The sequence below is a fragment of the Ammospiza caudacuta genome, chromosome 6 (genome assembly GCF_027887145.1).
Source record: "Ammospiza caudacuta isolate bAmmCau1 chromosome 6, bAmmCau1.pri, whole genome shotgun sequence".
Taxonomy (NCBI): Eukaryota; Metazoa; Chordata; class Aves; order Passeriformes; family Passerellidae; genus Ammospiza; species Ammospiza caudacuta.
In genome coordinates, this window is record NC_080598.1 from 28,709,752 (window position 1) to 28,779,732 (window position 69,981).

General features: G+C 40.2%; 4 protein-coding genes across 10 annotated transcripts; 2 read left to right on the forward strand and 2 right to left on the reverse strand.

Annotated features, from left to right (window-relative positions):
- Positions 1–896: 896 nt before the first annotated feature.
- On the reverse strand, positions 897–6,434 carry OIP5 (Opa interacting protein 5). The gene is made up of 5 exons (XM_058807629.1): positions 6,110–6,434; positions 5,909–5,975; positions 4,787–4,909; positions 4,191–4,272; positions 897–2,934 (listed from the first exon to the last, which is right to left on the reverse strand). The coding sequence occupies exons 1-5, from the start codon at positions 6,432–6,434 to the stop codon at positions 2,860–2,862; spliced, it is 672 nt and encodes a 223-aa protein (XP_058663612.1). The 3' UTR covers positions 897–2,859.
- A 343-nt stretch (positions 6,435–6,777) lies between these two features.
- NUSAP1 (nucleolar and spindle associated protein 1) lies at positions 6,778–19,798 on the forward strand. Of its 6 annotated transcripts, none has more exons than XM_058807326.1 (11): positions 6,778–6,889; positions 7,996–8,061; positions 9,209–9,295; positions 10,323–10,497; positions 11,746–11,829; positions 12,539–12,639; positions 13,581–13,768; positions 16,376–16,551; positions 17,519–17,629; positions 18,183–18,288; positions 18,762–19,798. In XM_058807326.1, exons 1-11 carry the CDS (start codon positions 6,797–6,799, stop codon positions 18,847–18,849), a joined length of 1,275 nt encoding a protein of 424 aa, XP_058663309.1. In that variant the 5' UTR covers positions 6,778–6,796; the 3' UTR covers positions 18,850–19,798. The 6 variants fall into 6 exon arrangements, with proteins under 6 accessions (XP_058663309.1, XP_058663308.1, XP_058663311.1 ...); XM_058807325.1 differs by having other exon boundaries at positions 6,797–6,889; positions 9,107–9,295; XM_058807328.1 differs by lacking the exon at positions 6,778–6,889 and adding an exon at positions 7,126–7,185 and having other exon boundaries at positions 9,107–9,295.
- A 990-nt stretch (positions 19,799–20,788) lies between these two features.
- Positions 20,789–28,089, reverse strand: NDUFAF1 (NADH:ubiquinone oxidoreductase complex assembly factor 1). Of its 2 annotated transcripts, none has more exons than XM_058807469.1 (5): positions 27,860–28,089; positions 26,036–26,653; positions 24,063–24,248; positions 22,826–22,900; positions 20,789–21,179 (listed from the first exon to the last, which is right to left on the reverse strand). In XM_058807469.1, the coding sequence occupies exons 2-5, from the start codon at positions 26,537–26,539 to the stop codon at positions 21,039–21,041; spliced, it is 906 nt and encodes a 301-aa protein (XP_058663452.1). In that variant the 5' UTR covers positions 26,540–26,653; positions 27,860–28,089; the 3' UTR covers positions 20,789–21,038. The 2 variants fall into 2 exon arrangements, with proteins under 2 accessions (XP_058663452.1, XP_058663453.1); XM_058807470.1 differs by having other exon boundaries at positions 26,036–26,547; positions 27,860–28,055.
- Positions 28,090–28,128: 39 nt separating this feature from the next.
- RTF1 (RTF1 homolog, Paf1/RNA polymerase II complex component) lies at positions 28,129–56,543 on the forward strand. The gene is made up of 18 exons (XM_058806173.1): positions 28,129–28,313; positions 30,918–31,028; positions 39,326–39,473; positions 40,956–41,160; positions 43,233–43,347; positions 44,931–45,042; positions 45,874–46,009; positions 46,619–46,796; positions 47,641–47,723; positions 48,059–48,146; positions 48,231–48,338; positions 48,910–48,987; positions 50,238–50,359; positions 50,734–50,791; positions 51,365–51,442; positions 52,508–52,603; positions 52,895–53,006; positions 53,769–56,543. Exons 1-18 carry the CDS (start codon positions 28,236–28,238, stop codon positions 53,873–53,875), a joined length of 2,013 nt encoding a protein of 670 aa, XP_058662156.1. The 5' UTR covers positions 28,129–28,235; the 3' UTR covers positions 53,876–56,543.
- Positions 56,544–69,981: the final 13,438 nt, after the last annotated feature.

The following is a 69,981-nucleotide window of genomic DNA, read 5'->3' on the forward strand; positions in this document are numbered from 1 at the left end:
AAGCTACTTCAGGATATCAGTGAAGTTATTTTCCTTTTGAAAAACATAACAGCAAAGGAGAAGTATTAGGTGTAAATTCCTAAAAATTACCTTAGTACTTAATAGGCTAAAGAATACTTATATTGAATTTCTGATAGCATTCTTGCATGGATTAGTGGAGGAAATTACTGGTGTGACTACAAACTATGTACTCCCATTGCACATATTTTACATGGTAACAGTGAAAGAATGTCTCCTGCAAATTCTGATTTTTTCCAAAAGGCAGCTTGCTTTTATATCTATGCATCTTTGAGGATTTCAAGATAAGATTTTATTCTTTTGACACTGTAAAGAGGAACTGTTTAAAAATGAACCTGGAAACTCTGCACCTGTATACAAACTTTTTTAGCAATAAAGCAGCACAGGCTGAGAATGCACTAAAACTGGATGTGTCATCTGTTCAGAAGACAAATTAACCAAATTACTGTACATTCCACTCCACTTCTGAGGTGTACTTGCTGTAGCTCTGTCAAAACTTAACAACTCGAGCTGAATTCTTACATGCTGGATATCTGCTTTGGGGCCAGCTGTCCCAGCAGACTTCTGACTTAAATAGCAGCTAAACAAAAATTGTTATTCCACTTCAGTCCCTTCAAGGGTTATTTTAGAGGGTAGCAGAAATTCTGCTTCTTGTATTGATTGCTTAAAAGTAACAAGGCCCCTCAGAAGACTATTTATGGATGTATTGTTTATTGTTTTGGTGACTACACTTCAAAAAATTTCTTCTGTGGTTGGTGGAGGTCTTCCCAGTTTCAAGGATTACAGAAATGCAGTTTAAAATTTACCAGCTATTCTTCAGCACATTATTATAAATAAATAAACTTATTATTTATTTAAATCCATGATAGGTAATATAATTTGTGGAACCAATACTTTAATGCTTTATAACAAATGAGGACCCAAGTGAGATTAAGTGATGGGTTTTTTCTGCAAAATAATCAAAGGAAAAAAAGTAGGCCTAGGACTCACATAATATTGGCAGTGATTTGGACTATATGCATTTCTGAGTTTCAGCTTTTATTTAAGAAGTTCCTTCTTCACAACTTTAAATATAGTACAAAAATGTAACTGACAGTTTTCTTTTAGGGATCAGCATTAATGAAGCAAAACAATTTAGCATTATTCATAATACAGACATAAAATAGCAAGAACCAGTCTCAAGGCAGAAACTGAATGAAAGGGCAAAAGCAAACAGTCCCATTATCAATCACATTTCTTAGACTCATGCAACAACAACACAAGCACTAAGGAAGTATTACAAAAGTGGTATTAGAGTTTGTGAGAGTCCCTGCTCTCCTTGCAGAACGACTGTTGATACTCCATGGTTTTGCTTACGACAATGAACTGAGTCCATAAGAACTCCCAAACAGAAAGCAGCACAGTGAGCATTAGTAGTAGCCTAAGTGCCAGTTGCCCACCTAAAACCTCTGAGGTGCCTTACAGTGAGTTTTGTACCCTCTGCTCCAAGCAGTTATTTTACAAATAACACAAAACACAGAACTGGCAGCAGCAGCAACAAGGTCTGCAACCTGCTGGTCATACACATGTTAGAAGAATGCAATTTGCATCACTGGAATTAAGTTGATCAAGAAAATAGAATCCTCTCTAGACTACTACAGACAACCACTAAACTTCCCATAAAATTCATTATTCCTTTGGGGAAAAACATTAGCCCTTTAGGAAGGGGAGAGGAAAAGGGACCTTAATTTTCCAAAAACCAAGAATTAGGGATATTCTGTCCCAGTAACAAAGGGTAAGTAGTGCTTTCTTATCTGTAAAATTATTTTCTAAATATTTGGAAATAAGCAGAACCAATTTTCAACAGAGAGATGCCAATGAGCTTTATGAAACATCCTAACTGGCCACTTGAAGGCAACAGGCAGTCCTAACTTCAGGAAAGCAGTGCTTCCAGGATTGTGCAGAAGGCTGTTCCTTGGTTTCATAGTTAACATTCCAGAAAGAAACCCTCAAATCTGTTCAAGGCAGTTGCTCACAGCCTTAGCTGGCAAAATTTGACTCAGTCCTGTTCCTGGGGCTGCACTTCAGCAGACTTGGCAGGCACATGGGTTGCCCTTTACCTGAAATTCAAAACCTTGTGTTCTGCTTCCGTGGTGCCGTCCTGATTTATGCTCTAAGAATATTGCAGCATCTGTGACGTGCTTGTCTGCTGCTTTTGCAGGCAACACACACAAGCAAATCTCAGAACTCTTCAGGAGTCCATACAGCAGTGGCTCACCCATCAGATGTAGCTAATGAGCCACTTGACCAAAATCTAGCTGCCATTAACAAGGCTGCCATTAACAATGGGTCTGTATTGAAATACAGGACAAGAGCTTTAGGTTTTTAACAATGTTCAGTTTGTAATGGTGGCTCTTCAATAGCATCACCTTGTTAAATATGTTTTGCATAGCTCCAGAAACCTGACTTCAGTATTTCAAAGGCTGGTTTTACCCCTGAAGTCCTTAGAAAAACCAAAGTCAGATTTACACAGCCTCAGAGAGTAACATGCTGCATGGGTGAGCTATTCAGTCTCCCAAGCATAACTTTAGTATGTCAGACTCTCAGGTATTCCTGAAGGGATGCACTTCATCATCAGTTCTTTCCACACACAGATAAAGTGACAGATCAATACTCAGACCTGGTATTATACTCAGGTCTGGTGCATTATTTCTTTGTAATGACCAAACTCAGCAGAGATGCAGAAACGACTCCAGCAGTTCTTGAAAATGGGTATTAGTTGGTATTAACTCCTGCATATCATGACAGTAGGTCATCTGGATCTGTTGAAGAGTTTTGCCATTCTGTTACATAATTATTTTGTTACATAATTATTTTATCCAGCTTCCTTGTCAATAATTCTACACGAGTACTTAACTCCACAAGCTTTTCTTTCATCTAGGAAATAAGAGAAGAGTATTAAAATCAGCAAAAAAAGTCCTAACACTGGATCTTTGAATAACCTGCACCCCACTTAATATGGTTAAAGAGCAGCTCACTTTCAAGGTGGGAAAATATAGAGGGGCTTGATCTCTATACTGCATGTTTAGTACTGACAAAAACAGCACCCAGATCAGAGGGCTGCACTAAAAACTGGAGATGGATCAATGTGAACCAGAATCAGCCCTTCCAGGGACATAGTGGAAGATGAAGATGGAGTTGTTGCAGTTTTACTATGATGAACCTGATCTTTCCTAGTTAAGTTTTCACAGAGACTTTCTTTGACAGTATGTGGACAAACTGTTTCATCATTAGCTTAGGAATACATGTGGACATTATGTCTCAAAAAGCAAAGGCCAGATGCTTGAGCTTGTTCTAGTCAACAAGGGAACTCTCTACTGTCACATAACTTGTGTTTGCAATGAAGTGCTGTCATATTTTTACTTCAATCATGTATTATTACTAAATCATGTCTCAACTTCAGAAGTTTTATCTAGATAAGACTTTTTTATCTTAGCCTCACTTGACCTGTGAAAACACTCTGATCTTATAGAAATTGGAAGATGACTTGGAAGAGGACAAAACTTAGAAATGTAAAAGGCCCATTACAAGAGAAACTAAAACCTAAACTCAACCCCCCAAAAAAGTAATGAACAAATTATCACAAAAATACTGGATATTCTGGCTGTCTCCAACACACAATAACTTTATTTGAGCTAAGGCACAGGCAATTAACTAACATAACCACTAGTCAGGTTACAGATAAGAACATCCACTTTGAACACCAAAACAGGAGGGAGGTCCTAGAATTCTCTCTGAAACTAAAAATACTGCCATGGTGTTTTGATCTTACACAGACATAAAAATATGACTTTAAAAATCCCTTTAAAAAAAAAAATCTATTTTTAAATTCTTCAACAATGACAACACAAGTCATAATACTTAGGCCAAGTCTGCATAAATGACTTTAGGGTTTTTTTTCTTTGCAAGGTATAGAGATAAAAAATAACGAACTTTTGCCAAAATTTAGCTAGAATTTGGTATGTTCTGCACTTTAGAGGTCTTAGAAAATGTTTCACGTCTCATGCATTGAGTCAGCTATTGTCAAATAAGGCAGCATTTTCTCAATCTTAGGCACTAAAACCCCCCACATTTGTGTCAATGGTTTTGAATTAATGTCCAAAATTACCAGCATTTTAAAAGTATTTTCTTACATTCTGCATGCGTTTCTTTAAGGTCACTGCTGGAAAATTCACCTTAGAAGCTTCTACAATAATTTGATTTTTTAAGAAGTAACTGGAAAACAAAAGGGGAAAGAAAAAAAAAACACAAGAAAAACAGTTAAAAACCTATAGTTGCACAATTTAGACAGATGATTTAAGATGGTTTTAAAGCAGATACAAATTTGCTGCCAAAAGTAGTAATTATGAAAATACTCAAAACATAACAATGGTTTTATTTTGGAATCAAGATCCTCTCATCACCTGCTGTAAGCTGCTATAGTCAAGTCCTCAACCTATCATGGAATCACTTTGATACCTTAGGTTAGCTAAATGAATCTGGAACTGAAGAGATTTCAGCATTGGACACAAGTAAATATGAAATCCTACATTACACAAGAACACTCAAGAGGTGTAAGGCAAATCAAAGGGATTCACATCAACACAGTTTAGACATCAAGAATATTAAAATCCCACACCAGTGTGCTCAGACAAAAGTCAAACCACTTTTGTTAGCTGTGGGCCAGTTGTACAGTAACTTAGTGAAGTAACCTGTGAAGTCACTGACCATAAGAATGCAGTGTACTCACCACATGATGCTGTCCTTGAAGAAACAGAACAAGTCCCGCAGATGTGCCAGCTCATTGCCAGAAGAATAAAGAATGAAGCCCACGGCCAAGCCACAGGACCGACAGAATAATAAGTAATAAGCACTAAAAGGAGAAAGGAAAATGTTTTTAAAAAGAAGCTTTTGAAACCACAGATGCTGTCAGAGGACATCAAATCTTCAGTTCCCTTGGGGCAAAATCCCAGGCATAGTAACGCCTCCTCCTCAAAAAAGTAATATGTACAAAACCAACATCACCATAAGAAACTGGGCATGTTGTGAAAGAAGTAATCTAATAAGTGAAGTTGCTATTAAGGAAGAAAATGCACATCTTACTATCACAGAATGGTTTAGAGTATTCTACTCAAACATGATTTAAGTAATAAAGCAATGCATGTGCTAGTTGTAAATTCTTTCTAATAAAATAGATTGTTATCGCATGCAGAGGGAGGGGCAAGGACAAGTCAAAAAAAGAGCAAGTCTTATATTGAAAAAGTTCCAAATCCTGACAGTTTGTAAAATAGCTTTTAAAAATCATTTAAACAAGCTATTGGTTCTGTAAGCCCCTAGATGACATTTCACTTTCTTCCCGTTAGACTGAGTTACCAAACCTTGCAAGAATAAGGCAGTTATAAATAAAAAAAACAATTTTTTTATGTTAAGTATTAAGAAAAAACAACCAGCCAATAGCCACCCCTCCCCCCAAGACCAAACCAACCAAAACCCCACCAAACCAAACCAAACCAAACCAAACCAAACCAAACGCAAAGCTGTTTTAAGTAAGAGATCTTTTAGGGAAGGGAACAAAGGGACCTACAAGTTAAGCTGTCTTCTACTGCTTTGCTCGAATGTTTCTCTCTACCTACAGAGGTTATAGCAGCAAAACTCTTGGATTTCAAGTGAAAACTACATCCCTACAAAAGGTTTCTCCATCCGAAGTGTAAAATAGGCACAGAAGTCACCTGGGATTTTGCCGAGCCCCTCAGAATCCCCGCGCACAAGCCGGAGGAGCTCCCGGCCGTGCCGGAGCCCGGCTTTGCCCGCACGATTTACCGCGGCTGCCGCTCACGGCAGGCCCGGCGCCGGAACTACGGGAGCTACGCACCTTCCCAGGAGGGCTCCCTCCAGGCCGACCAGCAGCGAGTCCTCCCAGGTCACATCGCTGGTGACTTCTGAGGAGAAAGAGAGAGACGCGCTGCAGCCGAGAGCCCCCGGACCAGCCCCCGCCCGGTCTCCGCTGCCCGCCCGACGCCCGTGCGGGGCAGAGGCGCGCCCACAGCGCCCGCCGGCCCGACGAGGCACTGACTGAAGCAGATGAGGACGCGAAGCCCCGGCGGCTCCTGCCCGCACAGCTGCAGCGAGTCCCCCAGCACCGTCCAGCAGCCACGGCAGTGGAACACGGCGCACTCCTCCGGCAGCGGACCCTGCCGCCGCGGCGGCGATGCCGGCACCGCGGCCGGCGGCAAGGAAGGCGACGGCGGCAGGGGCGGCGACGGCGGCGGCGGCGGGGGCGGGGATGGCGGCGGCGAGGCCCAGGCGGCAGCGGCGGGGGGGGGCGCCCGCTCCAGCACGATGGCCCCGATGGGCTGCGGGTCCTGGAACAGCTGTCGCAGCTGCTGCCGCACAGCCATCTCCTCCCGCCAAGCGTTCGGGCGCGGGGCCCGCCCCCCGAGTATCGCGATTGGAGGGTGGTTCGCATATCTGCATTACCATTGGTCACTGGGCGTGTCAATCCTGGCCGCCCTCGGCTATTGGGCAGCGGGCCTCACCGCGCGGGGCTTTCTCTACCAGGAACGCCTCATGGCGCTTGAAAATAAGCAGGCGCGGCGGACCGCGCCGCCATTGGCGGCTCCCGCGCTCCGCCCCGCCTAGCCACGCCCCTTCTCTGGCCCAGCCAATGGGCTGGCGCAGCGGGCCAGTTCGAACGGCGGGGGCGGTGCGAGTGGTGTCGGTTGGCGCGCGCGGGCAGGGCCGCTCGGTCGGAGCTGCTGTCATGGCGCTCTCTTCGCTGCAGCCCCTGGAAGCGCTGAAATACGCCGAGCTCCAGCGTATCGCTAAGGCCGCCGGGCTGAGGGCCAACCTTCGGGTGAGGCGGGGGCGGCTGTGAGGGAGCGCTGCCCACGAAGCTCCGGGTTCTGGGGTGCCCCGTAGCGAGAACGCGTCCCCAGCCTCCCAGGGCGCACCCTCCCGGGTCTGGAGCGCCGCGGTGTGCGGCGGTGGCGTCGCCCTGGGGCGCCCCGGGGGCTGCGCTGCCGTCCGGGGTGCGGGCACGCACTTGGGGAGGGGGAGAGCGGGGCTCCGGTGTCCGCCGGGCATCGAGAAGGGGCGGCTGCCCCGCCTCTGCTGGCCCGGCTGCTCCCCACGCCGGTGTCCCCGCTGCGGGTAGCTGTGTTTGTTTGCTTGGCTTTGTTTGTTTTGGTTTTTTTTCCTAACGACTCGGAGAGGGAGGAGCAGTGACAAGAGAGCACCTTACGGGAGGAGAGGGCGGCCGCGGTTAAGGGGCGAGAAGCCGAAGGGCGCCCCAGGGTCCTGCCTGGAGCTGCGGGCGCTGTGAGGCGCGGCCCGGCTCCGCCCGCAGCGATGGCACAACTCGTAGAGCCTTAAAGGAAAGATCTTGGGTGGACAAGGCAGTTCCCTGTCCTCACAGGACTCAGAGCTCTTCTGGAAATATTAATTTTGGGGTACTTTCTTTGTTTTTGTGCTGACCTGTCTACTTAGGTGTTTAAGAGTCTTTCATAGCTTGAATTATCAATGGTGTATTTTCATCGTTGTTTTATTACTGTTACTGTTGAACGTATGCGAGGGATGAAAAGAATGCTTTGCCTGTAGCATGGGCAAGGCAGAAGCAATTGCAGAAATTTGACACAATTTTAATTCAAGTTCAGCTGCGCTGTGGGGCTTAAAACAGTTTGTCTCCTTCCTTGAACAATTAACCTCCTCGACAATAGAGCAGGGGAAACCTAGTCAAGGAGATTTGCCCTTGTGCCTCCGTGGAGAATATGCTGCAGATTTACCTGTGGCCTTAGGCACTTTGTCTCATTGACTGACTCGAGCGAGTCCTTGGTGTGCCTTATGCTGCTGGATTCGGGAAATGTTCTGCTCGCTCAGTTTATGGGATGTGGGTTGGGCCTGGGCCAGCTTCAGTGACTGAATGGACTGTTTGGTTCATGGGTTGTTTTGGTTTCTCTTCAGGCAGACAAATTGTTGGAATCATTGAAGCAACACTTTGAAAGGACGAATGAAGAAAGTGAAAATATGGTAACATAATAAATCAGACCTTGCTTTTAAGAAATGTGAACCTTAATTTGTAACCCATAGAGCAGAGCATGTCCTGAAGAGTGATTTTGACCACAATGGGAACTGGAATAGAAATACCTTTTTCTTCTTAGTGCCCTTAGTTTTAAGTACTTATGTGCTGATAGAGATAGATATGCTAACGTTAGTTTTGAAGCGGCCTCTATGACTGAAAGCTGATTTCCTTTCAGCTGCCAAAATTACCAATGCATTTTTCAGCATCAGTACAAACCTATTCTCTGTGAACAATGACATTTAATTTCCACTGAACAAACCTTAATTCTTGCTTGTTTGGCTCCAGACACTATTCGGTAGTGAATATAAAAATATTTTATTCATTTTGCATGCCTAAATGAGGAGGACTAGGTACTAATTGGAAAGCATTTTGCATCTACGACAGTTTACTTTCCCTATAATGAAAGCAATATGGTTGTGCTGCTTCCTTTATTTGCCTCTTAGTGTTTTGTTTATTTTTAAAAAGTTTTCTGTAAGCTGAATTTTTTTGTTGAGTATGGCAATGTTTTTGATTAAAGTAATTTGTTATGTCCTTTTTCTAAAATACATCTCCCTTTAAGTGCATCCCTTAAAAATCTTTAAAGGCTTGAGGAACTGGTATAAACCTTGTCAGCTTTTTAAAAATTTTCATGAGCAGGAAAGGAGCCCTGTTTTTACTGGTGAAGAGTATTCCACAAATGTACAAATATGGGAGGGTCATGACATCATGCAAGTTAGATTTCAAAAATAAAATATTAGATTGTTATAATTTATTAAAATGAAATGTGATAAACCAGTCATAGGAATTGTATTTAAAGTCTCCAAACAATGAGCTGTGATGCTTAAGGGAATCTAGATTGTGCCAGTTTTTTGATTACTATGCTGCTATGTGGCATGCTACTGTTTATCCTTAGTATAAAATACTTTTTTAAATAATAAAATTGAAACTGTCCCTGGCGTATTTAGTTCATATTTGTGTCAGATATCTTCCAGTTATAGTATTTTTCTGCTACAGGGTTCTGTAAAGTGTGCATGTGCTTCCATTAAATTGGATGAACTGAGCAATCAGGAGGAAATGTCTGATTCAGTGTGTTTCATTACAAAAATACCTGGTCAGGATAAGAAAATAACCAGAAAAAAGAGGAACTCCCATGAGGAAACTAACAGCAGTGAAGAAAACCCAGTGCTTTCTGATGAGAAACAGGTGATTTGCTTGGCATGCTTTTGTGTGCTGTCCTCCCTTCCTGTCAACATAATTTAAGCACACTTGATTTCTTTTCAGTCACCATTTCTAGATGGTATGTGTTCATATATGTGTGTGTGTGTGTTTTGACACGTAGAGAAATTGATATGCAAGCATTCTGGTACTGGTCTTTTGTATTTTGTAGCACTGGATTTTGTCCCTTTATATACTGTCCCATAATAAACAGACATTACTTCTAGTCACTGCTTCAAGACAATAAATTCCTGTAAGAAATATACAATTCCAAACATTTTATCTGAGTGTAACGCTGCTAGTTCATTGTAATATTCTGAATCTTAGGCTCGCTTCAGAATTTATCTAAAATAATGCTGTTCTCTCTTTTTTGATACAGAAAAAATTATCAGAAGTTACACAATTGCCTAAATATAATATTTTTTTTATTGTGAGGGGTTGTGTGACTTAGGAAGAGAAAGTTACAGGTGAAATGAAGGTTGAATTTTTTTGAGTTACAAGGAGTAGGTAAATTAAGAACTGTCTGAAAGACTTTTACTGAGGTAGAGGAGGGGAATGAGAAAATGAGGAGTATTAGTCTTTTAGTGTTAGAGAATTGTACAGTATACAAAAATACAGCAGTAAAAAGTAACATCCCCAGTGAATTTAATCTTACTTACAAATCATTAATTTTAATCCATAAAGGCAATTTTATACTAAAATGTGAGAGCTATGCAGGTCAAAGCTTTCTAATATATCTTAAGTTTGTGAAGTAACAGGGTAAGTATTTCACAGGTTAACGCAGTTTGGATTTCAGAAAGTCTCTTGCTCAGTCCCTCAGTCAAAGAAGACTCAGCTGTGAGGTTAGAGCCCAGTGCTCTAGGCTTTATCCAATCTGATGCTGAAAACCCTTGAGGATGAAGGCTGTGCACCTCTCTGGGCAATCTGTTCCACTGGCTCACTGCTCTCAGAACAACAGCCTTGCTTTATATCCAGCTGGAACAAACTGGTTAAACAAGGTATGTTTAAATTGCAGGCGCATTCTGAAATGAAAGAAAATGAAGTGCCTCAGGGGGAGCACAAAAAGGGACAGAAGATATCACAAAACAGAATCCAAATAACTGAAGAGAGAGCTATTGAGAATCCAGGGATGGGTGCTGGGCAGAAGAAACAGGCAGGGAAGGCTTCTACTAAAAGCAGGGGAGGACAACGTAAGTAGAAAATTGTATAAATGTAACTTCAATTTGTGCTGCTCAGAATAACCAAAAGATAATTTTATTGTGTCTTCGTAGCATTGTTGTGGTGCATCTGCTGATCAGTAACTTGTTTTGGGGTTACCAGAAGAAAATTGGTCTGGTTTGAGTTTGTGTTGCTTGTTTAACATTGTAACACAAATCCACAGATTCTGCAGTGTTACCATTTGTTTGAACTACCTAAGACTATCTGAATGTATTCTACTGGATCACTTTTTCATCTGGTGGTGTCTTTAGTCCTTCAAACATGATGCCACTGAAAATATTAATTAATTTATCCCCCACTGCTTTGTGTATGCAGCTGACATGAAGAAATTAGTTTGTCCACCTAATCTGATAATTTCTTGATATTGAGGGATCTGTCAAGTAAGATACACTTCTGCATTTGCTCTGTTAGGCTCAGTGTATGTAGTCTGTAAGTTTATTATGGATATTCTTCTTGTTCCATAGAATTTACAAGGACAGTCTTATGGGAGACCACCAATAATTTTGAACTAGCTCAGAAATGGGGTTTTTCTATGAACTAAAATGATTTTCTTTGTTTCTAAAAAAACAAAAGCAGTAGGGTATGAGGGGCCATCACTCATCTTGACAGTTGGTAGAGTGCTCATCTCTTCCTATAGCTGTAGCAACAAGTCTGCATTTAATATCAAATTGATTTTTTAACTGCACGCCATTATTTGTTTCCAATAAGGACTTCTTTCAATATGTTGTAGTCACCTAAGTTTACTTTTGAGGGGATGTGAATGACCAGAAATACAAGTGTTTGCTGTTGGTGTGCAAAAGCTGAACTTGATGTAGAGTTGATATCTGATTTTTTTTTTCTTAAAAAAATTAATCATTAAAATGTGAACGTGAGCATATTACTACACCTGAGAACAGAGATGACAGAAATAGCTCGGACTTTGTATGTAAATAAGGCAGTGGCAGAAAAGTTGGTCAAAAGGTATTTCTTCTTTAGTATCAACATTTAAAAAACACAGACCAAGGCCCGTGAGTTTAAAGTTTTTGTTTACTGCAAGCACAGGTCTCTTGTAAACTTTCCCTGAAAAATATTTTACTATCATAAGATACTAACCTAATATGACCCGCTTTGAAGAGATAAAGTGTGTTTTGAAACAAACATTGGAACAATATTTAAAACCACTGTGATTACTTTAAATCATCCAGGAGTCATAATGATTTTGTCAAATCTTGCTGTACCAGGTAATGCTCGTTCTGCAGGAGGGAAGATCCCTTTACATGTAAGCCGTGCACCCAGGCCTGCAGGAGGGACAGCTACCACACCAAGTAAGATAACCTACCATCTCTAGGAAGAGATGTGTTTTCTCTGTGTAAAGAGAGACTTGGCTTAGTTTTTTAAAACTCAGATTTCTAGTTGTGCTCAAATGAAAGAATATTCTCTCTTTAAAAAGCAAGAAAAAAGAATTCCCAAATGTTACATATCAAGGTACATATTCCAGCTTGTAAATTCATAGTAGTAAAAGACTGGGATGTATGTTAAAAAACTGGTTTATTGAACATTTTGGTACTTTTCCATACAAAACTTGTATTAATGATTTTGAAAGAACAGGAACACATAGATGCTATTATTCCTGCTTGTTTAGTTTTCACTTTATAAATACTATGGTTGTGCTGTACTACTATACATTAGCTCATGTTCATTACTTCTTAAAATGTGTTAAATCGTCTCAAATGTAGGTGTATTCGTTTTCTTTAACTGCAGAATTTGGGGGTTGGGTTGGATGATCTTTAAAGGCCCCTTCCAACCCAGACCATGATTCTATAATCCTCCAGGCTACCAGGTAATGGGCCATGTAGCTGGTGAAAGATTCTCTTGGTCCTGTTTGGTCAGCTGTGTCTACAGCCTCTAGTTAGAGGGATGCATTGGCTTCTTTGAGGCCGTGACAATAGGCGTCACAAAATTCTCCTATTATGTACTAAACTCCCTTAGCACCAAATTATATCTGTGAATGTTCTTATTTTTGGAACTTCTTAGACTTCAAAAAGTTGCATGAGGCTCAGTTCAAGAAAATGGAATCTATTGCTGACTACATTGAGAGGAAAAAAAAACTGAATGAAAGTTGCAGCGCAGTCAAGGTAAGAGATAACATGGGAAGATACCCATTGTTGGCATATTCAATTATTTCGAGGGCCTTTCTGTAAAAGTCCTACCAGGTCTCTTTAGATCAGTAAGTAGCTGGTCATGTGAACCTGCAGTGGAATATCATAACCAATATATATAGTTATTTGTATATAACTTACATAACAATACAAGGTTTTACATGTTAACAGTGTGCAGCTGTAGAAACCAACAACTGATTTGTGGTTTTTGAGTAAAAATAATTGTCACAATTACTTTGGTGAAAGATCTCCTGGATCTTTTGTTTACAACTTTTTTAATTGCTGCACAATTTAACCAAGGGGATAGGTTATTTTTCAAAGAGCAGGAATTAAATATTTTCTCTTTTGTGCCTGAATTATCATCCCATGGCTACGTATGATTCTCCTTAAAAATACATTCAATTTGTGTTGTTCTCAGTTCTTCACGCTCTCATGGGTGAAAGCTGCTAACAGGGCCTCTCACAAAGTGCAGTAGAGCCTAAAAAATTGACAGTAATGCATCAATGAATGTGTCAATGAATATGGCAATGGCCATAGAATTGTTCAGGTTGGTTACTCTAGCACTGTCCATATCAAACAATAACAATGAATGAAACACCTGAATGCTACTTTTTTTAATGGCATATATTGTATCAATGTATACTTGAGACAAATTACTAATCAGGAGGTGCTGACCAGAAAATCAAATCCCTTAAGAGCGTCAGAAAAAGACACTCCATATTCTAAGGTATGTGTTGTCAGGTCAATTTAATAATAAAAATACTTACATTTAAAATATGCTTTTCAAGATGAAAAAAAAGGGAGAGAACTGAAGAGGCCATAGGCTTCTGATTCACTCTGTGTTTTCCCTTCCTCTTGGCTGCTTTGTAGATAAATTTTCATTAGAGTGTGGTAACTCAGAATTTGCTTTTCCCTAGAAACAAGCCGGTGGCAAAAGATTTTTATTCAGCCCAAATGCAGAAAGAGGCAGGTTCTCCACCACCAGCACTCCTTGTAATGTCCGGCGCTCACCACGCAATTCTCTGAACGCTGCTAATCGGAGCATTTTATCCCAGAAATCTTCATTTCATCCTTCTGTACTTTCAACATCCAAAATGAATGTCAGGTAAAAAAACAAATCAAAGTTATCAGCAAGCCATTTGATGTGATACACATGAAATAATTAACACTGACTGTGAATTTACTACATTATTTCTCTTCCAAAAATGAACTATGCAAGACTAATTCTGATTACCTGACTTTTTGAGTGGTTTAAGCCTCATTGTGCTGTTACTGTCTTCATTTTTCATTTTTGTCTGTTAGAAGAATCTCAAGTCCTAGCTTTCATTTTTCTGAAGCCAAATGATGCAAAATCAAGCAAATTATTTTACTTCTATGACTGTGTTAGGCTTTCTATTTTGCCAGGCAGCCTAGTAGTTTCTGTTTATCCTAATTAATTTTTCTGTAAATTTTTAAAATCAGAACTCTTTTCAGTATTCCAGGTGAGTCTTGCAATGGTTTTTAGGTATTTTCTTCCTTCTGTCCTCTACTTCCCCTGCCCTTCAGTGTCACAGCATGGGTCCTCTTGTGATTGACTAAGCAGCCTGTTTCTAGCAGATGGGAACTGACACCAGAAGTCATGAGCAATTGCTAAATGGATGAATTCTTACTCAATGCTATTATACCTTGTCTCATTTCCTTTTAGAACATCAGGTGTATGTCATCATTCTTCCACAGTAATCTAATTCTCTATTAGTGTTAATATTTCATGAAATTTCTAATTTCTAATGAAAGCCTTTATTTCTACTATTTCTTTGTTGATTTCTAACTATTATACTAATTTTGACTTTATTCAGTTTCCTTAACCTTCCACAGCGACTGAAGTTCTGATTAGATATTCTCCCTTTGCTAACAATCCACAGTTGTTCACAGGCCTTGGTTCCAGTGTTCCTTGCTCTGATGACCTTCACTTTTCCACTTCTGCATGCCAAGATCATGGCTGCTGGGAATTTTTTTTTGTCCCTGACTAAAGTGTATGTGGGATTATTGTTTTTAAATCAGATAATGGAACTTCTCATATTGCTGTCTGATAATATATATTATTTATGAGATTTTGGAATGCAGGTCTTCTGCTGTTCAAAGGTCAAAACCAAGATTACAAACTTAATGGCTTTGTTTTTACTTTAAATATCTTTTTTATTTCACTAGATAACAAATGTCAAAAATACACTGCGTCTAGTGTCCTCTTGGATGAGCTTGGATGTCTTCACTGTAGCCCTAATTGACTTCTAGCAATATGTGAACCAAAACATTACTTTCAGAATTTGCTTCCAAAATTCCATTCCACAGTTGTACTGTGGTGGTGGACCTTGCAAGCTGTACTTCATCATAAACTTGCTTGTCTACAAAACCAGCTTTCTTCAATATTTACTCCTTGTCTTTCTAAATCTTGCAAGCTCATGTCTTATTCTCATGCGTTTTTGCAAGATCTTGAATTTTATGCATGTGCACATATGAGTAATCATAGGTGTTCATTAAAAATGTGTATATACACATTTGGAATACATATGGAATGTGTGTGTCTTGGTATGCAGGTGTCTTTGTTTGGAAAGACAGTGGTCTGCTAAGGAAGGCAAGAGCCTCCCCACCCCTCTGAATTGCTATAAATTTTAAATTAAGGGGCTCTCAGGCAAAAATATGGGAGGAGGAAATAACAGTTCTTTAATAGGGAAAAGAAAAAAAAATAAAATAAATAATGGAGTATACCAGAACAACACTGACAGAGTCAGAACCTAACCTGACACCCTGTGGGTCAGGGTGTTGGTGGCAGTCTGATTGAAAATGTGGCTGCAGTCCTCCTGAAGTATCAGGTGTGGTTTTGTTGGGGCAAAGGGGGTCCTGTAGAGAAGGATGTATTCTTCCTCTGAAGATCCAGTGGAAGAAGAAGACAGCTGCTGTTTCTCTGGGGAATCCCGTGGAGAAAGCTGTGGTGGTGTCTCAAAAAACTTCTGGATTATATCTGGGTAGCAATGCTTGGCTCCTCCCTCTGGCTCACATCTCCCAATGGGATGTTATAGTTCTTATCAGTCATGCAGTGCCATTCAATAGTCTGTTATCAGCAGATGTCCCCTCCCGAGGGAGGTGTGAATGTGGTCACTCAAAGAGAGAGATAAAGCAAACTGCCCACTTGACAAAAGATAATCTGCCATACAGATGGTAATTGAAAATATCGTGCATTGCAATCTTCAACAGCAGATAACTTGTGTGTTTCAAAATTGTCAGCTTCTTCCTCTTGTAGGTCTTTGAGGTCCAGCATTCTGTTAGTTGTCTTTCATTTTTTCTTAAATTGAATTTTAAAACTAATGAAATATGCAATGCTTTACTACAGAATCCAGGTCTAAAGTAAATCATATCTGTTGGTGAATAAATCTACTAGCTTATTGTACCCAAGTATATTTGCTTTTCAAAATAACAAGAAAGTCAGTTCTTTGTATTTTCTAGTAGTGCTTACTGCTATTGACACTGGCTTGAAACTTGAAGTGTTATACCAGCAAGGTATTTTAGTACAGTTTTTGTATGAGCTGTGAACATCTTTCACAAAGTAAATATTTTTATCTGTAGTAAATAATTTAATAATAATTAATATAGAAGGCAGGACCTTCTATATTCTGGCACATTGCTTACATTCCTTGTAGGTGACTGAACTTGTCTTCATATTTCTAAAATCTTTCAGGTTCTCAGAAGCCACAAAAGATAATGAGCACAAACGCTCTCTTACCAAGACTCCATCTAGAATGTCTCCATTCATGGAGGAGCTCTGCACACCTGACACTCAAAAGAGCTGCAAACTACGAAGTCAGAAGAACAGTAAGGGAAATGCGAGAAATAATGATCTGACTGCATCAAAGGGTAAGGTGGATGGTGACTATTTGGCTCTTTCAGATCAAGACTTTTGTCTTACTGAATTACTGTACAAGTTTTTAACAATCGAATGTCACGTAGACCCAGGTTTTAATTTAATTCTCTAATTTATGACTGGTTCTTCAGAAACTGCAGTAGTTTCTTTGTTTCCTTTGTTTTCCAGCGATTTGACTAAAATGTTTAGGTGCAACAACTTAAACATATGGTACCTAGCTACCTACAGAAAAGAGGATAGAAAGTCTTCCAGACCTTTAGGGACTACATAGGAGAAGATTCAGATAGCAGATACGGGGACACTCCATCAGCACAGAAAGGAATTCCTGACACATTCCCAGAGGTCTCGTTCTTCTTGTGTGGTTAGCATGCATCAGGCTTCTAGCTGTGCTTTAGGATAACCTGTGATCAGCCTCAGCACCCTGATAACTCAGGAAATAAAATTAAGAAAAATCAGAAATCTTCTGATTACTAACAATTGTTGCAGCAACACAGCTCTGCTATCCAGCCATTGGCACCCTTAGCATTACAGGGATATTTGCACAGGTCAAGAACCCTGAGCTTCCTGGTTTGCTGTATAATAATACTGATGTTTTCAAGGGGCAAGCAAAATTCCACAGTGATCTGAAGCTGACCTGAGCCAAAAGAATTCTTCTTTAACATGAAAAACCACTTGGTTCCAAATAGGCATGGAAGAAACGCAATTTGCCTTGAAGGACTAGAAAAACTCACGGAGCTGTATGTGCTCTTCCAAGGTGTAATCATAGCTGAAGGGCCAGTACTCTACAGTTCTTGTCCCTCCCTATTTCAAGTGAGAATTGCATTGTTTGTGCAATTCTATCTTTAGAAGTAACAGCAGGGGAATTTAATGGCTCTTTGGTCTTGGTAATCGCAGTGTGGTCTTTCTGTGTACATTGATGCTCCTGCTACTCTAATGATGGTATCTTGGTGCCTTTTGTAGTTCTTACCCCCTTCAAGTTTGGAGCTCAACCTGCAGAACCCACAAGTGGAAAGAAGACATTTGATCTCAAAGCAAGTCTCTCTCGGCCACTTCGGTATCAGCCGCACAAAGGTACCGTGACCCTGCGCAGCCCGTGTCGGTCACAGCCCTCGCACTCAGCTGCTCCTGTGGGGCGCTTTGATACCAACAGTGAGAACAAAGTGTACGGCCTCTTTTCCCGTCCCTTTTGCTTTCTCTATGGGTTCCCACATAGTCTGATATTAAATTTCTTCATAATATATGCTTCAAGTGCCTCCCTACTGAAGATTAGGATTTTATGACCTAAAGCCCATAAATACAAGAATAAATATCCTTGCATTCCACTGAATAGATGCATGTACAGGAAATACAAAATATTCCTTACACAACGAGGTGGGTTTTTTTAATCTCATGTGAGAAGCTGAACTTTTGCATGTTGAATGTTACTTCTAAACACAGTCACCTGTTTCTACTTACAGAACTACTTATAGGGAATGAAACTGAGAACATAGCTTAAAGAGGCATTTCATCTTCAAAACAACCAGTAAGAAACAGGCTAGCTAGGATAAATTAATGATAGGAAGTTAAGCACACAATTAGTTACTAAACTATTAAACTAGTCTCTCTTTTTGCTCCTAAATTGTAGGACGACTAAAACCGTGGGGAGAATTTAAAGAAAATGCTGTTCTCAGTAGGTCTGGTGGTATCTGTTCACATAGGAAAGATTATAAACAGCCACATCTCCAGACAAGGTTAGTACACTACTCGTCTTTTTATAGATAGTGTTACTTAAAGTAATACGATGATTCATTCTTCTTATTAGGATTTAAATGTAGTTTAGGAAAGAATACTTTTGTATTAAAGCCATTTTTCTTTCCAATGACTGGTGAAATTTCAAGAAGGCCAACAAAAGGCTGCTCTGAATTTAAGACTTTTGGTTTTTTTCCACAAACAGTGTCAGTTCCAGGGTTTGGAGATTTACCTTAATCTTGGAAGAAGCTGTCAATATTACCATGCTGTTACCTCGAGTGTTAGACCTGCATGTCTCAGCAGATGTATTTGCCTGAATGTTTGGGTTCAGTCCATAGTGGTACTCTTATCTCTGCCTATGGTAAAGGCAGCACTGATTAAACCTGTGTTAGGCTGTGGTCAGCTTCAGATTCCTTTGGTTGCTAGTGTCTCTACCATTAATAAAACTTGACATGGTCTCTTTTTTTCCCTCCAGGGAAGAAAGGCGTGAGATGCTTGAGCAAGACAGAAAAGAGAAAAGGGCTCATGCTCTTGGGAAATGTAGAGGCCTATCTGGGTGTTAGGATGAACAAGAAGTATCCAAGACTTCACTGTAAATACTGTTCCTCTCATGTAAAGGCTTGTGCTCTGTGTATGGTTCAGGTTGCTTTTAGCGAGTGGAATCCAGAAAGCAATTAATGAGACCTTGTAATGTGCTCTGAGCATAATGATGATCAACTTCTCCATTGAGAGTTCTAACCTTTCAGGGGCTTAGAACTCTCTTGTTGCTTTGTAATGTTTTCATTTAACTAATTTACTTGACTAAAAGATGTTAAAGAAGAAAATATAAGTGGAAAAAAGATGCTCGAGAAGCCTCCTTGCAACTTAGGACAGACTTGTGCATCAGAATGCACTTGTTGTGTGCTAGAATGCAGGCTTTAGATAGCAGCAGCTTCAAAATGTTCCCCAGTGTTCAAAATGACAAGATTTGGAAGTACCTGCTTGCCCTGTTCTCCAGGTCAATCCTTAGATGCTCTAAGTTACAGCAATTATTCAGCATTTCTAATCTAATCCTATGGAATAGTAGGGAATTTCAAAGAGAAGAAAAAATATGCAAGCTCTCTGGCAAACTAATGTATAAGATAATTGTAAACTACCTTTTTGAAAAAGTCACAACTGAATTTACAAATTACCAGTTGACTGCTTTGGTACAGTTAAGGTTTTCTTCCTTTCTATGGTAAATAGCAGATGTTAAAATTCTCTTGCTTTTCACCTCTAAGATGCTTAGAAGATGTCATAATTGTGTTGAGGTACACTCAATACCTTGGTTTTAAAAGAAGCTGTTATTTTTGCATTTAAAAAATACATAGAAAAGTTGTCTGGATTTTTTAGGGATAGAAGAAGAAAGATAATTTAGCAGTTGTAATCTCAGCTGTTGAGCAAATAAATGTTTCACTGAATTTAGTGTCCCATCAAATATATGTTGCAATGTCAAGAAAAAGCAAGTTTTTTAATAAAGAAGATGATAAATGTTTTGTATATGTCCTGTTTATCACTGGCTTTATCATTTAGTATACCAACTACAACTTCCTTTCTCTGGCACTCATTTTGTTCACACCTGTATTTACTGCTGTGTTTTCCTGTGCCAGGTTTTCCTCACTAACTCACCTGCCCTCCCACTTCATGGAAAGATGTTAGCTCTGGTATCATCATTCTTCTACAATTAAGCAGCTGAATTCAATGCAAAATGAAAATGGTAGTACAAGATTCTGTTTCAGCTTGCTTCATTGTGGTCTCTTCCCTATAAAATACAGTACATTTAATATTTCTAAAGTTCACTTAAACAAGGTCACTGTGGAGGTCAGTGCTTTGATTATTAAAATTTGACAGCTGAAACATGCCCTTTACAAAACAAGTGTTGGGTGGTTATCTTGAATTACTGAAAACTGGATTTCTCTGCAAAAGGGAGGTGTTAAGGTTCTGTGCAGCAGTTGAGGCTGTGAATTCTTGCTACACAGCTGAGTTAGGCTAACTGCACACAGCAGAAGTGGGATTGCTCTGCCCTGTAATGATGCTAAGTTAGCCAAGCTCTGCCCCCTCAGGGAGCAGACAGAGCTGCAGCTTCCCTCCCACCCCTTTGGAGCATTGCTTCTTTCCAACATCCTTGGCTCCTTATCATTGTAGGATTATCTTCTACAGCTCTGAAGGAAAAGTCAAGCCTGCTGCATAGCTCTTGTTTCTATCTTGGCAGCAGCAGCTTTTTCTTTTTTTAGCTATCTAGAGGAGCCAAAGCTAAAGGTTGAAATACTTCTGCCTTTTCCACTTCTGGTGCTGCTCTTTGTAAATTTCAGAAGCTGAGTCACACCAGTCCTCAGAGTATTAATTCTCATACCTTTTTCAGTTTAAAACTAGCAAATGCAAGTGTTTTACAACTGTCAAGAAACCACAATGTAGAAAATGAAAGTGTTGGACAAGACAAGAACAACAGACTCATGAAATACTTTTATTTCAGTGAAGGTCAGGATAGAAGCCAAGAAGAGTCACTACTTTGTAAGAACATCACAACTGCTCTCAGGCTACATTGCAGTCCATCCATCTATGTACAATCTCTTCATGATTCTGTAGTTGGGAGTTTAAAGATACCAGTGGTGCCACACTTCATGCACTTATCTTTTTAATAGGCCCCTCAAGTTGTTAAAAGCCACATGTTAATAAGTATTTTATAAAAATAAACCAAATATCTGAAGAATGTTCCAAAGTACACCAGCCCAGCTTAGACTGGAGTGTTCTTGTCATATGCTTCATAGGCAAACTTTTCTTTATGAGCTCTGTCGTTCAACAGACCAATAAAATCGATCTCCAGCTGGAATGGACCATCTACTTTATCTCCAATGGTGAATCCAAGGGTTCTAACCTAGTTAAAAGACACAGAGGGTAGAAGAGTATTTATAATATTACAATCAAACTCAGTTGTATTTCCCAATTCTCTATTTTACATGCTGATCACAGTGATCTTCTTTAAACTGGTATTGTTAAAAATGCAGCAGCATTTTAAGGCTTGAACACTTCCCTACCACATTTTCAACACAGACCCCAGTGGGAAATGACTCCACATGTGCCTTTCTACCCTGTGTAGATAAACCCTTGACTTAAAAGGGCCTGAGCCTAAAGCAACACTTACTTTTATCCTTCATGCTTTTCATCACAATTGAGTTTCTAAACACATTTTCATAAAATCACAATTTTTCCATTAATAGGAGAAACAAAGATGTAATTAAGGATGGAAGGGATCATTCTAGACAGTGATACACCATCTACTCTGTGAAAACACCAAACCAGCCATTTTAGAATTTAAGTTTAAGCTGGTAGGAAACTTAATTACTGAGTTTAATAGTAAGACAAGGTTCTTAGCCACTGTTTCCCAATTAGAATAATGTTCTTAAATATACAAACAAATCTGTGTGGCTCATGTCTGCTTTCTATTAGCCTGGGGCTTGCCCAAATGCTCCCTCAGCTCTCACACGTTACAAAACACCTCCAGCATTACCAGCTCAGTCCAGTCACCAGTGCAGGCACCTCAGAAACTCAGCTGCCCCAAAGCCCTGCTGAAAGTGCAGGTCTGAGCAGTGCCCATGATTTTCAGAACTGCTGTAAGTTTGGGAAAATAATGTCTAGGATGTGTCAGATGAATAAATGTGGACTCAATCTAAATCTACATTGCAAATATATGCTAAATAAAACACAGAACAAAGCAAGGTAAATGCACTGACACTCCTCTAGATCATTCTGATGCTTTCCATGCTATTCCTTCCCCAGCAGCCAGCTCTACAAGTAGCCCCTTGGCTTTTGGAGTCCAGAGAGTTTTTAAAGCTCATTTTTTCCAAATCACATTGTTACAGATAATCTACAGGAGTCACCTAAACTCTGCTCTAAAGAATCTATTCCTTTGCAAGCCCTAGACACATTGACTGTTTCTTGCCTTTTTTATTCCTATTTAACAATTATTTTCTGCCTTTCCAGGTTCCTAGGAAAACATACATTAGTACCATGAGGGCCATTCATTTAAGAGTTGGACTTGATGGTCTCTATGGGTCCCTTCCAACTCCAAATACTCAGTGTGTGACCAAGAGTGTGACCAAGACATTTTATTAAGATTTCTTAAACTACCTTCACACTGCTTCCCTGATTTTTGGGTTTCTTTAAAATATGTTTGCAAAATTACACTGCAAGTGCATAATTTTTACTGTCAAATGCTATACATAAAATAATCATCAACAAAACTTCAGTGGAGCATACTTAGATCAAGTACTGATTTGTCCCTTTAACTCCCAGTAAATATTTTTAAATAGACCATATATGTTTTCATTTACCACACATGAGAAAAAGTACCTTATAACATGAAGAAGCCCTTCAATTGCAAATTCACAAACATTAGAGAATTTTTAAGTTATCTATATCAGGTCATCTTGAAGGAAATTCTGAATTTCTTACAGAGCAGTTGTGTGCTCCTTATACTGCCTTTTCAAATGAAATCTTAAATAAAGCCTACAGGAAACTTGCCTTGTCTAACCAGACAGGATGCTGGTTATCCTGGACTCTTCCCCGACTGGAGAGAAAGAATTTGGAGAATGGAATCTGACATAAACAAAACAAAGCAAAATCAGGCTTTAGTGTCACCAGTGTATAAAATAGAAACTTAGGGAAAAGAAAATAACATGGTACTAGCATTAGTTGGGTACATAAAACTGGCACAAGAGATGGGCCACATTAACCCTTTCAAGTGGCCACTGGCAGCCAGCTCCAGGCCCACCCTGTCCTGTGCTGGCCGCAGCCATCGCACAGGAGCGCTGCCCTGTCAGGACACAGTGAGCGGCTGCAGCACAGGAGGTGGCTGCTTACAGAGAGAATATCTCCTTCCAGTAACGTGGAAATATCAACCAGAAATTACTGCAAAGTCTACCTGTTCATACTGACTACTCATCTGTATCCAGGCTGTGGATTTCACAGTGCAAACTTCATATTCAGACATTGGTACCTCTAGCAAAGCACTTCAGGGTAAAGTAAAAATTTCTTTGAAAGTAACAGGAGCAAGAAAGCAGGGCTGGCTGGTGGCTGGTGAGAGGAAAACATCCAAGCCAGCAATGACACTCCAACTTTCATCCTCCTGGCTCCTCGTCTGCGGAACAGCAGGCTGTCCTCACATGACTGGACAATGGTATCATGGAGCACTAACACCAATTCATAGGGATGTGCAAACCTCCCTATAGCTGTCATCAGAGAATTAGAAGAAGTCCCCAAGTTTCACCAGAAAAGAGCCACAACTCACACTTAAAAATATTATTCTGTGTCACAGAGTTGAAGGTCACAAATGACAAACCCCAACTCTTGAGTCTGACTGACTCCAGAGAAGCTGCAAGTTAAGCAAATCCTGTTGCATGGAACAAATCCTACAACAGCCCATACCCATTTGCATTATAGATAAAATGGTTACCACAGAGAATATTCCAGGCAACACCTGCTAAGTTTCAATTGCTATATCTATCCTGTTACTCCAGTAAGAGCCAACCGTAGGCATTCAGAGAAATACCTGGTGGATCAATTCTTTAGCACAATTGCACAGTGTGCCCTCCCCTAGTCCAGTTTTGGGAACTCCCAAGCCAAAGGCACATGGCTATCGTATAATGAAAATGTCGAGTGGACAGGAATATAAACTGTGAATGTGGAGAGATTTCCCCTTCCTGTGCTTTGGCCAGGACCTCAAGATGGTCTCATCAGTTTGAAAGATTGCTTAGCTCACCGTTATCTCCTCCCAGTATGGGCCTCCTCTGGTAAACATGAAGTAGCTGTAGATATCATCCTTTTGATGAGAGAAGTAGGGGTCTGTATAAATGTTCACCATCCAAGGCCTGCCATCACCACGGACACGTAAATACAGACTGTTGAAGTTTGACCAGTCATAATACTTCTTCCTGTTAAAAGATCTCTACAAATTATTGATAAATAGAATTATTTCTCCTTAATAGAGGGACATTTTAATCACGAGGACCAGAGCATTGTTGTTTTGATCACTGCCCTTGTTATTATGTCAGATAGCATTTACTGTAACACAGTGAACACAGCTACTCTGTCATCACCCTGGCTGCTGAGCTCACTGAATTTCCTTCAGCCCTCTATCAGAAACCACAAATCACAATATTGCTGCCTGAGGACTCTCATTATAAGCCACAATCTCGTCATTATCAGAAATCAGACCTCCTTGCTAGGACTGAATTCCCTACCAGGCAATTACACAAATGCTGCAGTGATAGATCAGCACTTATGTAGCTCACTAAGTTTCATATTCTGTGGTCAGTTCTAGATCATTCAGAAGTGACAGCAGGAAATTGAAGCAGTGAAATAATTTATCTTCCTTGATAACTTCCCAACAGAAGACTAATGAAAACTGGGAGCATTTAATGTTTTCCAACTTTTTTTTTCATTAACTGTGTAAAATAATAAGATTGCAAGCATGTCTAATTCTTTATTGAATTTTTCCAAAGATCTGAAAAATCCTGATGTCATTTGCATGATGGCATATCCAAGAGTCCTCAGAGAGCTACACTGAAGTCACCTGGAGCAATGAGGGGCGGGGGGCAGGGTTATTCTTGGGCAGACTTGCCAAGAAGTCAAAATTAGCACCAAAAATTCACATGTTTCCCCTTTATTTTACAGCACTACTATGATTTTACAGCACTACTATCAGCTATTGTTCTACCAACTCATCTGGTAGGTAACAGAGTAAGTAGATGATGAAAATATAAATATAAGGCCTGTAGCTACTTCATTTTATGGTTTTAACAGTTTTGAGCCTTTCTACTTAAATAAGGATGGATTGATAACACTCCACTACTTCAGAATGAGGAGGTGAAAGTTTGAGTCACATTTGCACAAGTCAGTAGCAGTCCTGAGAGTTTAACTCAGATAAGACTCCACTTGTTCCAGTCACCTGATCTAATGCCACCATTTTAATCACTGCTCATATGCCTCTCATTTACCATGAGAGCCATATGAACAGTGAATAAAATGGTTTTGCTTACTCATATTCTCTGCTCCCCAAGATTCTGGCCCAGAAATTATTTTACCTAAGCACTTGTGCCAAGACACAAGCAAGAGAACACATTAAATATTTAAGGATTTTATCCAGTGTGTGAAAATGTTCCTTTGCTTTTAAAGGTGCTTAGAAAGAAGGGATGAAACAAGCAATGTCTGTAATAAGCACACTCGTTTCTGGTTCTATTTTGCTCAATTCTAAGCTATCAAAGATTTGTGTCTTGCTTTTTTTCTGATGTACAGTAGGAGGCAGACCTTTAAAAAGTACATTTCAAAGCACTGTTTTCTGTTCTTGTGAGAAAATTATTCATTCACCCTAAAAAAGTCTGATGAATAGACCAATTTAAGGCTCAGAAAATTCTTACTTATGACACATTCAATCAACTTCAAATTTAGAAAGATGTCTATTTTGTTGTCATACCAACTTTGGATATAAAGTCTCATTCCAGATCCTTCATTTGTAAGGATGCTGCAAACAGGTCTGTCTGTTATACATAATCCAAGAAAAAATTTAAGTTCCCTCCAGTTCAAAGCAGCACAGCAGCAATTACATGTCTGAGAGAAATGCAGTGCTCCTGAAAGGGATCAGCAGTAAAGAGCAGGCCACTTGCTGTCACTGGGACACCACAAACACCCTCAGATCCAGCACCAGAAGCTGTGCAAGCACGGAGCTGTACTTACCACTTCTGGTCTGGATCTCATACTGCAATACCCACTGTACTTCGTCTCCCCATCACGAGGCACTTCTGTATTGAGGGTTCCATACAGCAGAGCAGCCTGGTTATTCCGACCCAATTTGATGTAAACTTTACTTTTCCCTCCGATCTCCACATCAGAGGAAATAACCCATTTATTTAAATCTTCTTGGCTCCTAAACTGCCACAACACCCTTGTTTGTTCCAACAAGTGCTGACTTAATGGATTGCCTCCAGGTCCTTTTAAGTAATCTTGGGTTTCCTTCTTCAGCAAGCTTAGCTGAGTCTTCAGGTGATCAATGCTCTTCTTAAAGCTGAAATCAGCATTTTGCCAAGACAGTTTTTTCTCAGGCTCTGCCCCGGGCCTCCTGTAGCTGCTGTACAATTTTGAATTGCTGAGGAGAGGTCCAAGTGAGGAGAGTAAAACTTTGTGCCTGCAGCATGCACTGTGGAAGGAAGCACCATCCAGCAGCATCACAGCCAGAGCCATGCTGGTAACTTGAAGAATCCACGACCAGTAAGGCAATTAATGGATTGAAAGTTAATTTAACAACAGAACTAGTATTCAGAGCTATCTTACTGTAGTTACGTAGTTGATCTTACCCTTTAATGAAAAAGAGAAAAAGTTATAAAAAATTACATATGGGATGCTTGTGAAATTATTTAACTTTTATAATCAATACTAGCTAGAAATCCAAGTCATTGGAAAACAGAATGAAAAAAACCATCAGGAACGACAGTTCCTCAGAGCTTGAGTTAATTTATTGACTTCCACACTACGCTTTCCCCTCTCCCCATGGTGTAAAATCCCCATGCAAATAAAAAAACTCAAGTAAACTACTTCAAATAAAACTGAAAACAGAAAAGAAAATCAGTTTCTCTTCATCCCTTCCAACAATAAGTTTAGGTGTGATGGATAACACCAGCAAAAACAACTCATGAAGGTTTCTAAAGGATGACACCTATATAACTAAAAGGTTTTATTCCTGCATGAAAATCACAAATTCACAGCAGGCAGATACTGCTGCCACACAGACAAAAATCACAATTTCATCTGACACAGATGACAAGACTTTTCAAATACTAAGTCCCACAATCTTCTTCCAAGTCATTCTCAACCTATGTTAGGATTACAGAGACATTTGCAAAGACTGAAAAGTTTAACATGAAAGACTACAATTTAATTTTTTTTTTTAATAAGACTTCAGGAAAATTCTGCTCAATGCTCTGTACAGAGGCTATTTTCTCTTACTTGTGAAATTGAACGGGGTTTTTTTCATTTTTATTTTTCATGCCACAGAACAAAACCAAAAGCTGTGTCACATGAATTCAACTTCTGTGAGCTTTTAAGAATGGAGTCAGGCACCCCACTCATGTCCTCTATATGTCACTCACCTTCCTTTACTCACTGTAAAATTCACTACTGTTATTCTCACACTCTAATTAAGTTATGTCTAAAGCTACACTGAAGAAACCCACATTATGCTCTATCGTGTGCTTCACGATCAGAGCAAGTTCTCGATCAAGAAACCCCGTCTCCTCATTGCTTCACCCGAGTACCACAAGAGAGCGGAGAATGTGAATGCATTCTACTTCAGCCCGGCTTCTGTCCCTCGGAACGGCTTTAGCAGCCTTGCCCGCCGCGGTAGCGCCAGCCCGGGGCGCGGCCCGGCAGCTGCGGCGCCTCGGCCCCGGATCGCGCCCGCACGCCTGAGCCCGGCGGGCAGGGGCGAGGCCAGGCCGGGGGGGCGGCGGCCGAACCCCCTCGCCTCTCCGCGACCGACAGAGCCCGGCACCCACTCCGCCTCACCTCCCGCCGCCGGGTCTGCCGCGCCCGGGCCGGCCAAGGAACGAGCACCGCGCCGCTCCGGTTGCGCCGCTCCGGTTGCGCCGCCGCCACCGACGGCGGCAACCGACGTCCCGCCCACAGCGGCGGCCGAGGCGCGATTCGAGATCTCCGCGGGTCTCCGGGCGCCGGCGGAGCGGCCGCGGGGACAGCGCGCGGTTCCGTGAGGGGACAGCGGCAGCGGCGGCCCCGCCCTCGCCCCGCCCCGCGGGCCGCGCATGCGCGGTGCCCTTTGTGTCGGGCGGGCGGGCGGGCGGCGCGGGTCAGGCCGGGCCGGGCCGTGCGAGCGCCGCCGCCGCCGCCGCCGCCGGGGCGGGGAGGGGGCACCGCCGGCTCCGCCATGGTGAAGAAGCGGAAAGGCCGTGTCCTTATCGACTCCGACACCGAGGACAGCGGCAGCGAGGAGAACCTGGACCAGGTGCGCGGGCAGGCCCGGCCCGGCCGCGGGGCCTGGGATCGCTGGCCCGCGCTCGGCTCGGCGCCGCCATCCCTCCCTCGCTCCCGCCCGGCGGTCCCGCGCCGCTCTGGCCCTCCTCAGCCCGATGGGGCCCCGCGGCCGCCGTGGGCAGAACCCGCGTCCCTCCGGCGGGTCCCCGGCCCGCCCCTGGCAGGAGGCCCGCGCTGGCGGGGGCTCTTTGCGGCGGGCCCGGTGCTCGGCGCCGGCGGGACGGAGGCGCGGTTGATGCTCCGGGGCGATGCTCCGGGCGGTCTGGCCCTGAGCAGGGGGTAGCGAGGCCCGGCTGCCAGCGCTCTTCTCACCTCGAGTAGTGGGGAAAGAGGCCCAAAGGGCTGGGCAACTTTTCCATGCTACTTTGGTACGCTGGGAGAACAGCGTGTCAGGTCCCTGCCCCTGCTCGGGGCAGGCAGGCTCCCGGAGTGTTAATGCGTGTTTAATGCGACCCTCTCAATCTTGGTGACCGCGCTGGAGAGCTCTGTTGGGGGGAAACCGGCCTGTAGATGTAAGAAGGGGTAGTATTTATGTATTGGTCATCAGAGCATCTCCGGCGTTCTAAGTGCCATGTCTGGCGTGAGTTCAAGCGTGTCAGGGTTGCAAAGGGGATGTCTCCCCCTGTGGAGCGGGCTGCTTTCAAAGAGTCACCTTTTGGTGTAGCAGGTATTGATGGTGTGATTCCAGTGGTAAATAAAGACATTATAGGTGAAGTGTGTTGCAGTTTGGATGGCAGTGCTTGCTCCGGGGAGAAGTTTGGAAGGTCGAATATGCTGAAGCCGACATGTCTGATGTAATTTATGTGTTGGACCTTCAGAGTTTTTAATACAAAAACTGTTGCTGGGTTGCAATAAAAAGCCTTCCCCAACACACAAAAATACTTTTGCAGACTGGGGCTTCAGAAAAATCAATCAGATACTCTAGTAAAACAAATACACTGCAGCTGATGTGGTTGATCTTGTATACCTCTAAAGTCCTTAGCACTACCAACATCTCGCTGCTAATGTATCAGTTTGATAGTTTTAGAACTTGAAAATGGGAGTTGGACTAACTCTAGCATCAGTCAGACAATTGGAGTGATGGTGGTGGGAGTAACCACGTGGTTCTGCATCTGTTCCATCCCTCACTGGCAGCAGGCATCTGCAGCTGGACCCGAGTAGAAGGTGCTTCCCCCTCCACTGAGCAGCTTGTAGCAGCTGTGACAGCAGGGAGGTGTGTGGAAAGATGAAGATCAGGTAGCAGGGAAGCCATGTTTTTGAGATGAGAGAATACTGACTTAAATGTTAAATACTGAGTAGATTAAATGTCTGACAGATTCCCACGGTAATCTAGGCTTGTTGAATCAAAGGGCTAGCAGCCTTTTAAATGTAGTATGTTGGAAAACACAGAACAAGTGTAGAAAGAAAGAAAAGAAAAAAGGAATATAACTTTAAAGTGGTGCTTCCCTTCAAGAGCTTCCCAGAGAGAAGCACTGAAGCTTCTTCAGTAGCTTCCAGAGATCCGTTAAATGTACAATTGTGCTATATTGATGTTGCAGGGCTTCTTTAGAGGTTGGTAAAATGCCATTGCTAATGAACTAATAAAAAGTTTCTTTGTTGGTAAGTAGGCAGACCATCAGTTTCTGCAGTGTTTATGTTCTCATTTGAGGTAGTAAATTGTAATCAATTTGTTGAGATAAACTTCCAGTTGTGAAACTAATGGAAACTAATCCAGCATCAACTTCCCAAGACTGCAGAAGTTGGTGTGGCTGTATTTCTACACACAGCTAAGACTCATCAGCCCGAGAGTAATGTTTCTGAGAATAGATTCTGTGTCCCAGACTGCAAAGACAGTAACACAGCTTCAAAAATGTTTGCTTTGTACTACTGCTTGTGTCACCTCAACAAGTGATGGACAGTAGATGATGAGAGTATTTGAGAGCCTTGTAGTTCTTTGTGTGTGTGTGTGTTGCCTGTGAAAATGCTTCCTTTTGAGCAGAACAGCTCTACTAAGTTTCACAGACTTTGAGCTTGATACCTGCTCTGTGTCTGTCCGAAGCTTTAAGTGCGTTCTGGGGCATGCACCAGCAGTGAAATGGAATGGAACAAACTGACTAAATATTACCAAACATGATGTAAAAGTGATGCCTAAACATTTACCCTTTAAAGTGTATAATTGCAGACATCTCTGTTATTTAGGAGAGGAAGCTGCTATCTACTGGTATTTGGCTTTTTAGGGCTGATGCTTCATGGTGTAGTTAGGGTGGTTTTGAATTATTACCCAATCCAAATAAGACAGATCTGGACATGACTCTGAAAGTAACTTGTCTTGCGTTGTTTATTCCAAGAAAGTAATGATAGTAGTAGTTACCTTGTATAGCTTGTTATCTTTAAAATCCTTTTGTAGCATCCAGTATTAAAATTGTGTGTGCACATGTATATTTATGAAACACAGGTAGAGTTGTTCCTTAGTAGGTGGCAATAGTCGTGCTACTGAGATGTGCTCAGATATTGCAGAGAACCTGCAGGTGCACTGACCTGGATTGTTCAAACTAATCAAAACACTTTGAAATAAATGTGTGTGTTTTTACACCAGGAGCTCCTGTCATTGGCCAAACGGAAACGCAGTGACTCTGAAGAAAAGGAGCCACCTGTGAGCAAACCTACAGCATCCTCGGACTCTGAGACATCAGACAGTGATGATGAGGTGACTTTCTCACGTTATCAGTGACATTGCTGTGGGTTATCTGTCAGATTGTACCTAAGCAGTGAAAGTGTATTTATCATGCAGTATATTTAGCCTGCTGACTTCATAAGTCGGGACTGGCTATCAATGATGGAGACTGATGGAGATCCATTAAGGCCAGAGAATTTTTTTATTAAATGAATATGTTTTGAATTCTAATTGTATACAAAATAGTCTATATATAGAAAAGATGACTGCCACTGTAATCCCATATTCATATGGTGTGGTGAACTGCCTGCTTTAAACTAGTGTTTTTCCTGTGTCGTGCTTGCTGTTAAAGTAGCAGTGAAGCTGCTAAAGCTGGACTCTGAATTCAGGGAGTGAGATTTTCACTTTTGAGTGGAGCTTCCTTCCCGAGAGAAGGGTCAAGGCAGATAGTACTATTTTACAGTAGTAAAACTGTACTACTTAGCTGCTTTTATTCTCCAAGAACTGTGCTGTGAATTAGCTGTCTGGCCATTTGGATATGCAACAGGGTGTGTTTTGATCGACATCTTTGAAGAAAGAGGGAAGAAAGAGTTCAGCATTACTTTGTTCTAAGGTTTCTCAATTTCTTGTATAACAGTGCTTATACAAGAATAACAGTGCTGGTTCTGTTTCTAGTATTTGTTCTCGGTACTGTAGTCTAGAGCTGGTTAAAAGCCTGTGCATCGAGAAAAGAAATATTAAAAAAAAACTATTAAAACAGGTACTGACAAATGTTATACAGGTATGTGAGTAAAAGCAATTTCTGGAAAGCTTACAAATATTTTTGCACACTTTCTGCAAATTATAGTGAGGTCATTAATTCCACCTATTCTTAAATATTTGTCAGGGAGATGTTTGGTGTGGGTTTTTGTATTTTTTACCTTCTAAAGTAACAGTACAGATTATCCATTGTGGCAACTTGCAGCCTAACAGGGTAGGCCAGTGATAAACTGTAAAGTATTTATTAGTGTAGCAGAGTTCTTCCAATAACTGTGAAGAATGTGCAGTTTAATTTTCTTTCTGAGGCATTTTTAAAATAAATATGCTTGGAACTCTGTTCCAAATCAATAATTTTCTTAAAAACCTGCTTCTTGTATATCTAATATACGTTTAAGGCATAAAGACAGACAAAATTGTGGACAACCTAGATATATTACGTTTCTTATTGGGGAACTACTCAGTCTGTCATGATGTGTGTTCAGATCTGCTGGCTCACAGTTTATTTATTCTAAGTAATGTGGAGACCAGCTTGTCTGGAAAAAGTAGACTTGGGTGTGGAGAGCATGTGGATGATAAAGCCTTCCATTCTGTGTTTATCTCTGAAAGCTGTCAGAATTTTAACTTGTGTAATAAGTAAGGTCTACCTTCCTCTTCTGTGTAGAATGTGACAGTACCTTTTCACAAATTTGCACAAACCTTGCAGATCAGCAGTGCTACTGTTGTACCCAGCGTGTTTGATACTCTTTCTAATCTGTGTATCATTTCAAATTGATACTATGTTCTTTCTGACCTCCATGCAGCAAGAGGAAAAAGATTTAGAGAAGAGGTAATTAGGACACTTGCTTCTATTCCTGTGCCTGAAATATGCATTCTGAACTGCTGCTTGTCACAGCAGGATGAGCGGCTGCCTTACAACAGTTCTGCTTCTGTCAGTCATTCCTTTCCTGGGCTTGACTACATTAGTCCTGCTGAATAACTCACGTTTTAATAAGTATTCTTGTGGTTGGTTTGAAGTTTGTTCAACCTTGGGAATTGGAGTAGGGGGGATCCCCTCTTGGAATAGGGGGATCTAAAAGTTGAATTTGTATTATTTGATTTCCTGCAAGGTGAAGACCTTGAGGCAAAAGCATGGAAATTGTTGCTGTGGACAAATGTGCCTAATCATACCCATGTGTTTCCACAGAGGCTTTTCAATGTGTGTGTCCTTTGTGATTCCTGGAAAGCACTAAATGTTCCAGGATTGGCACTATGTTGCATGTACAGGAAGGAAGCCTAAATCTATTGCAGAGTGTCATGCAGCATGCTGCTTTCTTTTAGAGGGAGGAAAGTTTTCGGGGCATAGGGGAGAGAAAAACATTTTGGAATTACTGAATAACAGCAGGTACAAATCATGGTGCATCTATACAATAGTGCCCAAGGGATGTCACTACATCTTTAATGTTATATTTATGTGTATCAGTGAGAATGCACTTCTTGCCTAGATGCTGAGTTCTGTAACACTTCTGTAACCACTTCTGTGGTCTGAATCAAATTTTCTAGCCACCAGACTGAAAGTGAGTTGCAAGCAATGAAATAGGAGGGATATTCTGAACTGTCTTCTGGTGGGGCTGTGGGGCATTCTTGACTGAATCACTCTAGTCTTTTGTTCAGAGAGTTGATAAATAGCAATGACTGCAGGGCTTTGCAATGAGGAGAGCCACCTTTGCAGAGAGATGTACTAATCTGGACACAGATGGCTCCTTTATCTGGTGTGTGACCATATCTGCTCAAGAGCTCACCATGTCAAACTGGTAGCTTTCTGCATGTAACCAGTTTGGTGCTAGCCAGGTTCCTGCTGGTGCTACCAGAGGTTTGTGTGTCCACAAAGTGTTCTTGTTACTGATTGAGGGCATTAGGTGGATGATGTTCCTCAGTTGCAGTAAGTTAATTCTGGGCTCTTGCTTTTCCTTCTAAGCATCCTTTGCTTACAGTAAGATAATTCATTCTGTTGTGTGAGAAGAGGGGATGACTTCTGCAACAACTTCACTGACATTAGTGTTGATTAGACAGAAAGCCACAGTGCTACAGGAGCTCCTGTTTGTTTCTCTTGAAAAGTACACTCATTCTAATGTCAGGAAGGGTTCAGTTCTGCCTTTCAGCACCTACAGGGTCAGGACAGAATATCCTTCCAGAACTAGAAAACTTATATAATGAGTGCTTAGTACTATTCTGGAGTTTAGTGAGGATTATCTGTTTATACCTTTTTTTACAAATGTGCTAATTTGTTAGGGACCTGTATAGCTGAAGATCTTGTCAAGAGCTATGGGACAGAGGAGGAGGTGAGCAGTAGTCATGCAGCTGGTGAGGAGATTGGTTTTAAGTAACAGCCTAGTGGGTTTTATGCCTCTTTGTATCTCCTTACTGCACTTTAAGTTAGAGCATTCCAGCAAAGCATAGATGAACCAAGTACTGCATGTATTCTTTCTGTTTTGGGGATGTCTTTTTGTGGGTTTGTAGAAATTACAGTACTGAATATTGTCTTTTCCTGTGTGCTTTTATTTTATAATGCTGCTTAATTAAACCTCCAGTCCTATGAGGCCTTTGCCACACATTTTTTTCAAGCTTAGGACATTTGAAACAGGCCATGCTTTAATCTTCTTATACACAGCTTATAGACTGTGTGCTTTGTAACTTTGACTTTTCCTGGAGACAGTTTCCTTCAGCTATTAGTGGGTGCACTAGTAAAGCTTTTCTCAGGTAAGAAAGGTGGTGGTACTTCCTCCACTCCAAATAAAGTGCAAGTGCAAATCTGAATAGCATAAGCTAATTCTATGAAGGCTGGCATGTCAAAAGGAGTAATGTGAATAAGCTGTGGACAAAATTGCTATAAAATTTAGTCGGTAACGAACTTCTTTAAATTGCAAACTAACATGGGGATAACTTCTTGGGATTTGATTTCTGGGAGCTTCTTGGAGCTGTACATGAATGAAAAGGGTAGATCAGGTGTCTGGTGATACTCTGGTCTATGAAGCCTTCTTCAGCCAGTTCCTGGGAAAGCCTCTTCTGTGGCTTCCAAAGGTGTTTTCTTTATTTGCTTATTTCCTTTCCATTTTGGTGTATGTACCTAGAGTTTCCTCTCTGTGTCTAAAATAGTTCTTAAAGTTTTCTGATTGCTAGGCTGTTGTCATCATCAAAGTGTTTGAGGTGTTCAAATGACAGGTGTAGATCCTGAAAGATAGGATAAATAACAGGGGCTTTTTATTTACTACTGTTTTAAAAGTAGCAGTAGAGAGTATTTTCCTCCTTGAAGCTCTTGGAGTGCTGTCTGTAGAGTTTTCCAAGCTTTGAGAAAGCCTGAAGACAGTAAATTCTGACTTATTTTCATATCTGTGCTTCCTGCTGTTGAGTTCAGACAGGCTGAAACTGTAGTTTCATGGCTTGCCTGGTGGACTGCCTTATTTTTTTCTTGTATGAATGCATGAAAGTTTGTAAGCTGAGCTGATGTTACCTACCTTGGTGCACTTAAATGCAATGACAACAGGACAACTGAAGTTTATCTGCCCTTGGAAAGGAATACATTGGTAAGGGACCTATTTTACTTTGATGTTGTGGCTTGTCTTTTGCATTTTGCTTATAAAGCCATTGGATGGGGCAGGAGGGAAGGATATGGCAAGACAGGCTGGCAACCTTACTTGTGCATCCTTACTTTGCATGATAGGGGGTTGAAAAAAAAGCTGGGAGAATACCTATTTGCAAATTAAAATCTCAGTGTGCAATGCATTTAGGTACTGTGTGAGTAGAAGGAAACAGCAACTACCTGAGCAGTAGAACAATTCTGCACTCTGAGCTCACTTCAGGTGTAGGGTTTTTTCCTTTTTTTCTTTTTTCTTTTTTTTTCTCTGCAATCTCATTTCATCTCCCTACTGGAAATATGTTCCAGGTTTGCTGAGCTGTAAATTGTTTTCTTAAATCACTTTGTGTAGTTGTTTTTCTAGAAGCTGACTTTTAAATCTAGGTATGGTGGGTTGGGGTTTTTTTTCCCTTAAGTCAATTCTGGTTATTGTGGCTTAATTTGGAGTTCTTAGAATCAAAGAATTATTTAGGTTGACAAGGACCTTTAGGATCATCATGTCCAACTGTTTCGTGGAGGAAATATGCAAGCTATTAGGACTGTGAACCTTGGCAGCAAGAGGGAAATTCAAAAGGCTCTCCTGGCTTCTCCTTGTGAGAGAGCCATAAAGCTCTGTTGTTGGGTAGTGCTGAACAATAAGCAGAAGGGCACGTGGCACTGCACTTGTGCACGGGTTTATGAACTTGCTGTGTCTGGAACCACGGAGGGTTCCAGATGGTGGCCGAGGAGGCAGTGCTGAATAGAGGGGCTGTTCCCAGCAGGCTGTACAGCCGTGGGAAGCATGAGAGGCATTGACTGGAGATGCCTGTCTGCAGGACCTGAAGAAACTGCAGTAGAGGACGCATTTTGGAAAGTGACTGTTGTTTGGAGTTAAAGGAAAAAAGAGCGAAGAAATGTTTCTGACTATAACTGTGTGCGTTTTTACTTGATGTTGCATGTAAACATGTTGTATTTTTGATTTCTGCTGGTGTGCTGGAGCATGAGGAAGGGACTCAATGGCTTTCCAATATTTCCTTCCCTCTCCCTCCTAGGCCAGCTTAGCTGTTGTGTCCTCCTCTGTTGCAAGAAGAAGTTCAAATTGGCCACTCCCTCTGAGCAGAGCATATGGATCATTGAGTGTCCAAACAGCAAGTGCAGCAGTGTCCAAATGCACTTTGTGAGCCTAGGAGTCTTGTGCTTGTCCTGGTTTTGAGTGGTCCAAGATTTGTCCTAACTCTTGTCTTGTCTTGTAGTTGTTCTGGGAATAAGCAGGCATTCATGAGAGATTGAGGTAACTGAATAAGCCCAGAAGCAACTGAGTTGGATAAGAGTTTGGCTTTGTGACAGCACTGAAACTGGAAGATGGACATAGAGGTCACTTGAATGAACAAAAGTGAGATGAAGTGTTATCTCCAGGGTGAAATAGAAACCAAAGCACACTTTCCTGGATGAGAGAGCAGATTTTTAATTACCTTGTCCTGTGTTGGTTTGTTCGGGTGGTTTTTGGTTTTGGTGGGGTGGTTTTTTATTTGTGGGGTTTTTTGGTCTTTTTTGTTGTCGTTGTTTGTTTGGGATTTTTGTTGTTTGGGTGGGATTTTTTTTTGTTTGATGTTTCTTTGTGGGTTTTTTTTTTTGGGTTGCTGTTTTTTTGTTTTGTTTTGTTTTTCGAAATGTTTGTCACATAGGTTTCTTTTCAGTCCTATCTTCCTGGTCACAGATTTTATCCACAATTCTACTAGTGAGTTAAAAGCTGAAAACAGTGATATGTAACACATGTATGTACAGCTATTAAACATTTTATTCACTGAAGTCCTGCTGGTTTTTATCTGATCTTAGATTCTTTAATCTCAGCATGACCTCTCAAGGTCTTGATATAACTGTGCTGCTTTACTGTGGCTTTCTGTGTGCTGCTTCCTTGCTGTGCAGCATGCTGACATGAGGTATAATTCAGCATTAGAACACTGAAAAGAAGTGGAAGAGCTCTGAGAGGGAGGCACCTCTGCATCACTGCTAAACACTGAGTTTCACTTTTCTTGCTGTTGTGTCCTCTCTGGTATGTCAGTGGTAGGTGAGTGTTTGAGCAAATAGCAAAAATGCACTTTTCTGTTCACCTGGGAGATGATTCCTTAATGCTGAGATTTGAGTAGATTTAGACAGAGTGCAAGCTTTTCTTTACTGATTTATATGAGCATAGTAACCAGAAATAATATTAGACAGCAATATTGTAACACTGAACAAGTAAAACTTTAATGCTGAAGCCAGTAAAAACTACAGTACAAGCTCAGGCTGGTGTAAAGTCAGAAGCTTTCTGTGCAGTTTTTTCTCAGCTGTCCTACAGACCATAGCAGACTCTGGGGTACCTGCATTGGGTATGAATTGCAAGGCTCACCACTGTACTTTTACCTCAGGAAAAAGAACAAAACCAGCTTTGGCCTTGACAGAGACTTCTAAATACTCTGATGGTGCCTAAAGTACATGATGAATCATTTGGTAATCTAGAAAGTACAAGGCTGGGTGTGAGTAATCAAAACCTGGCAAATTCCAAAGGTATTTGTTCAGGTATTGTTAGATTAGGTAGTGGTTTATAATTACTTGCTTGAGTTTCATCTAGAGTAATTGAACACCAGGGATCTCTGAGGATGGTGTCTTATCAGACAGAACAATTTATCAAATTTGATGGAGTGATGACTGTTTGCAGAGATAGACTTGATTCATCCCCCAGGATAGAGTGATTGGGTAAGAAGCCTGAAGTTTTTATGTATTTGAGCTCAAATCTAAGGTGGTTTTTTTTTTTCCACTTAGGCTAGTTTTCAGTGCAAGACCTCACTTATGCACAGTTGTATTTGCTCACTTGCATTATGCCTGGTTTTTTAAGACTCCATGTTCAACCAGACGGTGCTTTGCATGAAAGATGAAAATAATATGCAGGTATTTAGAGGATTTGTGTGTATATATATATATATATATATATATATGTATATATGTATGTATATGTATATATAAAGCCTGAGGGTCTCATGCCTGGAGAATTTTTAGAAAGAGGTGGTGAAGTGCAAAAATATTGTAATGCCTTTAAGTAATAGATGGGCAATCTTTATTGCTTCTGTTCCCTTCTGGCTTTACCCAGGTAGTTGGAAACAATGTAAAAATTCTATTAAGAAATCATACTGTAAGGTAAATACTAGTTCTTCTGGGACTTTGGGATTTAAAATGGCTATCTGTCTGGTGTATGTCTGGTGGTATAAGTCCTGTACTTGGAAACGGTGGTCTAAATTAACTGAAAATATGACATTAAAATAAAATTAAAATTTGGACTTGATACTGTATTTTTTTCTCCTTTTTTTTCCTGACTTCTGTGATTCTGATTTGATTCTTCTTTGTGTACTTAGGGGGTAGTGCCACCACCTGCATCTCTGAGTGCACTGTTGGCTTGTTGCATAGAAATACAGACACTGTGTACTTTTGGTAAAACCAAGATTTTGAAGAGGCTGTCACGTATAATTGGTGTCCTTCATGAATGTAAAATCTGCTCCTGGTTAAACTAGTTCTGGAAAAACATTAGTTGCTTCTGTTCAATAGTAAACTGAAGCTAATCTTTACAAACACATTGGACACATTTTTAAAAATTATTTTCTTAGGGAAATATTTTCAATACCTCCTCACTTGGCAGATATTGCCAACTTTGAAGTCTTCATTATCTTTTAAAAGCAGTCACCTACCAACTGTTAAAACTGTTTTTTTTTTTCAAAGAAAAAACTTCAACCAACCGCACAACACTCTACTCCCGAAAACCTTGTAAAAGGCTCTCATTTATGTGATAAGTTTCCTATTGGCTTCTCTTTTTTTCTCTTCTTTACACTTGTATGATTTTTTTGCTGTCAGCTGGGCTACTTCTCAGCTGGTTTTACTCCAGTATTCTGGAGAAGGGAGAAGAGAGTGGTGTTTGTGTCTCACGATCCCTTTCTTGGTTCTTTCCTTGCAGTGGACTGTTGGAGGTTCTAAAAACAAAAAAAAGGGAAAAGCGGGTAAGGCAGAGAAGAAAGGAGCCATGAAGAGACAGATGAACAAAGCTGCCTCTTCCGGCAGCTCGGATAAAGACAGCTCGGCTGAGAGCTCGGCACCTGAAGAGGGTGAGATAACACTTGTGCGTTTGTTTAGAGTGATTCCAAGTGAACTTACCTGTTGTGCACCCTGGAGAGAAATGTTGCTGGTGATATTGAAGACCATCTTCAAAGATTTTTGGTTGTGTAACTTACAGTCAGGGTAACATTTACATTTACTGTGGCTTAAAGTAATTTGGTGTAGCATTACTGTGAACACTCCATTACAACTACAAGGCAAAGGCTATTTCATCTGAAGAATGAATGACATTTCATTGCTTGACTTTCTCCTGGAAAAGAGGCTTCCTTTCTTCCTTCTAGCATGTCCTATCTATCCATGTGGGAAGCATTTTTGATTCTCATTGACGTACTTTCCCATCCCAAACTTCTTGTGACAACAAAGGGAAAGGTACATAGTGTTTGTGATGCAAATAAGAGCGTCTTTTTTATGCATTTACTCTGATTTGAATTGGAATTCTTGCACATTTATACTAACATAGAAGAAGAAAAATCATTCTATAACTTTGTCAGAATTTTTTTACATTAATATTGAATACATTTCAATGCTGGGCAAAATTCCTATCTTCTGTTTCATCATGTCCATGAAGGTTTGCAGGTGCTTACTTGCAATTTCCACTGATGCTAAAAAAGGAAGTTAAAAAAGTATATGAAGGAGCTTACAGTTTTAAGTGTGTCAAGTACAGCAGATACAGACAAAGGCATGGAGTGACTGCACCTGTATATACCAGTGCTTACAAATCAAGGGCTTTCATAGTGTGAGCTTGCAAAGCTGGGAGTTTCCAGAAATGCTAATACCAAAATGGAAGTGAAAGAAGGAATCCTAATGGCCTGCTTTCATAATTCAATCTTATTTAGTCAATTAGGTGAGATAATCAAAGCTCTTGGACTTGGATCATGTTTAAAGGTGGTATTACCCATATTAGAGGGGAGTCAGCTGTTGCCTAAACCCCTGTGGAGCTGGGAGGGCTTGTTACAGTAACTGGGCATTGCCAGCCCTGAGGATATTGGTTTCAACTTTATCTCCTGGTGTAGCAATTCATAGTGTTGCAGTCTTCGCATGACTAATTTTGGTCCTTCAGGTTGCTATAATGAGGTGGTTAATTCTGTTGCGGTAGATCATGGTGTTTGAGGTGTGTGCACACAAATTCATGGCTGTATAAGCAACTTGTCGGGGACATAAGCATATGGGCATAGAAGTCTAACTGTAGGACTGCAACACATTACTAAAAGGCCTTTTACATTTGTTTGTTCTAAGAAATTTTAATTATAACCCAGTTTGTATTCAAATGTAGTACCACTCATTTTAGAATTTTTTTAGCATACATATATTATGATAATTTCAATCTGGCCTTAAATTGCATTATATGTATGTTTTTAGTATAGTGGAAGACAAGTGTAGAATTAATTCATGTTATCTCTTGCTAATATGCTATAATGAAGTGGTTGGGCTTTGCCCCAGCTGAATCTCATTACCTTATATTTTTGATTTAGGAGAAGTCTCTGACTCAGAAAGCAACAGCTCCTCATCTAGCTCAGATTCAGATTCTTCATCTGAAGATGAGGAATTCCATGATGGCTATGGAGAAGACCTGATGGGAGATGAAGAAGACCGAGCTCGACTGGAACAAATGACGGAGAAGGAGAGAGAGCAGGAACTGTTTAACCGGATAGAGAAGAGAGAAGTGCTAAAGAGAAGGTGAATTTTATATCTGTTGATATTTGGTAGCAAATTCTTAAAGGCTGCATAGGGAGTATGCTGACTGTGCTCTCAGTACTGTTAAGTGAATTAAGCTTGATTGTATATTCCTTGTAACTAAACTGTCCTTGTAGTATTTAAGAAGCACACAGCAGGAGTTCTGCATATTCTTGTAGGAGACAGTATCTAAAAGTTTCTCAGCTGTTGAATATGCCTGGTTCTATCAGCTACTCTTGTAGTTATGTTACTGCCCCATAGGTTAGATGCCAGACAATCAGAAGGCCTGCTTTTCTCCATCTTTTTTGTATTAACTCTCATGTGTTGATGCTTTGGGAAAAGGCAAACAAAGCATAAGGTGTACATGAGTTTCTGCAACTTTTCAAAAAACCATGGTGAAGCACAGATCAGTGTTAGGATTGCCTGCATATGGGTGTGAAACTGGTTTGGGCCCTAATAGAAGGTAGAGATACTGAAATAATGAGTGGTGTTGGATATGTCCTTTTCATGGAATCTTTAGTACCTTGTGTACTGTTGTTCTGTTTGTCTAGCTGTTTGTCTAGTGTAGCTGTTACACTGTCCAGGCAGCTACTTTATTGTAAAGGTATTTTACTTCCCATATGTCTTAATCAAAAGGATTTGGCATGTATGGGACAAAGTTTCTCGAGTTTCTTTCTTCTTTAGTGCCTTCTCTTTTCTCATTTGCTGAGAAATTTCCCTAGAGGACTGACATCTGTTGAGTAAATCATGTCAATACAAGCAACTGCCAAACTGTGTTTGTCCAAGCCATAGCTAGAGCACTGCCTGCCTGCCTTGATTTTAACACCACATTCAGAATCTTATGTGGTCTGCTGCTCTCCTCAAAGGGATCAGAATGATTGTAAGTTTGGATTTAGATCATGTAGGAGGACATCATATTATTCAAACTTTACTCTCTATTTCCTGGTAACTGAATGTCTCTGTTTTAGAATGAATGCTGGAGAATACTTGATACAAACAAGCTAAACAGTCAAAGCTTGAGTTACTGATTTAATCTTAATTGAATTTGTGCTGTCTGTGTAAAGTCTTGGAAGTTAGAACTAAGGGGGTGGTGGGGTAGTAATTTATGATAAATTAACTGTTTCAAAAGCTCTTTGTGTGCACATTATGCTGTGAGTTCATTTGGATTACAGCAGACATTGCATCTGCTATAATGCCTGTGCCTTGTGTTTCATGCCTCATGTTAAAGGCATAAAGGGCAATGAGCTCATCTGACACTTCAGTTTGTTGTCTACAAAATCCAGGTGTAAAGGACTGAAGAAGAATCGACTGTGTAGTGTGCATGTAGATAACATATTATGAATTTCAGTTTTTGGAAGCTATTTTTTTTCTTGTCTGTGTCCATATGCACACTTCACTAAAGCAATGACCAGTCCAGGGTGCAGTGGAGTCTCGTTCTCAGGCCTGTTCTATTGAAATTACTACTCTTCTGAATTCAGTGGCTGAAAATAAGATATCAGGGTGATATATTTCATGAAGGTAGACATGGAAGTGCCTAAATTATTCTGCAGAAACTGAGTCTGATGAGAATTCAGCTGCTGAAGGAGGACTTGAAATGTGGCAGTCATTCTTATACAGACCAGTGCCAGTAAAAAGGTGAAGTTTAAGCATGAAAAAGCTAGCATGATAGTGGCTTTAAAGAAAAAATAATCTTTAGCTGTTTAGGTTCAAATTATGTGAAATAGCCACATGATTTTAGAGTTTGAGGCAGCATGCAATGATCACTGCAGTGGCAAACAGGAAGATGGAGTAAGGGCATCTTGCTGTGGAATAGTAATTTCTACATGGTCTCATCAACCCTTTAGGTTAGCTTTCTGTAGGACTGCACTTGGTGTGCTCAGCTTTTCTTCACTATGTTTTCTTGGGGAAGGGAGGGGATGGGAATAGGGGACAGGATAACATAAAAGGGAGAAGGAACAAGCAGTTGAAGTGTTACTTGCAGCTTAATAGCAATTGTGATAGCATCTGAGTAATCCTTTACTCTCTCAGGAAGCTCATTCTTTCATAATTCTTTTTGTTCCAATAACTTCTACTAGATTCGAAATCAAGAAAAAACTAAAAACAGCAAAAAAGAAAGAAAAGAAAGAAAAAAAGAAAAAGCAAGAGGAAGAGCAGGAGAAGAAAAAACTCACACAGATCCAGGAATCCCAGGTAGGAAATGAAGCTGTTCTTTGTAATAACCACTTTCTTCTTGGAGAAAGGGGGGAGGATATTGCCTTTCTACCCCTAATGTTTTCCCTTAATGTCAAACAGTGTACTAAGTAGATCAGAATTTAGTTAATTTATATGCTCAAGCTATCTTCAGTTTTTCCAGTTCATTTAAGGAAGTTAACATTTTTGGCCTGTTGAGGGGTGCAGTGATACCACTTTAATGAAAAATACAAAGTTGCAGCTATGTCTGCAGTTGCTGTGATTGCCCTCCCACATGAGAAAAGGAAAGCAACCTTTTTCAGTTCCTTTAGCCAAACTTTTGTAGTTCAGTCTGAAACATTCCATACATGCTCTTCTTGAAAAGTTTGAGAGCAGACCAAAAACTGCTCAGCCATCACATTAATTATATTGTGTGCACATACATACAGAGGCAAAGATGCTTAGTTTCCTCTGGCAGGGATGTCAAGGAAAAGCTTCAATGCCAGGAGGAGCAGAAGTAGTTCTATAGTTTTTCCTACCTCCAGTAAAAAGAGGACAACACTAGTTTTTGAGGCCAGGCCTCTGTAACTGAACTGTGATTTCAAATAGTGAAGATCATTAATACAGAGTCAGGGCAGGTAGGCTCCCAGAGTGGGATGAGATTCATCTAGCCTAACTTCAGCCATCTAAGAACCAGTTGATTGTTTACACTTTTTGTTGCCTGTTGTTTTGTGCAATGGAAGAGGGCATCTTCAGCTGACGATTCACTGTGTTATTTTTTAGTGAAACAGATGTTTAACACCTAAAATCTAATTGGGTAAGATGAGTTTTCCCTTAGGCACATGTTGAGTGGAGTGAATCACATTTCCCTACTCCCTCAACTCCATATATGTACATTGTGTATGCTTTAATTGTCCATTATAATACACAAAGTGTACTTGCAAATACGTATATGCATGTGTAAAAGGATCTTATGTAGAGTTCTTTTACAGTGCCTTGCAGAAATTACTTCAACTTAGCTGAAATTACTGTCTTTTATGCTTATTATAAAGGCTGCTTTCTCTATAGAGATAGACCTGTTAGAAATGGAAAACACAAAAAGACGTTAAACATTTAAGGTTTGGATCCATCTTGCAGATTTTACAAGCAACTTTCTTTATGCTTTAAGTATTTTTTAACATGACGTTTTCCTTTGCTACTAAATGAAAACCAGTGCTTTGATTTGGCCTTGCAGAGGCAGCAAATGAGAAGACTATTCATCCAGTTTTTCCTCATTACATGTTATTTGCTAAATTATTTCTGTTTTATTTCTCTGTCCTTTTGTAACTTAAAGGAGGAATTTTGAGACTAAGACTTGGTGGCAGAAATGTTGAACTATAAATATGTTCATTAATTTTGATATGAAGCAGAATAAAGAAATATGCTCCAGATTGATTTCTCTCTCTACCTTCTATAAAAAATGAACTGAAAAAAACTGATTTCAAAAAGGAATAAGCTAGTAATTTCTATGTGAAAAAATTTCAAATATGCAAACAAATATTTGTTTTGATGCTTTTCAACTTATGGATTTATGGTGTTGAGGGATTTTCTGTGTATGTTTTTAGGTCATGTCACATAACAAAGAGCGGAGATCAAAGCGGGATGAAAAGCTAGACAAGAAATCTCAGGCAATGGAGGAGCTAAAAGCAGAAAGAGAGAAAAGGAAGAACAGAACAGGTATGAAAGGATGTTGCTCTTGCTACAGTTTTTCAGGCATTATTGCAGCTTTCTGAAAGCACTGCTTCCTCTTTCAAATAAATGCAACAATCCTACACCTTGGAGTGAATGAATTCCATTCTATGTTTTTCTTGGCCTTTGCCCAACATGACCATCTAGGGTGGTACTTGGCAATTTACCACTGATGGAGTATTCCTTACCCCTGCCCCTCCCTGGAGTGGCCTAACACCAGAACTTTCATCACAGTCCACTGAATGGTTCTTAGTAAGGTTTAGTTAATGTACATGAATTGGTCACTTGGATTCAGGTTTTTAATCTCTGAATCATTCAAACTCCTGCTTATTGTACTTGTGATACCCTGTCTACATTTGCTTGTTTCTTCACTGGCACATCATCTTGTCCATCTTTCCACTAACTTGATGCAGCCATATTTTTTACTCTACTGGACTTCATTGTAATCCTCTCCAAACATGAGGTTTTTTTATTTTTCCTTGTGAAATAAAAATGAGTTGTCTGATCATAATAGTTTTTTTCTTGTACATCCAGTTACACCCATCTTGAGTTACTATGTGCAGTCAAATTGGGAGACTGAAATTAAGTACAACTGAGGTTTAGAATGATTTTAAATAATTCATGTATATGCAAAGAGAGAAGTCAATGAAGTGCACAGCTTACTAGTGGATTTGAACATGTGCCACCTGTATCTAGTGTAAAATTAATACCTGTCTGCCTCTTGGACTTTTTTAAAGCAATTAAGGTTCAGCTCGTATAGGGAAGCATTTCATAAAATATTTATAGCTTGCTTTTCATTGTTCTCTGTCCTTCACCCAGCTGAATTGCTTGCAAAAAAACAGCCATTAAAAACTAGTGAAGTATACTCTGATGATGAAGAGGAGGAGGAGGATGATAAGTCTAGTGAGAAAAGCGATCGCTCATCCAGATCGTCATCCTCTGATGAAGAGGAAGAGTAAGTAGTAAACACTAGGCTATGATTACTTGTAAGTATGTTCAAAAATAGAGATTACTTTAGACAGACACATGCTTTTTCAGAGGATTGTTTGGGGCAGTTCAGTGTCTCTAAAGTGTTTTTGCCTCTGGGCAAAATTTCATTGCTCAAATTTGAGTCCTTGGCACTATATCATGGTTCATGGGACTTGTTACCTTGGGTGGGTTTACAACTTCAGTTCCCTACTGTCAGATTTAGCCCAGATTACACTGTTGTGTACTGATTTGTTTAGTCCTGCAGTTCAGCAGCTGCAGATCTCTGGCATATATCTGGGCAGATACATGTGCTGGCTTATCTTAAAGCATTTGTCTGTAAACTGCCTCGGTGTGTGTCTTTCTGCTTTCTGGTAGCAGAGGCAGTATTTAATAAGTCTAGGATTTCACCTTAAGCCTTTCTCATGAATGCTAAATTCACACATCTACAGTCAACTAGTGCATGATGAATCATTCCTTTTACTGGTAATTTAAATTATGTAAGGTGCTCATGCTGCATCTTACTCAGGGCCCCCTTTTTGGGCTTCAATTATGTCTCTGCTTTTTTCTTTATTTTCTCTCGCCTTTCCCAAATCAGGAAAGAAGAAATCCCTCCCAAGTCGCAGCCAGTGTCCCTGCCTGAAGAGCTGAACCGAGTGCGGTTGTCCCGGCACAAGCTGGAGCGCTGGTGTCACATGCCCTTCTTTGCCAAGACCGTCACCGGCTGCTTCGTCCGCATTGGCATCGGCAATCACAACAGCAAACCTGTTTATCGGGTGGGTTTAGTGCTGAGGGATTTAGTTCTTTGTTGTGTGCTGCAGTAAAATATTTGCAGCTTATCAGGTCTCAGGTACCAGGGACTGTTTGACTGATAAAAAAAAGATTGCTTATAACCAGAAAATGTAATTGCTGGCAAAGAGGTGGAGGAGACTGGTTTAAGAATAAATAAATCTGTGTGACCACCTAGGGGAGGAGATAAATTTAGTGAGAGAGACAGAGCACTAAAAAAGCCTGATCTTCCAGTTTTGGTTCATGCTGTCTCATCATTTCTATTGCAAACTAGAGTTTCAGACTCTGCTTAGACCAAGTAAGGATGAGTAAGATTCATTCTTTATTTCTAGGACTATTCTGAAGTTATTGTGTGGTCTTGACTCTTTTTTTACTGATTGTTGTAATCATAGGATACAATAATAGTCTCTAAAATTGCCTTAAGAAGGCCCCAGAAGGGTTGTGTTTAGTATCTGAGCAGCAGTAGTGTATTTCGTTTGAAACATATGTTAACCCAAACCAACGTTATTTGAGAAGGAAATAGGAAAGGTAGGAGAGAGTACACTATTTGGGCAGGAAGGCAGAGCTGAGAAGATACAAAAACTGCATCAGGCATTCAGATGGTATAATTTACTAACTCAAAAATTATGTATGAAGCAACTCATTCAGTACCTGATAACATATACTGAAGTGTCTTGCTTTCCTTGATCTGGTTAGAGTTGTTAGCTAGATTAAGGGTTTTTATTTCTAATGAAAAAGTTTGAATATGCCTGATACATTCCAGAAACATGAAAAAAAACCCCTAAACCTCTCTTGCATCCTTCTTCTCATATATTATACTCTGTGATACAGGTTGCTGAAATAACAGGGGTGGTAGAGACTGCAAAGGTTTACCAGCTTGGTGGCACACGGACAAACAAAGGCCTACAGTTGCGGTAAGATACTAAAGGAATCCTCTTTAGTTCATGAATCAGTGTCCTTTTCATAGCAAATAATGGTCTGTGTGGGATTTGGAGGTGAGAACTGAAAAGCAGACTGAGCCTTGTCACGCTACTTAATGCTAGAATGTTTGGTTTGGGTTTATTTGGGTTTTTTTCCTCCTTGTGCGTAGTGGAAATGAAAAAATACCCCAAACATTTCATGCAGGATGTTATGATTATGTTGATGTGTGGTTGTTTATTTTTGGACTTCTTTAATCAGATTACATGTATAGATCCAGTGTCACCACTTACACCATCACAAGGGGATGTTTTGCATTTTATCGTTGCAGGCATGGCAATGATTCACGTGTGTTTCGCTTGGAGTTTGTCTCAAATCAGGAATTTACTGAAAGTGAATTTATGAAGTGGAAGGAAGCAGTAAGTTTGCTAGACTTCCGTTTCTTCTTAGCAGCTTTCTGCCAAATATACTTTAAGTAGAAAGTAACTCTGTCTTGTGTTTAGATGTTCTCTGCTGGGATGCAGCTACCCACACTTGATGAGATAAACAAGAAGGAAGTGTCCATCAAAGAAGCCCTCAACTACAAGTTTAATGATCAGGACATTGAAGAGGTAAATGGTGCATTGTAGTGAAGCTATGTCAGTGCTTAAAAGTGACAGGAATTCATGCAGTAGCAGTTACAAAGCCAAATCATCATGGTATTTGCATTCCAAGAAAGAAGTAAAAGTCTCAAAGAAGTTTCGTAACTGAATAGAGTAGCTAGGTGATCCTGCTGTTGTTTTGTGTTCACTCCTGCTTTTCTTTATCATTTGTGCCCTCTTATCTCCTCTTGAACTTGTGTTGCATATCTCTGAACTCCTGAGTATGGCAACTTAGTTCTCAAGTTGTGAAAAACTTGACAGCATCATGGTGGTTGCATTTATCACAAGTTTTGCAGTTTTGTACTTGCTTGGTACTGACCAAAGGTGATTAGCATCAGGCTTTTGTAGGTAGTAAGGAGAATGGAGCTGTAACTCATTACCAAGGGCACAAACTAAAAACCAGAACTATCAGAGCATACATCAAATTCAGTAGCAATAAATAAATTTCTTAGGTGATACTCATCTGTTGGTTCTAATGTCCAAGTACTGAAGTAGAGATTTCATATTTGCATATTCATGTTGTTTCCTCTGCATCTTACAGATTGTGAAGGAGAAGGAAAGGTTCAGAAAAGCACCTCCAAATTATGCCATGAAGAAAACTCAGCTATTAAAGGAGAAGGTGAGAGATGAGATGATGCCTGCAAGCTTAATGCAGTCTTTGATGTCAAGGAACTGGAGCTCATCTGGATTGGCAGAAGTCAGCAGTAGGCTCAACTTTAACTGTGTAGCTGGAAAGGGGTTCTCAAGGTTCATTGCTGGGATCGGAATACTCAGAATCCAGTCAGCTGTTGCACCCCTTTTTTTTAGGGGCAATTGCCAACAATTTAACCTGTTTCTTCTTGTGTCCGTTAAACAAGGTCTTAAACTGGTCTGCCTCAGAAACTTTTTATTTTTCTTCATTTTTTTCTTTTTTGTGGTTTTTTTTGGTCCATTTAGCTGTTGGTTTTTTTTTTTTTTTTGATTACTTGTTGATTTTGTTTTTAGAGTACTTCGTAATAATGTTTGGAAGTTGATTTCCTCTTCTTATTTTAAGACAGGAAAAACAGAAGTTGTGTTACATGTTTTACTCAGGACTAACTGAATCGTCACTTTATGCCTGGTAATTTCTATTGAAAAAAAAGAAGGGGCTGAAAGGTTTATTTGCCATGAACTATTTTTACCTGTAGTCTTCCTGGAACAAGTAGACCTAGCAGTGCATAAAAGCCAAAGCCAAGAAGTGAAGAAAAGGAGCAGTCTGAAGTATCTCTGAAGATGGGACTGCACAAATAGAGCCAAAATTTGTTTGTCTTACTCGAGACATTAAAGCTTCATATACAGTAAAATCCAAGAGTTCGTATTAATGTACCTTTCTTGGTTCCTTGGTTTAACTGTATTTTTTCCTGTGGTCGCTATTTTACTATACACGAACATGTAAATGATGAGGTTCCCGTCACAGGGAGTGCAGTTGCTTTTTGTTGTCACCAGGTGGCGCAATAAGCTGTTGTCGTCCCTCAGGGGACTCCCCGCTCCCTGAAGTAAATGGCAACTGGGAATTGTGGAAATAATTATTTTCCTGATCTGCTAAATGGGGATGTTAAATTTTAATAAAACTTGTAATTTAAGTCATCTCACTGACCTGTCCTCCCCATGCTGGGACTGGTGTTCCTACATCCTCCTTAGTGTAAGTGTTTTGAGAGTTCTTCCGAATAAGAAATCTAGTTTTGCCCTGAGCTGTAAGGAAAGTGTAGCTTTTTGTTGTACTCTTACCATGCAGGGAAGAACATTCATGACTGAAGTAGGGTTGGCTCACTGATTCATGGATATATCTCTTGTCTCTCTGAGTAATTTTGGGTAGAGAGCAGTTCCTAATGAGTTCCTTTTTGGTTGAAGGCTATGGCTGAGGATTTGGGGGACCAAGATAAGGCCAAGCAGATTCAAGATCAGCTTAATGAACTTGAAGAGAGAGCAGAGGCCCTGGATCGTCAGCGAACAAAAAATATTTCTGCAATCAGGTAAGAAGCAGATACTGGGAATTTTCTTTCTTAAATAGTATCAAACAATATGTAAAAAAGACAAACTAGTGCATTAACAAATTAACTGCAGGATTTTGTTTCTTTTTTCCTGTACAGTGTGTTAATGTGTATTGTAATGGCTCTGGTAGTGCTTGTCTATCTTCACTTTCTTGTATCTGTCATGCTGTTAAAACTGTCAAAAATGTAAACTCTCTTCTATATACCCCAGGGGGCAGTTGCATTGCAATAAGAGTAAATTGTGGTCAGGATGAAGCTGCAAGAATGCTTTCAGCTGTTTTGCTGTGTAGGGACTGATAAATGACAGTCACTTTCTTTTTCTTTCCCCCACCCTCCTTTTTTTTTCCATTCTGCAGTTACATCAACCAGAGAAACAGAGAGTGGAATATCGTCGAGTCTGAGAAGGCTCTTGTGGTAAATATGCTGAAATAATACTTTTCTACAAATAGAGATTAAATTATGCAGAGGGATAATTGCATGGCAAAGTCACTAATTTTTTAAAATCTGTAAAATCTTTCATAGAGGCAAGTGATATGATTTGAAAGTACATTGCTTTATCCTTTTCCTCAATTCAGTTATCAGCAGATTAGTCACTATAAGAGTGACTTAATGCTTGTTGTATGGGAAAGAAAATGTCTCCTCATAAAGGAGACTTCAAATAAGAGAAGGGTGAAGGAGATATTAGTTTCTTTGTAGTTACATTTTTATAAAGGAAGAGTTAAGCTTGTTAACAAATGCTTAAGCATTAACCTTCCTGAGAGTTGTGTGTGTATTTTCTGTTGTTGCATGCAATAAGGACACTTTTTCCTGTGAAGCACAGGACAGTGGGTGCATTAAAAATCTTTCTGATCTGTAATGTTGCTGGTTTTTCTCTGATCTCAGTATTGTATATAGCAAATGAGTAATTGCATGGATGGGGGGCTGTGGGAGGATTTAAAAGAGAACAAGTAGCAAACTCTGCAAAACCATGTGCTATTTCTTCTCCAGGCTGAAAGTCACAGCATGAAGAACCAACAAATGGACCCCTTTACTAGGCGGCAGTGCAAGCCCACAATAGTGTCTAATGTGAGTGTAAGACTTAAGTTCAGTTGAGGCAATTTGTTGAAAAACAGAAACCAATGCCATCCAGAATGTAGGAACAAAAATTCCCAACTGTGCCATATGCTATTAACGCCCTAAATGGCAGTGTGAGATACAGCTGAGTGAGATCCTGGTCCCTCTTCTTTTTTAATGCAAAGTGTGAAGGACATAAGTGATGTGGGTATGTACTGCAAAAGCAACCATGATTGAGACTTCTGTCATGAGTTCATCTATGTTGAATTATTCAGATTTAGTTAGCTCTGAGAATACAGTTTGCTTTAGGTGCGAGTTTCACTTTTAATTAGCTGAAAGTTTCCTGAAAGATCAGTTTAGGATGAGAGGAGAACAAGCATTTGGGCCTGTGATGGATGAAGTAGTCCAACAGAAACCTCCCTTGTGATACTGTGGCAAAACCTTCTCCTGCAATTCCTCTGTGTATAACTGATGAGTAGCAAGGTGATCACCTCCTCCTTCTAAGTAATCTGGCCTTGTTGAGGTCTGTTCTGGAAGAGTATGTGGTTCTGGTGTAGGTACCTAAAAAACCAACTGCTCAGGTCAGCTTTCATCAGTCTCCACAAACCAGCAAGGAAACAAAAGAGAAATTATGTTGCAGGGCTTGAATGAAATATTTCTGAAATACTTTAATAGAAAAGAATTGTAACTGAGTAGCTTTATTATGCTAGAGAACTATTAGGTAAAGACAGTAGTCTTCTATAGATTGCTTTTCAGTGTTTCAGGCAGAACTGTAAGCTGAAAGCAAATACATACTTAGTAGCATCAAGAATAGTCACAGAAACAAACTGTATAATCAGGGAATGTATTTCTGGTTTCTTTCTGAATATGATTTTTAGTTTGTTATTGTCAGATAATTCCAGGATGATTTCAGTAGCCTTCTGGGATTCTGAAAGTTGGGTGAACGCATATACAGTCTCTTATGGTTTTAGATTCATGGATATGAAAACTGTTTTACCAAAATGTAGTTCTAGCTTTTGCAAATTTAAATGCATGAATTTTTAATTTTTATTCTTGCCTAATATTTCACCTTTGCAGTCCAGAGATCCTGCTGTCCAAGCTGCCATCCTTGCCCAGCTAAATGCAAAATATGGATCTGGTGTGTTACCAGATGCTCCAAAGGACATAAATAAGGTGAGTTTCTGTTTTGGTCTCCATTATGTTCCTCACACTTTCACCCTTTTGCTCTGTGAAGCTTATGAGTAACAGAGATGCATGCTTCAATTCTAGAACATAAATGATCCTGTAGAGCTTTATCATAAAAAGCAACGGTTTGTTGGTTACTTGAAAAAGGAAATTTAAGTTGCTCTAGCCGTATGAAAGCTACACTAAGTGTGTTTATGACAGAAGAGGGGAAAAAATATTTTTATCTCTGTTTTTGTGGCCAGATAAGGTTTGGAGACTTACCTGTAGTTTTCATTTCAGGGTCAAGGAAAAGATAAAGATGTGAACTCTAAATCAGCTAGTGACCTCTCAGAAGATCTTTTCAAAGTGCATGACTTTGATGTAAAGATTGATCTTCAGGTTCCCAGTTCAGGTAGGTGTTCCATCTGAGTCTGGGGATGTGATCGTCCAGCCCATTTTGATAGAACTTACTTCTTCCAGAATAATTCTTTCAAGGATTTGGTGGGCTTTTGGAAATGGGAGTAAGGACTCTGTTTACCATCTTGGCAAGTATCTTGAACTGAGGAAGGTGGGGATGTGTGATAGTGACATCCATTTCTTTCATTACCTGAAGGATTAGATCTGCAGTTTCTTGGAGGACAATAATTTAGGAAGCACTGTAAGAACGCACAAAGACAAGGAGCAAGAGCAGGAGAAGTTGTTTTTCAAAACGAGGTCAGCTCTGGATGTAAGACTAGAGAATGAGGCAGGAGTTCAAGAACAAGAGACTTTGTGTAATAGCTAGTGAGAGTTAGGAACTTGAGTTAGCAAGCAGATAAGGGTTAGGCACTGAAGGACACTGAAGAGAGAAGGATGAGGAGACAGAACACCATTTTGACATTTTATGCAGTATCCTTGCTTAGCAGAAGAATCTGGAGACTGACAAAAATGTGTCTTGTAGACATAGATAGAATGTTTGACTTTTTCTGCTTACTATCTGTCTCTTGATTAATATACAGAGTCAAAATTGCATGTATACTGCATCTCTGAGTATAAGCTCCCCAATACTGTCTGTATTATTAACTGAAGATATGTACTACAGAAGCCAAACATGACTTTGTGGTGAAGTTGTCAGCAAAAACAAGTAAAAATTTTGCCTGTGGTTTTGTCCTTACTCTTTTCTTGTCCCCAACAGAATCTAAGGCACTGGCCATCACCTCCAAGGCTCCTCCAGCAAAAGATGGTGCCCCTCGGCGATCATTGAATTTGGAGGACTACAAAAAGAGACGGGGGCTTATTTGAGCATGCCCACTCTGCTGCTTCTGATCCTGCATGCTCCATGATGATGTCCTACTTTTTCTTCCTCCCTTTTCAGTTCTCCCTTCTGGGTTGGAGCAGCAATGGAGCTGGGAAGAGACTCTTTAAAACTGCCAGTCATCTGTAACATAAACCATTCAACTATTTACTGTATAGACCTCCCTTCTTGCCCTTTCCTCTGCTCCCCTCACAAATGTGGATCTGTGCTATTTGGGGTTTTCCCATTTCTTTTAGTTTGAGTTTTGTTTTTATTTTGTTGATGCAGCTCGTTGGTCCACTCTGTGTTCAGTATTAGCCTGAGGTCTGGATTTCCATAGGAATCTCTTGGCAGTCGCAGAATCAGCACTTGGTGATCTCCCCTTACATACCACCACAGGCACAGTGAATAAACATTGGCGCAAGACCTTTGTGGCTGGAAGGTCATCTGCACTTTCTCCCTCTTCTTCCTCCTTCATCCTAGCTTTGGAGAAGGGAATCTTCAAAAACTGGCCTAGGTTCAAAGTGTAAATTTTTTTGGGAGGGTTGTGTGACTTTTTTTCAGGTGTTTTTTATCATTTTTAAGCTGCAGTACTATTTGTATCCGTCTGTCACAGTTCTTTACGGCTGTTTGAATTTCTACCAGCTGTATTTGAGCATCTGAAATTGCAAGAAAGAAACTCATTAAATGTAATTCTTCTTACTAAAACGGCTTGGCTGATATAGCTATTTAACTTCATGTTCTCTTTTTTAATTACACTTAACCGCTGAGAAAGAGGTACACAGCTCTTAATGTGGGACTTGTCATCTATAACACATCCAGACTCTACAGCTGTAACTGGGTGAAGTAGCTTTTTATGGGGTGATCCTGGGGAGCTCATTTGGTTGGGCTTTAGTTTCTTCTCCAAGCCTTCAATATTACATATTTGTTAAGTTATCATGTCGTCACTGGACTCCAGCTTACTTTGTTTCTTGCTTTCTGAACCATTTAAATGGGGCTTCTATCATAAAGAAAAATTTTTTTTAAAAAATCACACTCTATGGAAGGGGAAGGACATAATAGAAAGATCAGTGGGTAATATGAGAGGTAAGTGATGGACATTTTTCATATATAAACTGAAAGTACAAGTGGAGTGCAACACGAGCACAAGAATTATATGGCTTTATGGAATATTTGACTAGGCACAAATTGACAGCTAAATTATCACTCAGGTGTAAAAAAGAAAAAAAAATTCAAATGTAAATATAAGTGACATTTAAAAAAGAACTTTTCCAAACAAGATACAGGTGAATATATGAAACTAAGAACTAAATTAAAAGAGAATTAGAAGTCTAAAAGTTAGAGGCCCTCGTTCAGGTAAGCGTGCAAGCACGTGTGTGTTCCTACTCAGGCCAGTATGAATATAACAACTTAAGCACTGAACTGGATAGGAATGTTTCTGGGGGACTCTAAGGAGTGAAAATGCAATGCTCTTCTTGTGTCAGAGCATTGCTGTTTTTCTGAAATCATACACTGGTTATCTTAAAACCTGTGTTTGATACTATCTTGTTGGATTCTTAATGAAACTTTAATCTAGTTCTTATTTAACTTTCTCTTCCTTTTTTAACAGTAGCTTTAAAGAAACATCATGTAATATGTGCAGATTGATTCTACAAACTGTGTATAAAAAGAAAATCAACGTATGAAGCCTACCATGTAAACAACTAAATAGAATTATTTCAGTACTTATTTACTGAATAGTCCATAGTTCTAGGACATGTGGATTATTCTGTAAATATGTAATCATAGACTACTTTATTTGATGGCCTATTTTAGCAGCTTCTCTGGAGTTAGAGTAAGTTGTCACATATACATACTTTAAACTTTTTAAGATTGAATTTATGGGACATACCATCATAACTTCATAGGAAACATTGTGATTCACTGTGTAGATAAGCATTTGATATGATTTGTTTTTTTCAACAGCTAAAGTGATTTGTGATTAAAAAAATATTAAACTTACTTGGCAATAGACAGTTTTAAAAATAATCACTCTCTAATGGTTTGCAGAAATAATTGCCAAATCAAAGAGATCAGGAACTGATTTTTTCCACAGAAATGCCTCAGAGCTCTGAGATGCAGTGACAAGTGGTGTCTAAAGGTAAACTTAACTCAAATACGGTATTTTTAATATGCTTGGCCTTGATGTATTAGTTAACTACTATATTTGGTAACACAAGACTATCTGTAAAACACCAAAATGTGGATGATGGATCCATACAGTGTTGCAAATAACTTTTAGCAGAGAAAACAGAAACACAGGAGATGCAGTGTGTTTAGGATGCCAGTCTGAATGATGGACTATGTCCTAGTTATCCGCAATTATGAAGCTGCCACTTACCTTCTCAAAGTCTCTGGGTTTTGCTAAAATGCTGTTTTACATAGAAGGCAACCGTCAGTAAATTATGCAAACCTCTTATATTGAGAATAATACATGAAGAAAGTACTCTTGAATAGTTACATAATTGTATGAAAGCTGTAATCTTTTTTTCTTTAAGTGCATGTAAAGGTGAGTGACTACACCTCCCACTTGTTAGACAGGGAGAGATTTGTTTACTTTGTTTCATTGGTGTCCTAGCATAGTTCATCACAATTGTACAGACTTATATAAATAAACTTGGTTTGTTGGTTTAATAAGGTTGATTGTTTATCCCTTGATCTGAGGTGCTAAGGGTTTCCTGTCTGGATCTTGTTTTTTCAGAAACTGACAGTATTATATTTAATACTAATATTGTGAAATAATTCATGAAAAGTAAGCCCTCTTTCTTTGCAAGAGCAGCTGTTGACTCCTGGATCACTCTCTAACATCTGGAGTTGGTCCTTATCACTAGACTCAAATGGAGCCTCTTGGAAGGTTAGTCCACTTGCACCTCTATTGCATCTCACTTAAAACAGACTTTGCTTGTCTTGTAGAAATCCAGTCTACTTTTGTAATCAAAAATGCTAAAGCATATAGCTGAACTTAAAGAAGATACTGAGAAAGGTGAAGCAAGATTTCTCAGGGGCGCTCAGTGTGAGAATGAGACACAACAGGCATAATTTGAAACAGGGTAAGCTCTGCCAAGATGTAATATTAAAAAAATTACCCTCAGGACAGTTAAACAGTGAACTAGGTTGCCTGAGAGATTTTTCTGTCTCTTTTGGAGGTTCTCCTCCAAAAAGAGAATGGATTGTGTTGCCTTAATCTAGCAATCTTGTAGCTTACCCAGTTTTGAGAAGGAGCATGGATTGGGGATCACCCTGAGCTCCTTTCTGATCTAAATTAATGTATGTCTGTAAGTAATTTTGTACTTTCTCCAGTTTTGTCTGTCTTCCCTGCAAGTACTGCCTCTGCCCCATCCCCCTTTCGGCATGCAAAGTAATGTAGTACCCAGAATTTTTCTCACAGACATTGCGGCTTAGGATGAGCAGTGCAGGATTTCCCAACACATCCTTTCTGAGACTCCCTGGTTCCTGCTAGGGCTGTCTGTGAAACAAGATTGTTCCTAGAGATTAATCACTGAGCAGTCTGGAAGACTTGGCCTGGAAGTTTGAGTTAAGAGCTGTAACTGAGATTTGCTTAGCAAAGTGTTCCTTTGTGAATTGTAAATTGGGTCGTAAGCTACTGATACCTATGCAGTCTTACTTTCAGCACAGTTGTTTAGTCTTTTAGAGGGAAATGCTTAAGTAGCCAAACAAATAGGTTTGTTTTCTTTTTTTTTTTCATCTGGAACTCACTGGTTTTACCTTACTACCATCATAAATGGCTTCAGATTTTAGATCACCTCTACACTCAGTAGCTGAAGGAATCTCAAATGAGCAATTTCTTAAGTCTATTGTGTGTGGAATTATCTGGGTAAAAAACCCCAAACAAACAAAACCCAACCACCAACTTAGATTTCTGCTTGTTTAGTTGGACTGTGGGGCTAGTAAATATGGAGAGTTGTAGTGGTAATATCTTAAACTTCTACAGGCAGCTCTTTGGAAAGCCAGCCATTCAATATTTGCTTGGGGTTCTTTCTGCCTTGACATGTATCAAGATTTTAAAGGCTCCTGTGGCCCAGCTGTGTCAGGCCATAACAGGTAGGCATTACCTGCATAATTCCAGCCTTTGGAGGGAGACTTGACTCTTAATTTAGCATACTTCTTTCTACTGAGAAGAAGCAGTATTCAGCTAAGAGAATGAGCAGTTAAAGAAGGTAATTTAAAGTAGGAACTTCTCAGAAATAGCCAATATATTGCCATTACCTATCAGTAACAGAAGGCAGGGTGAGTATTGATAGAACTTAGGATGATGCATCTGGTATTTTATATGAGACTGCACGTAGACTGTGTGTAATTTTGGGGTTCCCCAGTTCAAGGAAGATTTCAGCAACCTGAAACAAATTTAGTGAAAGGCCACTGAGATGGTCGTGGATTAGGGATTGTTCAGCTTCTTCCAAGAAAGTCAAGCACTGTAATAGTGTATTAGGGCTGTTAGGAACAGGCCATAAGTTTGATACTGAGTCTGCAAAGCCTGCAGGGTCTGAGGAGGAATATCATGCTTCCCCTTATGAACTTTCTTTGGCCTGCCTGTATCTTTGTTTTACTTAGCTTTGCTATAACAATTTCTATAACTGGCCAGGTGTCTGTGGTTAATTTCTTTTACTTCAGTTTGCCTTCAGGTGGTGCAACCAGAGTTTTATATATGGAAGAGTATGAAGCAGGTATCTTATGTGCAATAAGACATTTATGACCCAAATAATGATGTGGAGAGAAATGCAGGTGTGTTATATAATAGCAGGCCTTTAGAATAGGAAACTAAGGATGTAGAATAGAAGAGTACAGATTAATGATGGGGCACATGTGGGGAACTGGAAACCCCATAGTTCTGTATTGGTGAGTGGTTACTCACCAACAGTCAAATATGGGGGTGGAGGGGAATTGTTTCCTTGTTTGGGTTGTGGGTTTTTTGGATGTGGTTTGTTTTTTAGTAGGTTTTCCTGATTTTGTGATTGGTTTGTTGGTGGGGTTTTTGTTTGGCTTGGTTTGGTTGTTTAAGGCAGAACAAGAACTGGACAAAATTGTGTTTAGGAAGTAATAGAAAAAAGAAATTACATCTAACATATGTGAAGGGCTCATATATATTTGGATCTGAAGGCCAATAGGGAAAAATAAAGTTGTAAAAGTATGTTAGCAAACATAAAAACTACCCCAAGTAGATCCTAGAGGGAGGAACAAGACAGCAGCAGCATATTCCTCCCAACAAAGGGAGGAATGCTGATAGTTTCAAATTATCTTTTCCAGCAGTCTGGAGATGTTAACTTTGAGATGCAGAGTAACAATAGAAGGGTGAAAATAACCCCTAAAAAGCAGGGAAATGGAGAAATGTGTCTTACAAGTTTATTATTGCAACTTATGTGTAAAAGTACACAACCTGCACTATTGTTCTTTTCCTGTAGTAATTACATCTAGACTAATAGACTAATTGGGTTAAGATTTCCATATGTTAATAATAAATTCTTAGCTTTACTTGTATATATGTTATGCTTCCTCTTAACCCATAAACAAAATCTTCAGTGTCATAGAAGATGCAACTTCAGGAGAAGCTAATAGCAGCCTTCCAGTGAATGTGGAGAGGTGGTCAGGAAAGTGGTCTGCTTTTTACTGTTGTGGGTTCTGGGAGAAGTAGAGACAATGGTATAATTTGAAAGTGAGGTTTTGATTAAAGGTGGTGGAGCTCCTTTATGAGGACCGTGAACAGGCTGCCCAAAGAGCTTATCTTTGGAGGTTTTCAACTGGATAAAGCTGAAGCAATGTGGCCTTGGATCTGATCCTGCTGGGTGTAGGAGGCTAATCTTGGGGACCTCCTGAGGTCCCTTTCAATCTAAATTATACTATGACTATTTACAGTAGATTCTAAGTGAAGCCTGAGTTTACTTTGCTGTAGCTTGTCTGTTCTGTAGTGAAACTGCTTAAAGAAAACTGATAGGAGTTACCCAGCTTGCCAAACAGGACTTGGCTGTTTGCCAGTGAGTGATTTCTGTGAGGTCTGGCTTCTCTAAATATACAGTGCACATAAGTTTTGTCTTTTAATTGAATGCAAAATGTAAAGCACAGTTCTGTTCCTGTAGCCCACTGCTGGTGTGGGCAGCAGCTCTCTCTATATTGGGAAAATACTGGAACTTAACAACTGTATTCCTAAGTTCTGTGTGCTGCATTCCAGCAGTCTGTGGATTGTTAAGTGTATTTTCTGTAGAGCAAATAATTTACATAAGTGTGATTAAGTTGCATAGAATGTATTTTGGGTAGAATGTACTCTGTGTCATTAACATGGCATTCTGTCTTCAGTACTGGAACATGAGTAATTATTTGAAATGAAAAGGAATTGTTTTCTTAAGTGCTGGCACTCGCTGTCAAAATGTGAGGGGGATACTTTAAGAGACTCAATACCCTTAAGCAGCATGAAGCAGGGGAGTGTATTAAGAGTGATAGTTATGGAGGGGTGTTCTTTGTGGTTTTTTTTCTTCATATCAAGCTTTAGAAAAAGATTTGGTTTGATTTCTTCGTGTGTTTGATTGTGACAAGTGCTGATGTCTAATTCCTGAAAGCTAACAGCAGACCCTGCTCCACTAAAACTCTTTAGATGCCATTCTGAGCTTCTGTCTTTGAACACACTTGTAATCCCCTGGCAACAGGAGAAACACTGAGCCATAAGGAGGGTGGGAAAAGAGTGGTGGTAGCCTGGAGACACTAGGAACCTCTGGTACATGAGGAGGAATACTGTGCAAATTTAAAGACAAATTATGTTGCTTTCTGATGGTTAGCCTTCCACTTCTTCCAAATGTGGAACCAGGTTTGAGTGGGGCACATTGTTTTCACCCATATTACAGAAAACCATCATGCAGGAAGTAATTTTCTAAAGTTATTTGTAAGAAACAATAAAGTTTTGAAATTGGTCAATTGGGTAATTAGTGGTTACTCATACAATGCTTGCAAGCAACATCCCTGACTTAATTGAATGTGCATAAATTATTGTGGATTCTGCACAAGTTTATTTGGTTTTAGTAAATGTATACAATTTTGCTATATGAGAGCTATGGTTTTTGAGTACTATTCTGGAGAAATTAGAGTTGGTCAGTACAAAAATCCATGATCACAAAAAAAGAGAAAGGGAAGAAAGCCATTGGCAAAAAACTTGCTGGAAGTCTCAGGTTCATGTCCTAAATCTCACATTAGCATTCAAGTAAAAACTTTGTATTTCCTCAGTTTTCCTGAAGCAGTTTTTTTTTGTTATTAAACCTCTGTCAGCTTGTTCTGCAGAAAATACAAGGGTGGATAGGGTAATAAATTACACTGCAGATGAGTAACTTTGTCAACTTGTTAAAGACCATGTTAGACAAGATTCATAAATGCAGCTTAATGCTAAGTGAGCATTGGAATGGAAATAAAGAATACAGGATATTTTCTGGCATGAATATATATGTATGATGACCAAAAGACATCAAGACTTTGGGGAGATTGAATTTATGATTCAGTGGGTTGAAGGAAGAGGCAGTAGAGTAAAACATTAGAGGCTGGGAGTGATCTACCTTTGTAAATGGCATAAACAAGATCACAATGCCTTGTTTCAATGTGCCTGCTCCAGGAAAGAAATTCAAAATATCTTTGCTTTAGGGCAGGGAGGGGAATATTCAAACAGCCATAAAATGTGCCCTTAAACAGATAAAATTTTATGTGAGACTCGAGATGATTTAGGCTTTATTGAAAGACTGTTCTTGAATAATTTGTTGGCTCTCCTTCAAGACTACAAACATGCAATTGTCAGATACCCCACCTGGCATGCAAGAATATTTGCCTGGAGTGTAACAGTGTAAGTGGTGTCTACTTCATCCCTTTGTAATTCTTCCTGTGGTATATCTGCCAACAGGTAACTTGCTTCCATTATTTTTCGTAGTGAAATTGCTGTGTAACAGCTCAACTCCTGAAAGTAGCCACATGGCAATCAGTTTTCAGGCCGTGTGCTGGAAGCGGTAGCGGAAGCGATTTGAGCACCAGCGCCTTGGCAGCTGTTGTGTGGCTCTTTTCAGACAGGGCAGTTCTAGTGAAATTGTTGCTGCCCAACTGACTTTTTGTACTGATTAATGCTACAGAAATTAGAGCAAAATTATTGCTTATATCCCACATGTGCTTTAGAAGGTTACTATGAGAAATTACAGCTTCTCCCAAGAGTGGTGCTAATGCAATATTTTTTCTGACTGCAGTTAGCACAAGCTTTTGTTTAACAGTCAGTTTAATGTAGTCTTCCTTGGTTGGGGGAACAAACTGATCTGTGACTAGAAAAAGCAGATCATATACAGCATATATACTTAAAAGGAAAAACCCAGAGTTTTGTTTAATGCTTTGCTCTTGAAGACTTCTCAGTTGTCGAAAACAGAGTAGCTATTTTTACTGTAATAAAGCTCTCTCCCAGAAATATTATAAGGGATTATGGAGGCAAATTGGTTTTCCAATATTGAAGTAAACTTAAATGTTGGAATAACTGCTGTCTTCATCTGAGAAAGACTAGATGAATTTCAAGCACAAAGCAGTTACTTTCAATTTTGAATCAAGGTTAGTTAATTATTAAATTGGTTATTGATTTTTATTTCCATTGCAAACTTCCACAATATTTTCTCAAATAATCAAAGGTAGGAAGTTGAAGATAGCAAACTATGATAGGAAAACTTGAGGTGAAATATAAGCTGAGTACCATTTTAGCATTTTGTAAAATCCTCTTCTAGCTCTACTCCTGGTAAAGGATTTGCTATGAAGAGTTCTGCAATTCGCTTAGCAGCCAAAGTCTGGAAGTGGGAATGAACTTTCATAACAGCATGGGGTATATGGTCTTTAACAAACACCTTCACTTTGGGCTAACATCCCTCTAGTGCATAACAATGAAGAGTTTTTAATTTTAGAGCATTACTATTACAGAGTGTGCTCTTGAGTTTCCTGTCACTGTGTTGCCTGTTTCAGCTAGCACAATCTGTTCACAGCAGCTAGTGCTCTTCCAGAGGCAGATAAGAGTACAGAGGGGGAAAAATAGGTTGTATCTTGTAACACTTTTTGGTTGAATGCCCAGAAGCCTGAAGACATACAGTCCCAAATGTTATATTATGGTCTATTTAGCCAGTGTTACAATGAAAGGGAAGACTCTGTGGGAGGCAGTGGGAACTGGATAGAGTCCTCATGAGGAATATTTTTACTCACAGGTGACTTGAATTGCAAAGTCACAGGGCAGGACTCTTCCTGTGGTGATTTTTTTGGTGTTATTTACTAAAAGTGAAGGCAGAGCTCATTGTGGACTGCCACACAGTAAAGTTTTGACTTACGGGCAGAGACAGCCTGGTTAGTTCCTCAGGTCCTGCTCTCTTCAAAAAGTGATGCATAAAGAGATCCACTGTATCTACCATAAAGTGACTCATCACTCATGACAAGTTTGTTGATGCCTGGTTAATAGTAATAATCTTTAGTTATTACTATAAAATTAGAAAGCATTTAAATTCTGAAGTATTATTGCCCCTCTGTTTTTCTTTGTTCCTGCTCATGAACTTCTGCCTTGAGTAAATTCTTCAGTTTATCACACCTTGCATATTTATATGTTATATTAGTTCCATTTGCTGCAGTCTCTTTTCAAAGGGAATAATGATGCTTGGAGGTAGAAACTAAGTTCCATTGATTCCTATAAGTTTTAAGATAACCCATTTGCTGGTCTGTCTTAACATAAATATGTCTCAGCTAACACTATTCTTCAAAGTAGCTGGGTATTTTTGGCCTGCATTCTTGGGGATGGAAGCAGATGGTCACAGCAGAACAACAGATGTTTTTTCAAATGTTAAAGTAGGGCTGAATTGAAGTGAGAGTTTGACAAAAATACAACAAATGTGATCTGAACCCCAGCCTTGAGAGGAGGGGCTGGCAGAGTGGGCTGTCACAGAGCGAGTGGTCCAGGCTGCATAAAGGTATTTCTCACTCTTCGTCTCTCAGCATGGCCTGTCTCAAACACCAAAGATGTGGTGCTGGGGCTGCAGTGCCTGGGCAGCAAAGAGAATGAAAGGCAGTGCCTCAAAGGCAAGCCAATTCAAACCTGGGAGCTGTGCTTCTAAAACAGGGCCTGACTCCATTTGTGGTCTCTTGGCTTATCTTTCCAGCTCCCTGAGCTCAGGGGAGCAGGGAGGTAAGGTTGCTCCTGAGCATGCTGAAGAGCTGCCACAGCTCAGCAGCATCTCCTAAGCACCCTTCTCCAAATGCCTGCACTGCCTTTTTGCCACAAGCTTGTAGTAACACAGCTGTACCTGATTAGGTTCTGGAAAAAAATGTGTATGTAGTTTACTATTGCCTTTGTTTTCTTTATTAAAAAAATAATATTTATGCATACTTCTATTCTTAACTTATACCAAGCCTGAAAATTAATCCTGTGGAAAAACCAATACGGTATTGTAGAAACTCATTCAGTATTAAAAAGAACTGATTTGTCAAGTTCAGGGAGGCATAGCACCATTCAGCCATGGCAGGGAGCTGTGGTAACAATCCATTGGGCAACACATTCAGATATTATGCTTTTTGCAAGTGAAGTGAGTGACAACATTTGACCCTGTTAGGGTCAAACCCTGTTTAGGAGCCAGGCTGTTGTTGCAATTCTAGGTGCCCTTTTAGCTCTAGCATTGAACAAGAACAGCAAAAGGTGAATCTCCTGAGGGGTTTCTCTTGGTGTGGGAGGACTAAGACTGTAGTCTTTGGATGTGAATAAAATTGTTTGGTTTGCTTGCATGGTTGTGGAAGGAGCTAGTGGCTCACTGGCTGAACAGGCTGAGATGGTGCTCTAGCACCTGTAAAAATGTTTACATGCTCTGTTTTGTCTCATTTATCCCAGACTTTATCTTCAGACATGAACAAAGCTAAGAGAAAATACGACTTGTTCACAAGGAAGTACTTAGATTAGAAAGAAAAAAGAGAAGGAGCACTTGCTTGTCATGGTATAATACTTAAGGTGAAATTTCTTGTTCTAGACAGTAGCAGATCATGAGGCTACAGAGCTAACTTGCATCAGATGAACACTGCATTCAGTTTCCAGGAATTAAACTAACACTGCTAAAACTGGTAATCCGGACGGAGAGACAAGGGTTTTGTGGAATCTTTGCTAGTCTCTTTGTGGTCTTGAAATTGATTTGGGATTCGTTTAAAAAAATGAAACAGAATCACAGAATATGCTGAGTTGGAAGGGACCCAAGAGAACTAATGGATCTGACGCCTGGCCCTGCACTGGACCATCCCTTGCAAGGATCTCTCTAAAAAAGTAAAGACATCCTGTACGGGACAGATGTGCAACTATAATAAGCTGTACTTTCTTATTTACCCGACCAGGCTGTAGAAGATTGATTTCTCTCTTTTCTGTCAGTGGACTGAAAGCTTCACAATAAAACTGTGTGGTGAGGGAGAAATATAGTAGGTTTTCTGACAGGTTCCCAACAGGATGGTCTTATAAATAGTGCAAACCTCTCCAGTGGAGAAAGAAACGTGTGGAAAGGGCTCCCACAAGAAGACAGACTGTCAGAAGTTTTGCCAGGAAATATTCCATTGCTTCTTTAGAGGGAGAAGCAGCATTCCCCTTCTAGGCAGGGAAGGGCTTCCATCAGAGTTGCCAGGCTGAGTCTTGTGAAATATTCCTTTGAGCCAGTATCCTGTCTCAGACAACAGCCAGTGTGGGATGATTAGGACATGAACATAAGAAATAAACCATCAGCAGACCTAGCCTCTTCCTATTTGTTCACAGTCTCCTTTGGAAGTGCAAGAAGACTAAAGTGGCAGAAAACACAACATTTTTTACAGCCAATAGAAGCTAAGAAACATGAAGAGGAATCTCTGGGATTCACTGGTCAAGAGATCTCTGGAGGAGGAATAAGAGTCAAGGAGAAACTATGATGGTCTTTGATGGATCCAAAATTTGCAGAGGAGTTGTGTACTGTGGGTGTGATTGTAGACTTAAAAAGTCAGGATTTAACAAGAGCCTTGTTGTTAAAGATATTGAGGTTTTTTTCTTATTTCAAGCAATGAATAGGTGAAGAAGAGCTAAAAGGAAGTGTGGTACTGGAGGAAACAGTAGTGTGTTGAGCAGGTGTCAGTGACATATTTCAAAGCCTCTGCTTTTTATTGGATCAAGACAACAAACCTCAACATAAGCAGTGTGAGGAACAGAGTTCCTGCCCAACCATCATGCTTTTTAGCTGGCTGGCTTGCTGGCATGTGTTCCTTGCTGAGGTATAAGCAGAAACAATACAGGAGCTTTGCTGGTGTGGGGCAACAAGCATCATTCTTCTGGCAGGTATGTATGTTCACAATCTCCTTTGCGGTGAGGATTCAGGTGTCTGAGCTGTGCTGCCCTGAGAAAAGACTGGGAGAAATTGCTATAGTGTCTGTCACTTACTGTCCACATGACTTTGCCGTCTTTCTTAATTTGATTACAAGATCATTTTGCTTGGGACTTGTCCTAAGGTCTTATTTGATTGACAATATATAATTCACTCTCTCTTTCTCTTTATATCCCATTTCTGGGATATACTTTTCTAATTACATCAGACATTGGCTATATGCCTTCATTTTTAAGGCTCTCTGCTATTTATCCTCACCCTATTAATTTTCTGTCATTGTTAATGAGGCACTGACTCCTGTCTTTGATCTCTATGGCTGACTTAAATGTCTTTCAGAAAGTTCCTCCACGCTTCCTTACCATGCTGTTTGTCCAGTTTCGAGAATTTATGTATTTAACATTTATGTAAATATTCTCAAGGATGTCAATTCATCCTTCTGTTTCCTCTACAGAGCCCCAGTTCCCCACCCTGGCACCTCCAGCCACACTACCTTCCTTTTGTGCTCACTTCCCAGCCTGTCAGGCTCAGCCTTCTGCCCCAGCTCTTCCCTGGGCAGTGCACCACAGCCATCCACCAGGAGAAAGCAGTAGAGTTGGGGTTTTTTTCCCACTGTGTTTTTAACCTCACATTTAGTGGCAGGTGCCAGTGCAGCACCAGCTCCTGCCAGGTTAGTTTGGGCTGCAAGTCAGTGACAGAATTTTCTAACAGGCAGTTAAAAGGGAAATCATGTTCCTGGCTGAGACCAGGCTACAGACTCACTGCCATTTGGTTTGTCCAGTTGGCAAAGCACTGCTGCTGAGCTGCCACTTCTGTTTGTTAATACCTGGCGCAGTTTTTCTTTCCTTTGCTTTAGTTTTGTGTTTTAATGTAAGGTCAGAAGAAGAGTTTTTGCTGGGTGAATTTTATGAACTTGCTAGGTGAATGTTGCCCAAATGCAGAAGAGACCGCAGAGCAAATAAAGCACAGACCAGTTTTAAGGAGCAGATATGGGAGGAAAAGCAGAAAATTTAATCCTCTATGACAAACCATGGTGAGTAAAGCAGAGAAGAAATTTTTTCAAGCCTATCAATATTTTCTGATCCTTTGGAACCTATGGAGCCACCATCACAACTATATTGTAAAGGTCTGAAAGCTCAAAGAAAGCAATTTTGCCATCTCAAGAGTTTGAACTGTTTGCTAGAAGCTCCTGTTCCCCTTCTGTCATCACTGTAACATTCACTACAACATCAGAGGGCCTTGGGACAAGATGCCAAACAGGCTTTAGGCATACTCTGTGTAGTTTAAGGGCTACATCTCAAAGGAGAGAGTGTGGAATTACTGTTACCTATGACTGACAACTTACAGCAGCTAAGTTCTGTGCCAATGCAGTGGGGTAAGAAAATCACTGAATCACTTAGTTTGGAAAAGACCTCTAAGACAGAGCCCAACTCTTAACCTAGCACTGACATGTTCACCACTAAACCATGTCCGCATGTTTTTTGAATGCTTCCAGGCATGGTGATTTCACCTCTTCCCAAGGCATGCTGTTCCAGTGCTGACCACCCTTACAGTGAAGAAACTTCTGCTACTGGCCTGGTCTCCTTTGGCACAACTTGAGGTAATTCCTACTATTCTATCACTTTTGCCTCCTTTCAGGAAGTTGTAGAGAGTGATAAGGTCACTCCTGATCCTCCTTTTCCCTAGGCTAAACAGCCCCAGCTTGCTCAGCCACTCCTCATAGGACCTACTCTCTAGACCCTTCCCCAGCTCCATTGCCCTTCTCTGGATGCGCTCCCACACCTCAATGTCCTTCTTGTCCTGAGGGGCCCAAGCAGGATACAGTACTTGAGGTGGTGACCTCACACTGCCGAGTACAGGGGGTCAATCACTGTCCTGGTCCTGCTGGCCACAGTGCTGCTGATCCAGGCCAGGATGCCATTGGCCTTCTTGGGCTGGTGGACACAGCTGGATCATGTTCAGCTGCTGCCAGCCAGCACCCCCAGGTCCTTTTCTGCTGGGCAGCTTTCCAGCCACTTCTCCCCAGGCCTGTAGTGCTGCCTGGGATTGTTGTGATGCAAGTGCAGGACCCAGCACTTCACTAGTTGAAGCTCATACAGCTGGCCTCTGCCCACCACTCCACCCTGTACAGGTCCCTCTGCAGAGCCTTCCTACCCTCCAGCAGATCAACATTCCCACAAATTTGGTACTGCCTGCAAAGTGACTGAGAGGGCACATGATCCCCTCATTCAGGTCATGGCCTGCCCAAATGGTCACAAGTGCTATTTTTTGGTTTTACTATTCCTTTAATGTGTTTGAAAAGGAAACTAAACTGTAAGTCTTAATGCTACTTAAGTGTTCTAGATGAAAAGTTTATATCCATACATTGGCTTTCAGAATATTTATTTTTGCATCTACCATAAAGATAATAATTGTATTACATTCCATGTATTTTCTCCTTCCTTTCTTCAGACCTGAGATTTTTGTAAGGATGTTTGAAAATTTAATTTTTTGATGAAAAATGGGATAAATAAATATTTTCCTTTTTTTTTTTGTTCTTAAATAACTTTTAAATAATCTTGTCCTCTCTCCATATCACACATTTTTCCACTTCAAAATTATGTGCAATACACATTCTCTTTTCCTCTTAGGAGTAAATAAGTACAGAGATGAACTGATTAGAATGTTCTCTTTTTCCCCCCCCAAATCTCAGGGTGTTTTTAAAGGGAATATAAAGAAGTATAATCTCTAGATTTTACAATGAAGAACTGGTAGTGTAAACCAGGTGACTTCATTTTTTAAATACCACTCCAATAGGTAATGAACACACAGGTTAATTTCAAAGATACTGATCTCTTGTCTGTTAGTGACAATCCAGTTTGAAGCAAATATTTCCAGTGTTGCTAACATTATACCAGTACCACCACATCCACAGAGGAACTCTTGTAAAAAGAGTCAGATCAGTATCACAGAAAGGGCACAATGACTTGATCCCTTTACTCTGTTGAACACTCAGGAATTTTTACTGAGGTATTTGTCATCTGAATCAACAAAGCAAATGTATTGTGTGAATGTATTTTATGTGATTCCAACATATGAGTTGTTTGTTCTTACTGTAAGTATTAACTCCAGCACTTCCTTGCATTAATCATAGGATTTGAATGAAAACTTCTGTCTCAAAACATTGCTTCTTTGGTGTTGGTGCCTACTTCCAGCATCCTGAATAGGCATCTTTGTGTGGGCAGAGGACATTGTCCAATGCAGTAACTATTGTGTTCTGTGGCCTTGGAAGGCAGTGTAGTACACTCAAACTCCAGGTGCTATTTTTCATTATGAAAGAGTTAAGTTATCATGAAGTTGTTATGATTAGAGCTCAGAGATTGCTCCTGTAATGAAGAATGGGTTCATTGCTGATTGTATCTCCAGACTTCATAGAGTGGAGGTTTGAAAGGACTCATACCAACAGAATTTGTAATTTACCTATTTGTGACTGTTTTATTAAGCCAAAGCCAAGACTTCTTTTGGATTAGCCAGACAACACTTGTCTTCAGTTTTTGTATGATCACAAAATCATAGAATGGTTGAGGCTAGAAGAAATGTCCAACCCCCATGCTCAAGCAGTGTCACTTGCTGCCCAAAACCATGTTCAGGTGGCTTTGTAATATATTATTTTTTGATACGAAAATTTCACAACCTCTCTTCGACAACCACTTCTAGTGTTCAGCAAAACATTT

Coding starts and splice junctions, on each gene's coding strand:
- OIP5 (XM_058807629.1), bottom strand. CDS start 6,434: ATGGCTGTGCGGCAGCAGCTGCGACAGCTGTTCCAGGACCCGCAGCCC. Junction 5,976..6,109: donor TCGCGTCCTCATCTGCTTCA/GTCAGTGCCTCG, acceptor CTTTCTCCTCAG/AAGTCACCAGCGATGTGACC. Junction 4,910..5,908: donor GAGGGAGCCCTCCTGGGAAG/GTGCGTAGCTCC, acceptor TTCTCCTTTTAG/TGCTTATTACTTATTATTCT.
- NUSAP1 (XM_058807325.1), top strand. CDS start 6,797: ATGGCGCTCTCTTCGCTGCAGCCCCTGGAAGCGCTGAAATACGCCGAG. Junction 12,640..13,580: donor AAAGTTGCAGCGCAGTCAAG/GTAAGAGATAAC, acceptor GCTTTTCCCTAG/AAACAAGCCGGTGGCAAAAG. Junction 17,630..18,182: donor TCGGTATCAGCCGCACAAAG/GTACCGTGACCC, acceptor CCTAAATTGTAG/GACGACTAAAACCGTGGGGA.
- NDUFAF1 (XM_058807469.1), bottom strand. CDS start 26,539: ATGGCTCTGGCTGTGATGCTGCTGGATGGTGCTTCCTTCCACAGTGCA. Junction 24,249..26,035: donor TGAGATCCAGACCAGAAGTG/GTAAGTACAGCT, acceptor AATAATTTGTAG/AGATCTTTTAACAGGAAGAA. Junction 21,180..22,825: donor ATCCTGTCTGGTTAGACAAG/GCAAGTTTCCTG, acceptor TCTTTTAACTAG/GTTAGAACCCTTGGATTCAC.
- RTF1 (XM_058806173.1), top strand. CDS start 28,236: ATGGTGAAGAAGCGGAAAGGCCGTGTCCTTATCGACTCCGACACCGAG. Junction 51,443..52,507: donor AGCCCACAATAGTGTCTAAT/GTGAGTGTAAGA, acceptor TCACCTTTGCAG/TCCAGAGATCCTGCTGTCCA. Junction 53,007..53,768: donor TCTTCAGGTTCCCAGTTCAG/GTAGGTGTTCCA, acceptor TGTCCCCAACAG/AATCTAAGGCACTGGCCATC.